Source organism: Ambystoma mexicanum, chromosome 6q (assembly GCF_040938575.1).
Source record: "Ambystoma mexicanum isolate Mex_15411 chromosome 6q, UKY_AmexF1_1, whole genome shotgun sequence".
NCBI classification, from domain to species: domain Eukaryota; kingdom Metazoa; phylum Chordata; class Amphibia; order Caudata; family Ambystomatidae; genus Ambystoma; species Ambystoma mexicanum.
The window spans coordinates 13,761,374-13,833,462 of NC_090937.1; positions in this window are offsets into that span (position 1 = coordinate 13,761,374).

Below are 72,089 nucleotides of genomic sequence, written 5' to 3' on the forward strand. Positions count from 1 at the left end.
ACCGTATGTGACGGTGGCGGCACGCAAGGGGCTTTAAACATACACGCGTGACGAGTGCCTTCTCGCACACCCTTCACATGTGCCCCCTGTATGGTTACACTCGTTTTCTTGTGTACTCTAGCAGCATTAGTTCAGTTATGGTGCGGGACCGCGGGGTGTACGTTTTTTAATGATACATCTAAGGACCACTCCCCCGGAATGCTTTTGTCATTTGCACACCCCTGCAGGGGTGCGGGTCCTTCATGGCTGGTGGTATGTACACCAACAGGACAATTCTTCAGGTTTCTTTAGTATGAGTGGTTTGTATGGAGAGGATACACCAAGTAGTTTTTTACATTTATATTTGGGTACCTTTCTGCTTTCATCGGATGATCAGTCTACAGACCTTCCCACCACCCAGGCCTTGCCGACCGGGTCATTCTGGGAGCAGTTATACACTGCGGACGGTGAAATGTTACAGTGTTATTATTTTATGCTAGCTCATGTCCGTCCTGCTCGTGGGAACGTGCTTACAGCGGATCTGCCAGGGAGCTGCGGCAACAGGGATAATTGAAACTTTCCAAGGGTGGGGGCCGCGCTACAGTGCGCTGAGCTCACACCATCTTTGATAGACAAAATGGTTTCTGGGCCTAGCTAAATTCAATATATGTGGGCATCAATACGTGTGGGCAATGTCTTCACCAGGTGAACCCTCCACCACCTGGGCCCGGGTGGCATGAGGGGACGCCTAACGAGCCATAGACCTCACCTGGGGAGAAGACGTAGGCGAGGGGGGTCTCTTGGACCAGTCCTCCCCTACAATATCCAAGCCGATGCCACAGTAGAAGAAGCCAAGAGGTGGGCTGAGGGCTTGGGAAAACTTGATGACGATGGGTGTTGGGTGGACACGGTGGATAGGAAATGGTTGCTCCCCGATGCGTATGTGCTAATGATGGTTATAATGGCGCACGGTCCTACGCATGTGTGTGCTCAACAGATGACGAAAATGTTAGAAAGAGTGTGGGTAAACGACAACATTTCAAAAATTGCTCAGCACTATGTCCAGAATTGTTTGATTTGCCTACACATAATGTGGGAAAGGGGACAGCAACCCCGAGGGGAAGTTTTGGGCCACCCTCTGTCCCATTTGAAGTAATTCACTTTGATTTCATTGAAATGGAGCGATGCAATAATTTAAAATATGTATTGATAGTCGTTTGTGCCTTTAGTAAGTGGGTTGAGGCTTTCCCTGTTAAAGATGCCACAGCTATTACCACTGCAAAAACTTTGTTAAAGGAGTATTTTCCCCGGTCGGTTTGCCGAGAGTTATCTGGTTGGACAATGGTCCACACTTTGTCGCCGCTGTAATCCAACAGATATGTACAGCGTTACAAATTGACAAACGGTTCCATTCGGCCAGACATCCTCAGAGCGCCGGACTGGTAGAAAGACACAACGGTATCATCAAGAACAAACTCGCTAAGACGTGTGCCGGCACCAAACTAAAATGGCCGGACGCCTTACCGATCGTGTTACTACCCATGCGTACAACCCCTCAAACTAAGACTGGGCTCTCTCCATTTGAGGTGGTAATGGGGAGAACTGCCAATATCTGGAATTTGCCAAAATGTCGAAAGTTGAGAGATATCGAAAATGTATTACTTTCAGATTATTGTAGCCAATTGACTAAAAACCTGTATTTGATTTACCACCAGGTACGAGAGGCCTTACCTGTGCGGTACAAAGGCCTAGGCCACGGCATACGACCTGGGAGCTGGGTGCTCACTAAGTCATCTGAGTGCACCTCCTGCCTCGCGCCTCGCTGGCGTGGGCCGTTCCAGTTCTTGTTGGTCACCCAAACAGCGGTGCAGGTAGCTGGCCGAAAGAATTGGGTCCACGTGTCACACATCAAGAAACTTCCTCACCCTGTGCCACACGTTACAGAAGAAGCAGAACCCCTTGCTGATACTGCAACCAATGATCCCAAAGCAGTAAACAGCACCGAGAGTGTGTCAGAGAATATCTCTAAGCCCGAGAGGCTTGGGGAAGGTGCCATTTTGTTTCCACACTCTCCATCGATTTTGCACTCGGGAACGGCTGTTTCAAACGCAGCCCCTTCGTTTGTCCGGATACGTTGCTTCCAACGGGAAGTGACGACACATTGCTTCCGGATGAATCTGTGCCAGGAACAACCAGATATCACTTGCGTCCAAGGAAATAGACATACGGCTGTTAGGCAGAAACCTGTGCAGTTCCCTTAGGGACCACTGCAAAAGATTTAGGACTACAGGTGGTTGGCAGTAAACCCAATTGGTAGCAGTCTGTACCACCCAGATTTACCTGGTAGCTGTGGCTGAGCAGTCAGACTTCTCTCAATATGAGTTAGGCAGTATACAGAGTATACAGAATAGGTACAGAGATACAGTAGCACAAGCAAACACTGACCAGAGCTTTGGTGTAAAAGTATATAATTATTTATTTAAAGACACACTTGTAAATTACACTAGCACAAAGAGAGGTAAATAAATTCAACACACAGTCACTACTATATATATACAACCCTAATTACTTATTAGACAAGTCTTAATGAGAAACACCACTTATTTTCAGACAGAGGTGAGCGCTTAACATAAGATGGCACTCTAATAAGTTATTAAAAAGGGAGGGTAAAAGGCAGAGTTATGAAAGCACACACATTTCAATACTTTTCAAAGAACCACAGTAAGGCAGGTTGGGCAAAGTCTACTGGAGAGCAAGGAAGTTCAAATACCAGGCCCACTCTTAGAGAGAGCAAGTGAAATGTGTCCAGGATCACACAGTGGGGTTAGGCCCAAAGAGTCTTTGTAAATAGTTCGCAAAAAGGTTGAGATCAAGTCAGGACAAATTAGTTAACAGGTCCCAGGCTAACCCAGGTTAGAAAGTCGAGGATTTACTGTCACCCCGAATGATCTGTCGCAAGGGAATCCAGGCGCGACACAGTACCTGAAAGTGGGAAGAACGCTCCAGCGAGGGCAGTTGTTCCTGGCAGCGGGTGCAAGTCGATGTTTCGTCCAGAGGAAGAGGAGGTCTCGACGTGGAGGGAAGCTGAAGGTCGTTGCGCTGCCAGGGAAGAAACCAGCCGTGGAGTTTCCCGGTTACAAGGTACCACCCTTTTGTTCGTGGTAGTGGTGAACCGTAGTATTCTGGTTGCCGGGGTGCTTGGCATGGGCAAGGCGGCCACGAGATGGTCCAGGAAGGCAAAAAGATGGGCAAACTGGTTATCCCCACCAGTCAAAGGAAAAAGACTCTCCGGACTGGAGATCTCCTCTGTCGTCGGGAAAAGTGGTGAGACGGTTCAGCAGGGCTCCACCGGTGGTGTCGTCGTTGCAGGTCGGCTCAGCCTCTCCCTCCTCGGATTCTTTTAGTCCTGTGGCGACTTCTGAAGTTCCAGTCCCCAAAGCCCTGCTTTTATGCAGAAAACCCCCATTCATTCAGCCTCGCTGTCACTCAAACATGCTAAGTGGTGAGCCGGGCGGTTCACCACTTGGGCCAATCACACAAGAGTGCGACTTGAGTTGCCGAGTCAACTCAGTCCAGGGTGCCTAAGCCCCCTCCCAAACCCCCTGTGGTACCCAGATAGAGTGGCACCACTTTTGGAGGCTTCTGTGGAGAAGCCCACCAAAAAGTGGAACAAAGGGCTCGACTTGGGTTGGAGTCACAGAAGCGAACACAAACGCCATTTTGGAAACAAGTTTCGGCAAAAAATACCAACCGGTGAATTTATATTAATTTAATAAACCGGCGGTATGTTCGAGGCTATTTTAAAAAGTGGCAGCCTCGAACAATGGGAAAATCCCATTGGAATATATTTGCGGTTGAATATAAAAAGTAGTATCCACTGCCACCAGCCAAAACTCGGTCGGGGGGACTGGACAGTGCCCCCTCGAACAACAGACCCCGGGGCAATCGAATTGCCCCGACCAGTACGTCCACAATAGAATGGTTTGTACTGGTTCTGTTCACAATTTGAGACTAGTAAAGCCAATGGTGACTTTACATGCCCTGGGAGACAGTAGTCAGTCCCAGGGTATGGAGTCTATGTTTGGGGGTCGCTACGACACCCCTGGGTTACGGCACGGAGGGTGCTGTGTAACCCATATACCAAAAACACATGTTGCCCTATGGGGTAAAGGACCACATAGCCCATAAAACACATACAAAGTCAAAGGAACACCTCAAATCATGTCTAAGAGTGGGAGGAAAAGAGTCTCACTCTTAGCAGGAGAAAAAAATTAAACCCCAAAAATCCAGCAAAGCTGCTGGGGGACTCACTAGGTTTGGGAAATTAACCTTTTCAGAGAATTCTCCCTAACAATGGCACGGTTCGACTGTGCATTCAAGGAAGGAAAAGAATCATCGAGGGCTTACTTTTGCCCAAATTTGAGAAAGGGGATTATGTTGGCTAGGGTTTTGTAAAGGACACAGAAATCGCGTAACCGCGGGGTCGCCAGCAACGAACATTGGGGTTTCCGTTTGAAGACTGCAATGCCTGCTACTGCCGCCGCTCGTATTGAACTTGTAAATAAGGGGGTGACCAACCAGGACAACGGACAAAATGCCTGGGCCCCGAAAACGTACCGCTGTATTTTTGTAATAATATTTGGTTTTGTAATAGGCACGTTTGTAGGCCTTTGGTATATAGAAGAAGCTTATCCGTTAGAGTTTTCGCTACCGACTGTAAATGTACCCACTGTTCATACACCTTTTGTGCATTTGCATACTTTGTCCCCTAGAGATTCCCAGCACAGACAAAAGTATCATAATAATACTCTGTTGCTTATTATGAACGCTACGGATGCCATTTTTAATAGGTCCAATTGCTGGGTCTGTTCACATTTACCGCAACATGGGGACAAGGGGCTAGGTTGGTATATTCATCCTTTACCTTTGACAACTGCTTGCTATGCTTCTCTTAGAGCACTGTTCTTTGGCCGATAGAATGATAGCGTCTCAGGGAACTTTGATGGCACCAATTTGAATAGTTTTGAGAAACGTGTTTTGACTCACCTGGGATGCTCTCTTTTTTTTAATAGGAGTAGACTGAATGTTGCTTCTATTAGGCCTTCTGATAGACTGTCTCGTCCCTTTCAATCTTTGATTTCCTTTAAAATTGCTCCGATAGGCAATAAGGATGCCATGCCTCCTTCTTACACTTTTAACCATAGCCCCGATTCAGTTTCTTTCTGCATACAGAGGAATGGCACTCGGTCAATGGGAGATTTTAAAGGTTGTGCCAATGTTGCAAATTTGACTGGGGAAGACAGACCTTTGTATGTAGGCAAACCTGTCTATTTTGTTTGCGGTAATATAGCGTTTACATGGTTGCCCAGTGATTGGCAGGGAACCTGTTATTTAGGGATCCTGTTACCTGGGGTGTTCATAGCGAGTACTAAAGAAGTTTCGACGGCTCGTCCACGGCGGGATGAGAATGGTGATACCCCGGCACAAGTATTGGGAGACATAGCAAAATCAGTTGTGCCATTTTGGGGGCAGATAGCGATTTCAGAAGATATTAGAAAACTAGCAAGAGTACTGGAGGGAACCATCAACCGGACCACAGATATACTCTACAATATGACATTAGAGCAGAAAGCAATAAGATTAGTAGCACTCCAGAATCGAATGGCATTAGATGTCATTCTAGCTGAGCGTGGTGGAGTATGCAAATTAGTGGGGTCCGCTTGCTGTGTTTTCGTACCAGATTACTCCCGAACTATCTTCAAGGCAATACAAAATCTGCATGTCCTTGGTTCTGAAGTGCATGTTCCCGAGGGAAACTGGGATCTAAGGGCTTGGTTCTGGGACTTCTTGCGATCTTGGTGTTGGAAGGTACTTTCGGTCTTATTAACTATTTTAGGAGTTCTGTTGTTCCTTTGTTGCTGTATTCAATGTCTGCCTGGTATGTGTTAGATGCTAGGGGGATGTTGTGCACAAGTGATAAATTCAATAGGACATGAGGTGTATGCCTTGGATAAAACTTCCAAAGAATATGTGTTAAAAGATATATTAGTAAAAAACCTAATGGCAATAGATATTTCAGTGATTCAGGGTACATGGATACTGATGCATGGGGTTATTCGTAAGGCGACCCAAAATAGATTTTAGCACTTGGCATAGGCCAAAAGGAGGGTTTGTCGGAATAAAAAGTATATCATGCCTCCTATTGTAATAAATATATTAATATTGGCCTATGCCAAGCTGCTTGAAAGTCGCTTGCGAGATCTGTGTTACAAGGTCCTGACCTTTAATCCATGTATGCCACCATTTTAGGTCAAACCGCCATTTTAGGATTTTTATGGAAAAGTCACCCTGTGAGCTAAAATGGTGGACGATGTCATTGCAAAATACAACATGGCCGTCTTGACCTCTGTACATCGCTAATTTGTAATCTGCCTGCAGGCTACTTGTTGAGGTCATGAACTGAGACGTCGTCCTACGTTGACCTATGTGTAAAAGGATTACTCGCGGAATGAAACCAATCCACGAGTATATATTATGATAATGTATTCTGTATTGAACAAAGACTATCTGTTTTACTACATTGTATTCATGTTTAAGAAGACCTGCAATACGAAACTTAGAATACACAGTTAATGCATACGCTTATTGTTACATGTAATAAAGAACAAACAAGTTAGATGCGGTTATTTGAGACTCGGCAACGAACCCTAGAATTGGTGATGTATAAGGTAGAATATTAACCCGAAGAGGGGTTGGACATAGTGCTCACAAAATGTATAAAAAGCGAATGCATTCTAATGTACAGTCTCTCACTGAACACACCGAACCACGCTGGAGTTCGTTGAGTTGTACTGAGGGCCAATAGCTATCTGACTTTGCACTGTTTTGTAATTCTATTCGATAGAGAATAAAGTACTTTGTATGTTCCTTTGTAACCTGTGTTTGGTGTATTTCCTTTTGGGGTACTCAGCCTCGATATTTTGTTTCTGTTTTTACACTTCGGCAACTAAGATGTCTCCATTTGAGCTGATGACTGGACAAAGGATGTTACCTCAGCATTTGCTCTATAGAACACAGGAGCAGACCCTGATAAACGCCTCCACAACTCATGAGTATGTTGTGAATCTAAGAAAACACCTTCAACATGCTTTTGCGTACGCTCAGCGGAATCTAGAAAGATCTGCAGAGGGGATGAAGACTCAATATGATTTAAAACAAAAAACAAAAAGGAATACCAAGTAGGAGACAGGGTCTACTTGTACAATTTCCAAAGGAACAAGGCCAAAGAGCGCACATTTTTGCCCAGTTGGCGCAGTCCTTTTGAAATTGTAGATAACATTTCACCTGTCGCCTATAGAATCTGCATCGCCATAGTAGAACTGACAGAAGAGAAATGGGTCCATATTAATCAGATAAAGAGTTGTCACCCTAGGCACACTTTGCAGCAAATTGAGGAGCCAAGAGAGAATAAAATAGAGGAGACATCTGAAGCATGAGGATAAGAAAAAGAAGCATCAGAAGGGAACAATGGATTTATAAGTATAAATATGTAACAGGGAGTATTTGTCTTCACTATCAATTGTCATTATTGAATGCATGCATGTCCCACTGCTGTCAACCCTATTGGAAGGCATTTAGTGGGAAAATGAAGTAACCGGTTCTTATTTATTTAATTGATTTGTACTGGTTGCGCTTATTCGAAAGCCAAGGAGGACCCCCCCAGTGACCTGGAAGGGAGAAATCAAAGAAAATTAGGGGGCGTCGCTCCACACCATAAAGGAAGATCCAAGAGAAAGCTGTGGGTGTCGTTCCACACTCCAACGAGAGACAACAAGAGGATCGGGACGTTCCACCCTCTGATGGAAGAAGGACTCCTAACCGATGAAGCCAATCTTGCCCCACTCTCCCTCGACAATGATCTCAGAAGAGTCGGGGGGAATATGTGGGCTACATTGACCAACTGAACAGAATTTCTCCAAAACCAAGCTGTGCTTCAACAGAAACAGCGAAATGGTTGCGCTGGTTCCCGTAAGCACCATGGCCTCAAAACTGTGTTGTGCAGCAACAAAAAGATGCCTGCACCATCTTGCCAAGCACATAGTGGGCAGGATGGAACAAGGGGACACATTAAGGGAGCTTGCCAGTGTGTTCTTACACATAAATAAGAAACGGAGTGAAAAAGCAGTGCTGTTTTGCTGCCAGACCAACCAAAGTCCCCATGTAAAATGAAAATTGTTCACCTTTAAGATAATGCTGCGGACGCTATTTTCATCTGATCTTCCTTAAACTACTGTTATTAACAAGGCCCTGCCGTTCCCAGTACATCCCATTGTGCTTCAGCAAAACCAAGCATGACCCCTGAATGACAGGCTCTTTCAAACCAACTCTGTGAAAAATCAACAAGAAACTTCACTTTCTACCCGCACGGGAAACCACGTTCATTTTCTTGACAAAGTATCAAAGATCAGTATTTCAAAGGAACTTCAGCTATCTGGGTCATGTCAATTTCAATGCTTCTGTGTTTCAAACAAATTCCTGCCTACAAGAGAAACTAACTATGGCTGCAAAACAATGTGGGAATCTAGATAGTAAAAACGTATTTGCAAGAAAAATGCAACTTTCAGTCACCACATGGGAAATGTACTTTTGCAAAATAAAGGAAAATATCTCTTTTAAAAGGGCATGTTGGATAAGGCCCTGCCCATATCTAGTAATGTGAAGGGGACTGTGATGTGAAAATACAATGAAGGAAATAGTTCTATTTAGCAGATTTTCTTACAATTCAAAGCCAAAAGAAATGCAATTAATTCAAACTTCAGTGGCTGCTGCGGGATGTCAGCTAAAAAAAAAATATGTTCCTGCTGAGAGGATGACAGAAACAAAAGGGTCTTTCAGTAGATACTAACACCTCCGTGATAATTACTAGGTTGGACAGAATCTAGTGTAGGTCGAACCCACTGACAATGGAATTTCCAGGACAAGGATATGTGAAAAGAAAGTCACACGTCTTTGTGATTTCTACAGAAGGCTTCAAAGGAGATCTCCATAACGGCCCTGCCCTTCAGGGGGGTAGTTTGGAAGCTATTCCCAAATATCGGTGACAAAGGACTGCCATTTGTTTCCAAAGACTATGTATGACCTTTATCTCTGCAGCAGGACTTTATAAAAATGTAAACATTTTGCAGTTAAAAGTGATTTTATGGGCTTTCAATTAAAACATGGTAGAATTCACTGACCCCTTGGGAATAAAAATGGCAAAGAATCAGGGACTGCAAGGAAAGTATCCATGATGCCAATGCATTTTCATAATTACATACCTTATGATGATCCACACGTATGTATAAAGTTTTGGAATTTTAGGCTGAACATTTCACACTGAAAAGCGCAAAAAACTGGTAGAAGGGTGAAACAATGTCTCACAAACTGGAGGATTGGACTGCTGTGTACTGCATAACATATGTAACCTGTTTATGTAATTTGTTTAGATGTTTCCACTGTATAAAGGTGCCATTTAGGGCAAAACTGGATTTTAGTTAAAGTAATTGTGGGAGGTTTTGGACAATGTAAAACTTACATCATAAATCTGACATCATTCCCTCGAATTTCAACCAGCTTAGAGCGATGTGAGTCCTAGCACCCCTGGCCAATCCAGTAGTTTAGAGGCGTGCTTAGCTAAACCTGCCCAGCCATATACTTTAATGATGTCACTATGCATTATAAATAAGAGCCCCTGACAAGACTCCAGACACACACTCTTCCTGAAGTTCCTGCGCTGCGTTCCTGACCTGCTCCATCCAGATTTCAGACCCCACTACAAGGCCGAAGCATTGCTGATCCTATTCCCTGCAAGGCCTCAATTCTGAAAACCACTAATCTCCCATTAAAAAGGGGAATGCTGTGGTATTCTTTTGGGAAGCATCCTGAAACACCCTGGCTTACTGCCCGCTAACGGCTTGCCCACTGAGTGCATCCAGCGGTACTTGTGCCATCCAGTGACCAGAATTGCCATTCTGCTGTCCTTGCCATCCGGTGATCAGAACGGCCCAACTATTTCTCTTTGCCAGGCATGCAGCCGTGTGGTGACCAGAACCGTTTGACGGTCCAAAAATCCCAAAACTAAAAGTGGACTGTGAGTATCATCCCTACCCCATAGAAACCCATAACCTATCTTGCCTTGCCTTTGTCCTTATTCCACTCTCTAAGCCATCCTATCCTTATGCTGATAACTTGTTAAAAACTGTTAGAATTATCTATGCCCCCTGCCCGTGACTTCCTAAAGTGCTAGTGCCATCTCTTTTCCATTTTGTCTTGTGTAATCCTAAACCCTTAGTCCTATTTCGAGTGATCGGACTGGTTTCCGCAAGGGTTGGGCGCTGGGGTGACAGGGTTGAAATCGCAAATCAACCTTGGATCTTACTGTGTCCATATTTGGTGGTCTAGTCTGAATACTCTAGTTTAGAGTAAAGCTATTCTTGCCAAAACCGATTTCCTTTCCTATTTCATGGCTTTATTTTGCTCAAACGGACCTTTTTATATCTTGCATAACTCATCCAGTTTCATAGCTAGAGACCTATTTTCCACTCTAGAATGTTCCTGTGATATATATCCATACCCCCACCACACTCCAAATCAGAGTATTCTACCCGTATTAAAAACCGTTTGGGTAATTTAAAGCGAGAATTGAAAAGAAATGCAACTTTTACACGTGTCATTTGGCTGCAATCTGTTCTAAACTTTCCACTCATTTTCAAATTGTATGCCTTTTGCTGATCCAGCGCCTTGTGATTGCCAGTGATATAACCTACATGCTATTGTGATAAACCATATGTATAAAATAATTTAACTACACATTAATTCATTATTTGCCATTTCCGATGGCTATTTTAGGCCTTTGCTAAGGGGTTAAAGTTCCTTTTTGACTCTTATTCTGTGAGGGAATGTCAGTTTTTTATCCTGTCTTCTGCCTATTATTCCTGATTACCTGCTGTGTCTTTCTATCCCTTCAGAATTGAGTATTTGTGGGTTTAGGGAACATTGCAGGGGGAAATCCTAACTTGGGTGCTATCTTTCCTAAATCAAAAAGTGCTCCTATTCCCTGGTGTTTTGTATATGTTCCACTAGAAGGTTAAAGCAAGTGCATTTCTTACATTCTCATTGTAATTCTCACCCCATTGGTGATTGCTGCCCCATATTAAAAATGGTATGATTTATTTTGAATTTTAAAATAAATAAATAAATATTGCATTTTCCAACCATCCTGGTTCATGGTCCATTGTGACCCAGGGTATTTGAAAAGGTGGTGTGATACGAGTTGTGTACCATCTCAAATTGAATCTGCATAAAATAAGGAGAAAAGCATCTCAGGTGTGCGCTACATATTAGGCCGAGACCAAAGTGTGTGTCACCTGATTGAAATCCTTAGCAAACTACCACCTGATTGGGTTGGATCCGAGGGTCTCCTCTGTTTTTTGTTCTGCTGATTTGTGGGAATTGTATTTTTAGTTCCCCCATCTCCAAGTCCGATGGCGGAATATTTTTCACCTCCGCTACCTTTGCAGCGGCAGTTGTGTTTGATGGTTTGGGGTTTTTCTGGTTATTCTTATTTTATATGGCTTTGGACCTCATAGATCCTGGTGGCCTGTTCAATAATCCAATTCAGAGTCCTATGCTCATGGAAATCCCTTACTAATTGGGTCATTATGTATTTTGGGAGCGTTTGAAAATATGTGTTGATGAAACCCCGGCTATTGGTGTTTACCCACCTAGAAGTCTATGCAAATGCTAGTTTCAGCTCCTGCACAGACTCTCTAGGCACTTGGTCTTCCCTACACTGCAGGTTGTATGCTGCCTTGTGGGCCTTTCCAGGTGCCTATGTGAAGTGGGAGAATGGAACAACAGGCTCCCGCCATTCCCCTCTCGCGCTTGGCCCAAAGGATCACGGCCTAGGCACCCGCCACGAGAAGAGTTTGCCCATCTACCAGATGACCAAATACCCTGGTACAAGAACATACGGATGTGCCCACCCACCTGCCCGGCAGCCCGCCCTGCCAATGCCGACACCTGCGACATGGATCAACTCGACTAAACCAACACATCGTTAGAGATGCCATGACGACCTAGTCAACAATCAGCGCACCTGTACACACATGCACACTGGACACTCCCACACCAATCCACACGAAGAACCTACTCAGTTCTATAACATAGGTGACGAACACACCCACGGACGTGCATCTTTATTAGTTTTTACATAGGCCTTTTCCAAAACGCAGAAACGCAAGACGCACAATGAACTCATCTAAAGAGCTTGCTTACGCTTCTCCTAAAACCAGGTGCCATAATGAGAAATATAACGAAGACACGATACTGGGCATAAGGCAATATGATACCATAACCTAAAGCGCCTGTGCACCAAACGGTTCCACCTATACACCAGGCCCAAGTAGGCCGCAAGCAAGAGCTTCCGTGGACGTTAAAAGAACAAGAGTCAGGTTGCTGATCCTGCATAATGAGCCCGGCGAAAGCAGACAGCCAAGGTCGCAATGTTGCAAACCCACATTCCGAAAGCAGACGATCAAGGGCATGATGTTGCAACTTCGCACGCCGTAAACCAACGTCAAAATCACACCTGCAAATTAAACCAGGCACACAGTGGAAAAACAATATTAATTGTGCAGAATTCTGTCTCAAACACGGTCCCACCTCACGTGACCAAGCCGAACCTGACAGGATGCCAAGGCAAGGGGGAAGGAGGCGCCTGAAGCCCCTGGTACAAGACACAGGCTGATACAATTCAATGGACATCTGCGACAGTGGGAGAAGTCGGCCTACCCACATGTGAATGAATCCTCACATTGTCTGCACATAACCTTAATGAAACATTGTTGCAAATGACAGGTGCACCGCGAGCTGGGAACGGCGATGGTCCCAGGCTGGGAGGCTCGCGAGCGGACCAATCAGAACATGGGGCTCTTATCACTGACGCTATTAACATTGACCAATCCTCAGGGGCCTTCATGTAACAATTTTCATGTATCAAATTGAAGGGACAACCCAAGTATATCACCTGACTAACCCTTGACCACTAACACTGTTCTCTATACATATGCTATACTAACCCTACCACTCGAGCAACCAATTAAGAGTGGTGATAGGTTTTTTGCTAACTTTCCAAGGTGACGCAAGTAGCGCGTCATACTAAGGTAAAAAGGGCCTGCGAGCCCCACGATTGTGTGTGTGTCAGGACGGACGCGTACGCTCCTTGACCCATCCCTGCTGTTTGTATAATAAACAGCAGAACCACCTTGCTTCTTGCGTGTGTCTCATACTCTGTGGTTTTTGGGATATACGGGAGGAGTTGGGGCCTCCCTGCCCGGAGGTCCGCGGACGGCTCAGCCGACCCCGGCAGAATTTCCCCCCGACAAGTTGGAGGCACTGCTGAGATCTGTTTAAGATCTGCTTTTATTTTTATTTTTCCGAGTACTCTCGTTGCGAGGAGGCCCGGCGGCGCGGCCCCCTCTGCCGCTGCCCCCTTCTGAGGACTACAGGACAATCGCGGAACTGCGAGAAGAACGGACAGCGCAATCCGGATATTGGCCTTCGGGAGCCGGTTGAGAAGTATCCCGCCCGCGGTTGGCGAGTGTCCAGACGTGGTCCAGACGGGGAGGTAGCGAGCCGCTTGGAGGGGTGCACGCAGTCGAGCGGCCGCGCATAAGGAGAACTTGGTGAGTATGCCACGCCCAACAAGCAATGTGAAATTGTGAGGGAGGGGGGAGGAATTAAATAAGGGAGGTGGGAGGTGTTGCACAGGTGCGCGGCGAAGGTTTGACAGTTTAGTGTTGGCAATGAAATGAATGGTAGCCTAACGAGTGCGAAAGGAGTCGGCTACGTTACGCGAGAGAGGGGGGCGGAGCACGAAAACATCCGATTTGGTACTTATCGATCAATGAGTAGATGAGGATCCCTATTGTTCGAGCAAGAAACTCGATAGGTAGTTGACGTTTCCCTGTAGGCGGTAGCTAGTTGGTTGCCTAATACGGAAGATAATTGGCTGGTTAAGCCCTCCTGTCGAGGGGCGTATCACACGCGAGGCGACGCAGTGTGCGCAGTCCGATTATATATATGTATTGTTGATTACCTTGTTCCAGGCGTGACAGGAAGACAGCTGTGGGGTTAACGGGGGTAGGTTGCAAGTGTATTAAGAACTCACCAGTACTTTGAAGAGATCGGTGACGTCACCAGTAGGGCTCTCATAGGATATCTCGAGCACAAGTACCTTTCGTTTTGAGCGCAGTGGGAAAGAGAGTTGTGGTAAGGGAGTGGAAACGGAGATAAACGGTAATGAGTTGATCGAGGGAAGGCGAAACGGGGAACGTGGCTGCGCACGGAGAACGCCGGCCACGGCCAGTGCCGAAGAGAGAGGAGGAGCAACTGAAAATAGGACGACTGTATAAGAACGTCACAAGGGGTACGCAGCCGCAGGGGGCTACGTGCGCCTCGGCCGCAGGGGGCCGTAAGGGTGTTCTGTAAAGGAAGAAAAAGAAGAAGAGAATATACAAATGTAAATACTATATTTTAATAATTTTTCTCAGTGGACTATCGTAAGCCCCCAAATTCACGGGGCCAGGTAAGGGTACAAGGCTGCGTACTGTAAGAGTTAGCAAGATAATAACTACCACATAGGGGGAGGACAACAAGTGGAGCGCTACTATGTCAGACGGGGCAGGATCGGGAGGGTGGGGGAACACCCTCACTACCCCACTACAACACATATGTAAAACACTATCACCCCATAGGGAGAAACTGATCAAGTATAGCACAGAATGGACACAGGGGACGGACAACAAAATGACAATACCATGGCCGCCTAATGGTAGCTTCGATCCATATACCCAACAGGCACTATTAAATCATTTGCATAGCACCTACAAGGGGAAGAAGTTGACACACCACGTGGAGGCGTTTAACTTATGGAGAATGTTCCAAGGGTCCCGACCAGGACCAAATGGAATGTTCACTGTGGTGGAAACACCGGAAGAGAAAGAGATTAAGAAGGAAGGAGAGAATGGGGAAAAGGAGAGTGAAGGCCCAAAGAACACGGGGAACGGACGAGAGGAAGGAGAAAAGAATAAGAACTTAAAAGAAAATGAAATAAAAAAGGAACAGAGCGACGATATACCCCAAGCAAAGGTAGTGAAAACAGAGGGAGGGGGACTGTACCTTTTAAGAGAACTAGGAGAAATAGAAAGAGGACAGTTAAGGGCGGCTGAGGGGTATTCGAACCCAGCATACAGCCCGCCACCATATGCAGCCCATAGGAAGATGACAGCAGGGAAGGGGAGGACTGGAGAAGAGCAAACTGCGGAAATAGGACAGGATGAGTGGGTAGCTGCACAGATACTATTGAAATTACGAGGCTCATTAACAGGAGAAGAGAAGGAGGTAGTAAGGAAAACGGACGAGGATAATACCAGGGAGAGTGAAATGACCGGGGAAGAACCGTCAAGAGAAAGGGAAGGGACTTTGGAGGAACGACTAGCGGAGTTAAGGGATGAGCAGAATGAGCTGATCAAACGGTTCGAGAGGGAGGAAAGAGAGAGAGCAAGGGAAAGGAAAGAAGGTAAGAACGAGGTGGAGAGAATAAAGGAACGAACTGAGGAGCAAAGGAGAGAAGCCGAAAGGGTAAAAGCAGCGGCAGAAAGAGTATCAAGAGCAGTACTAAGAGAGAGGAAAAGGGAAGAAGAAGAGAAGGAAAAGGAAATGGCAATGTGGAAGAAGAGGTTACTATCAGAAACGAGTAGGAAATATGAAGAAGGGAGAACGATAGAGTATATTAGAAAGGGAGAGGGTGAGATGGGAAAGGAAGAAAGAGGATGAAAGGATATTGGAAAAGATGAGTAGTGAAGTAATGGAGGAGTTAAAAAGGAAAAGGGAGGAAATTGGTAGAGAGATGGAGGAGAGAAATGAAGGGGAAAAAGAAGATAGGAGAGGGGAGAGTGAAGGAAGGAGGTATGTATATAGAGACACAGAAGTAGCAATGACATCAGCGCAAAGGGGAGCGGTTAGTAATGAAGAAAAGGGAGAACCGGATCAAATAGAGTTAAAAACAGTAACGATCAAGGGGCAAAAGACAGAGTGGGGACTGCCATTTATACATGACTTTTGTAGTGAGGAAGACGAAGGAATGGAGAAGGATGGAAGGAATAGTGAAAGGGAAAGTTTAGATAAACTATACGCCACCCAGACCAATGCAGACTCACCATGGATATGTAGGAGAAAGGGTGAACTGGAGAGAAGTGGGGGGAAGAGCAAGGAATAAAGGAAAGGCAGATACATGAAGCCACACCGTCACCATCCTACCCCACATGGTCAACCACCTCACGCTCACTACGTACACCCAAGCTAGCGCCATTCACAAACGAAGTGACACCCTATGTAGGTAGACTTAGAGACCTCCCTAGACGTAGGCAGGAAGGACGAATACACACGCTCACATTAAATACAGGAAATGATGGAAGAAGGGGAAAAGATGGAGAAGGAAGAGTTACGAGCGGGGGAACTACGGGCGAAATTGACAATATAAGAGAGACGGAAGAAGAAGAGGGGTGTGGGGACTCAATTTTATGGAACCCAAGGGATATAACGAGACACAACTTAATGCCACTTCTGGAGAGGGGAGGGGTTAGACCACAATACGTCCCTTGGAAGCATATAGACAAAGAAAATATAAAGTGCAGGCTCCCATCATTAAGTGGAGGTGCAGGTAAATGGATATATGAAATGGAAAAACACACCGCAGGACAGAAACTGGCAGTGGGGGATGTAAAGGGCCTTCTAATATCTATATTAGGGGATGCAGCGGATGACATTTGGAAGAGAGCGGGATTTACTGGGGTTACGATAACGAACACATCGCACGATGGGGCACCATTCGCAAACTGCAGACATGCATTATGGCAGGCACTGAGGGTACAGTACCCAGACACATCAGACATAGGAGCAATTACCTCACGCAAGATGCGTGAGAACGAAGATCCTGTTGATTATATCCAGGAAATCCAAGAAAAGTGGCGCATGGAAACTAGAGAGCAATGGGACAAAACACCAGCAATATTCTATCATATACTAGTACAAGGGCTCCCAGAAGGAGTTCAGAAACAACTGAAGAAAGTGGTGGGAATGGAAGCAAAAGCATGGCCAGAAATACAACTGACAATAGTACATCATTGTAGGACATGGCAAGGTAAAATGAAACAAAAGGAAGAGGACAGGAAAACGGAAGAGGCTAAACTAGTACAGAAAAAGCTTACTAAATACACGATGGAAGGGGCACTAATAACTACACCTGCAACAACGACCCAAAGCCCCACACAAGTAGTGGCTGCACAAGATCCCTCCCAAATACCATCATCACAGACTGTAACACAACAGGTGCCGCCACTCCAACCATACACGACCAACATGGGAGGAGGATACTCAATGCCAGGAGCTGGGTATTATAATTACAACAGAGGAAGAGGAGGAATAATGAGAGGGAGAGGATACGGATATAACGCACAACAGCAGGTGGGAGGACTCAGAAATTCCTACCCCACCGGTCAACCAGTATACCAGGACAACACAGGAAGCTTCCCATGGCAGAGTAGGGAACCACCGGTGTGTTGGATTTGTGGATTAGTGGGGCACATGTCACGAACGTGTAGAGTGAGACCAGGAACACCATTATGAAGCGAACAGGGACAACTAGGGCCCACACAGGACATACAACAACAACAGCAGACGTTGCAGCAGAGAAATGAACAGCAACAACTAGTAACACAACAACAGCCACAGACATACTCACTGCCACAACAACAGGTAGCAACAACACAACAACCCCAAACACAACAAACACAACTGGGTAGGGTAACGGTCCTGGGACACAACCCTTACACAGGAAACGGTCAATCGTTGTACGCTCAATAGGACAGCCCACAGACGGCCTTGGTGTGTCCCATCCTGTCAGTAACACCTAAAAGTGCGGAGGAGCCACGCATAGAGGTAACGATAGGTGACAAAAAATTATCATTCCTTGTTGACACCGGGGCGACCCGGTCTTGCATAAGGGAAGGTAAATTTAAGATGTCAGGCGAAGCCATGAACACCCAAGGATTCTCTGGGGCTAGGGGGTTGGTTCCCTTTACTGATAACATTCCCTTATCAATAGGGGATCATGACATGTCAGTTCCACTTTTATACTCTAGGGCCTCACCAGTAAATATACTGGGAAGAGACATCATGAACAGGTTGAATATGACGATCTCCTTTACGGAGGACGGCATAATTTGCTCTACCCCAGGAATTAACATGCTCACAGTGCGACAGATTATGCAAGCATACTGCGGACAGACAGCGATTAGGGCTGAGCCAGTAGATGGTGAACTATTCCAGTATGGGACAGACATGGCATTTGCATGGATGCCTGGGATAGAAGGAAAGATCTGGAGGAGGCCAACAGCTTATTTGTTCAGACCAGAAACACCAGCCAATGAACCAGAAGGAAAGGTGATTTCAGTGAGCATAGAAAGCATCATAGCAACTGCTGATTACATCGCAGTACACGCCCAAGACGATGAAGGAAGAGCATGGAGGGCAGTAATAGCACTAGCAGAAGGATGTAGACTCACCCAGGTGTCAGACGAGGAGCTGTTCTCAGAAGAAAAGGAGGAAGGTGAAATGGTGTTTATGATGAGTGTGGAGATATGGCTAAGAGTGACATACACACAAGTGGCACAGAAAATTGCAATAGCACTAGACGCACCCACATCCACCCCAGTTCCCTTCTTTAAGGAGGATATGACAAAGGTACCAACATCATTGTGGACTACTAGTCCCTATGACGTGGGGTGCATAAAGAGTATAGGGGGAGTAAGGATAAAATTGAAAAAAGGTGCAATACTCCCCAGAGTGAAACAGTACCCACTATCAAAAGAGGCAGATGAGGGCATATATGAAACAATAACGGCCCTTATAAATAATGGCATATTGGTCCCCTCAGAATCACCATGTAATACGGCTGTGTACCCAGTGCGCAAAGCTAGAGGGGGGTCTTGGCGCTTTATACAGGACCTCAGGCCCTTGAACAACATAGTGGAAGCAGAATACCCCATAACCGCAAACCCGGCCACAATATTGTGCGGCATTCCAGCAGAAGCATCACGATTTACAGTGATCGACCTTAAAAATGCCTTTTTCTCAATACCATTGCACCCAGACTCACAAGACCTAACAAGCTTTACTTACAGAAACACAAAGTGGAAACACACCAGACTGCCACAAGGGTACTGCGAATCACCCTCAATCTTTAACAGAGTAATACAGATGGATTTGGGTAACATTGAAGTGGAAAGCACAGTGTTGCAGTATGTCGACGACATAATAATTTGCAGCACAAACGAAAGTAGATGTAGAGAGGACTCATTAAAAATGCTGACAATATTGGCTGAAAAAGGTTACAAGGTAGACATGGAAAAGTTACAGTACTGTCAGGAACAGGTACTTTACATTGGTCAACTCATATCCCAACATGGAAGAAAGATTGCACCACAAAGAGCGCAGGCCATTTCAAAAACACCATTGCCACAAACAGTGAGGGAACTACAGCAGTTCCTGGGTATGTGCAACTACTGTAGAGCATGGGTATTTGATTACAGCTCATACATAGGACCCCTGCTTGAGGCGTTAAAAGAGGCTAACAAAGGGGAGAAAAAGTTGGGGTGGACAATGGAAATGAAAGAGGCTTTTAATGAACTGAAAGATGCGATATCAACTGCTCCGGTTCTGGCCACCCCAGATTATGAGCGACAATTTTTCATATTTTCACATTGCGACTCAGCAGTAATGAAAGCAGTGTTGGCTCAAAAAACAAGCATGGGCTACAAACCAGTAGCGTTTTACAGCGGTCACTTAGACCCTGTGATGTTAGGTCATTTCCCTTGCGAACAAGGTCTCGCCGCAGCTGCTTTTGCGGTAGAGAAGGCGTCAGGAATTACCATGGGGTGCCCAACCACACTATTTGTGGAACATGCACTATTTGCAATATTGAATAAACCTAAGTCCACCCTAACAACGCAGAGGGCATCAGGTTATGAGATCATATTATCTAGAGCTGAACTATCAATTGTTAGATGTAGCACGGTCAACCCTGCAAGGTTTTTAGCAGAAGTAATTGAGGAAGGAGATTATGCACACGATTGTACGCAAACCACTGAAATGTACTCATGTGCTAGAAAGGTTGAAGAGAACGCATTAGAGGGAGGTGAGCTCCTGTTCATTGATGGCTCATCAACAATTGACCAACGGGATGGGATAAGGAGGACTGGGGCAGCGGTGGTAAAAATGATGGAGGTACCAGTATGTGGGGCGATGAAATGTGTACAACTACCGCAGCATTACTCTGCTCAAGCCGCAGAGTTGGTCGCACTGATCTTGGCGTTGAAGGAAAGCTTTGACAAACGAGTGACCATATATTCTGACAGCGCATATGTCACGTCCACTGTCCACTCAGGGCTGTCAAAATGGAGGAGAAGAGGGTTTAGGAGAGCTGACGGCACTCCAGTGCAACATGCTCTCCTATTAGCTGAACTAATTGAAGTAATAAATGACCCCCAAGAACTAGCTTTGGTCAAATGTACCGCACATACTAATGGAGAAGATCATGTTTCAAGAGGGAATGCAGCAGCAGACGCACACGCAAAGTATGCTGCATATTTTGGCGAGATATGGAACCCCCCAGAGTCAGAAAGAGGGAGAGGGAGGGGAACAGCGAGGGAGATGTTGATAAGAGAAGGGTATACCCATCTCCCAGCTACACAGATAATGGAGCTACAAGCAGCTGCACCTATGGCAGAAAAGGAAACATGGGTGAAAAGGGGATGCACAATGTCACCAACTGACGCACTATGGCGCCAAGGTAACACTGGAAAGATTGTAATGCCACTGGCACTATTGTCCACTGCCCTGAGCCAACTACACCACCCAGCCCACACAGGCAAGGAAGTAATTGCAGCACGTATTAGGGAAGACTGGTTCTGTCCCGAGTTAAATTCCCATGTGTCAACCTTTATCAGCAACTGTCTCACATGCCAACAGTTTACGGCCGGTCACACTCTGAAGGTGATAAAAGGTACTATACCCCGGCCAGAGGGACCCTTCCTACATCTCCATATTGACTATGTTGATATGATCAACGTATGTCAAGGAAATAGGTATATGATTGTAGTAGTATGCCCATTCTCGAGGTGGATTGAAGCAGGACCCTGTTCACACCCAGATGCATTCAGAGCAGCTAAATTCCTAGTGAGGGAGGTCTTCCCCAGGTGGGGAGTGTGCGAGGTACTGCGGTCAGATAATGGCCCGCATTTCGCAAACGAAATGTTCCAGCACATCACATCCTTACTGAACATCAAGCATAAATTTTCATGTGCATACCACCCACAGGCCAACGGTATATGCGAACGCCTGAATGGCCTACTAAAGGAGGCAATTGCAAAGATACAGCAAACAACAAAGAAGAGTTGGTTGTATTGCCTTCCGCTAGCCCTATTTGAGCTAAGGAATAGACCAGGTTCCGACCACCACCTCACCCCTCACGAGGTGGTTACCGGACGCCAAATGCGCCTCCCTCTAACGCCAACATCAAGAGCATTCACGGACCACGAAAGTAGTGCAACTGTTTTTGGTGATGAAATGTACCAATATGTGTCTTCTTTGATTACTAGTGTAGTGTTTGTCTCTCAACAGCTCGAGCGCACACGGGGCGGGTCTAACAGCAATCAACAAGAAGACGCGGATAAAGAATTGGAAAAGGAAAGACTGTGCAAAGTTGCTAAAGGTGACCACGTACTACTCCGCAATTTCAATAGAAAGTGGAACAGCCCACGCTTCACTGGCCCCCATCTGGTAGAAGAGGTATCAACGAGAGCAGTAAAGCTACAGGACAAACGTGCCTGGAATCACCTACACGACGTAAAGATCTACAAACTCCAGACCCGCCCCAGCGCCACCGACAGGTTCATTGGGAGAACGACAACAGCATCACCAACAGAGGAAGAGAATTCTACCACAGCCAACGGCCTAAGTGTCTCCATACCCTGTCACTCCCCAGATTCCCCAGAGACAATAACTGAAGAAGAAAGGGGTGATCCCCATACTGCCCACCCCATGGTCACACGCTCAAAGAGTAAAAAGACTTCCGCCAGTTGAGCCCCAAACCCCCTGCCCATTGACCCCTACCCCCATTACAGTAATAACTGAACTGAAGGACATTGTCTCGCACACGTACACATGTAAACACGTGAATGCTCTCTTTTCTTTTCTCTCGCACATGCAGGAACTGCGTATTACTGTACTGCTAAGAAAATAGATAACTAACAAATTCACTGCCCAGGAGTAGATGGTACCCTCAGACGATAACTACCCAGAAGAATTGTCACACCAATTTGTATATGAAATAAAAAGGCCAACGTACCTGAAAAGAAGAAGGGTACGTGTCTACTACACAGCATTCCTCTTGGCCATAGAATATTCAATGCCCCACCTCCACCCATACTTGCCTGCCCTAAGAGATAGATCGCTTAGATTGGCGTGGGAACAGCTCTTCACCTGGGCACTGAATGACTATTTGATAGGGAGAGCTTAAAAAACAACAACTAACACTAATAACAAGCATATTGAGAATTTTCAGGCAGGCAACTTTAACGTCGCAAGAATAAGCTGCCGTACTGCAGCAAGGTAAGAGCAAAATGCCGGTGAACTTAGCATTTGTAATAAAAATGATAGGGATTTTGATGATCACCGGGTTCTTGGCTGCCTCTGTATGGCAGTACAGCTATGCTATCAATATTATTGCTGTACCCAAACCTAATACACCCCCACCCCCAGCTGCAACAGGTGTTACGTCAGGTGATACTAGTAAAATTGCACACAAGCAAAATAGAGTTCAACGCAGCACATACTCAGATAATAAAGGTATTGACAATTATATACAAGATTCGGCACACATCTCAAACAACAAGTGGTACCAACACATCACTAAAATAGGAAAGCAGACAACAGAGGACAGCTGCTATGTTTGCTCATTAACACCATACGCCATGAGCGCTTCTCGAACATTCGTTGCCATAGAAATAGATGAAAAGACAGCACGATGCATAATATACTTGGCACTGTTCCAAACGAAATGAAGATTTCAAGGGACAGTGGTGCAACTGGTGTGGAAAACACGAGACACATATCCATATGAAAACAACTTCCTAAAGACTTATTTGAGTTACCACAAGACTAGTTTGCATGCTCAAGCATTCAGATACATGACAAGTGGCCCTGAAAAAGGAGAAACAAAGAAGGTAACACTACAATACCTACCATGTGATTGGTACGCCACTGAAGTTTCTGGTAAAACAGGATTTTGGGAGAGGCCACTGGTGACAATAACAGGGAAGGTGTACATGGACAACAAATGGGAGATAGGAGTGGTTGGCAGCAACATGGTAACAAAAGAAACTATTTCAACTATCGATGCACACAACCACAGATGTTGGACGACTTGGATCAAGTACGTACCCATGCTCACGTGGATAGAGAAGGATGAAGACCCAATAACAATACTGCCGCTGACTGCGCCTAAGGTATGCTACCAACATAAAGGAGAGGTGGACGTAGGATACAACACCAACTGTGCAAGCGTGATGGAGTTACCTGAGGGGGGAGCAGGAACAGCAGTAATAATGGACCATTACTGGGCCTGTGGAGAAAAGGCATACCACACACTGCCCCCTCTGTGGAATGGTGTATGCACGATGGTGCACGTCAATGTACCATCACTAGTGGTACCCCAGAAACATGTGAATGTGGTGAATTTCCCCAAAACGAATGAAGGGAACAAAAGGAAGAAGAGATCTGTACAACCTCAGAAGGGGCCAGGGAACAGGAACAACGGCAATAATACTGTCCTAAATAGAAGGAAAAGACAAGGAGAACCTCTGACAGGAAATTACCTATGGGGAAGGTCGGAAACAGCACTCACTTCAATTCCGCCAGAACACAGACTATTCAGCAGAGCAGCAATGTTCTTCTCCTCAATAATACATCCGGGACTGCAGGCTTACGCAAACGCAAAATGGCTCCAGATAACTAGATGGGAACTAATGATGACTATCAACTCTACAGTAAATGGATTTAACGCAATAAAAGAAGAACTGCGAGCTGTAAGGATGGTAGCACTTCAGAACAGATATGTATTGGACCTCCTCACAGCCATGGAAGGAGGAGTTTGCGCAAAGATAGGACAATCATGCTGCACGTTCATTCCTGCCAACGATACTGACAATGGTACACTGACAGAAGCAGTTTCACAATTGGCCCAGATGCACTCGAAAATGATGGATGAAAGTAAAGGTGTGAAAAAGGATGAGAGCTGGTTTTCAATATTATGGTCATGGATGCCATCTTGGCTGTCAGATGGACTAAAAATTATAGTTGGTTGTACTATTTTGGCTGGAGCTATACTGATCATAATAAGATTTTGGAAGGCCCGGAAGGCACGCACCACAGACGAGATGATCGAAATGGCTGGTATGCACCCCTTGATGCCAGTAGATGACGGCCAACACACAGGCACAATAATAAAGGAGAGAGAGAAGTTGCGCAACCAGATCATCACCAACCACCTGGACCCACCATCTGTGAAGATCTAAAACCCAAGAAACCCAAGGAGCTACATAGGGAAATGGGTATACTGCACTCCCGGAGGAACCTGTGCATATATGTATTGGTCATTTGAAGACCATGTTAACCACTATGGACATTTGGGAGGAATAACTAAAATATGGAGAGTGAAAGGAGATAAAGAAAAGGATATGTTTGTGGTCGACAAGTCGACCAGAGGGGGGACTGAAGTGGGAGAATGGAACAACAGGCTCCCGCCATTCCCCTCTCGCGCTTGGCCTAAAGGATCACGGCCTAGGCACCCGCCACGAGAAGAGTTTGCCCATCAACCAGACGACCAAATACCCTGGTACAAGAACATACGGATGTGCCCACCCACCTGCCCGGCAGCCCGCCCTGCCCATGCCGACACCTGCGACATGGATCAACCCGACTAAACCAACACATCGTTAGAGATGCCATGACGACCTAGTCAACAATCAGCGCACCTGTACACACATGCACACTGGACACTCCCACACCAATCCACACGAAGAACATACTCAGTTCTATAACATAGGTGACGAACACACCCACGGACGTGCATCTTTATTATTTTTTACATAGGCCTTTTTCAAAACGCAGAAACGCAAGACGCACAATGAACTCATCTAAAGAGCTTGCTTACGCTTCTCCTAAAACCAGGTGCCATAATGAGAAATATAACGAAGACACGATACTGGGGATAAGGCAATATGATACCATAACCTAAAGCGCCTGTGCACCAAACGGTTCCACCTATACACCAGGCCCAAGTAGGCCGCAAGCAAGAGCTTCCATGGACGTTAAAAGAACAAGAGTCAGGTTGCTGATCCTGCATAATGAGCCCGGCGAAAGCAGACAGCCAAGGTCGCAATGTTGCAAACCCACATTCCGAAAGCAGACGATCAAGGGCATGATGTTGCAACTTCGCACGCCGTAAACCAACGTCAAAATCACACCTGCAAATTAAACCAGGCACACAGTGGAAAAACAATATTAATTGTGCAGAATTCTGTCTCAAACACGGTCCCACCTCACGTGACCAAGCCGAACCTGACAGGATGCCAAGGCAAGGGGGAAGGAGGCGCCTGAAGCCCCTGGTACAAGACACAGGCTGATACAATTCAATGGACATCTGCGACAGTGGGAGTAGTCGGCCTACCCACATGTGAATGAATCCTCACATTGTCTGCACATAACCTTAATGAAACATTGTTGCAAATGACAGGTGCACCGCGAGCTGGGAACCGCGATGGTCCCAGGCTGGGAGGCTCGCGAGCGGACCAATCAGAACATGGGGCTCTTATCACTGACGCTATTAACATTGACCAATCCTCAGGGGCCTTCATGTAACAATTTTCATGTATCAAATTGAAGGGACAACCCAAGTATATCACCTGACTAACCCTTGACCACTAACACTGTTCTCTATACGTATGCTATACTAACCCTACCACTCGAGCAACCAATTAAGAGTGGTGATAGGTTTTTTGCTAACTTTCCAAGGTGACGCAAGTAGCACGTCATACTAAGGTAAAAAGGGCCTGCGAGCCCCACGATTGTGTGTGTGTCAGGACGGACGCGTACGCTCCTTGACCCATCCCTGCTGTTTGTATAATAAACAGCAGAACCACCTTGCTTCTTGCGTGTGTCTCATACTCTGTGGTTTTTGGGATATACGGGAGGAGTTGGGGCCTCCCTGCCCGGAGGTCCGCGGACGGCTCAGCCGACCCCGGCAGAATTTCCCCCCGACATATGGATTGAATAGTGTTTCAGAATGGCCGCTTTATAGGTGGACCATTTTTGGTGATCTTAGTATTCCAGCCCTGCAAAGAAGCTGGAGTATTCAGGGGAGAATGTCCTTTTAGCGAATTCCATACAATTCCCATAATTTCTAATACCAAATGATGTCATCATTTGGACATAATACTCTAGATGCTCCCATACCGAGTATGTTGCATTCTTATGGTAGGGAGTCATGAAGCTTTTTATGGCCTTTATCTGCCGAATAGGTTCTTTCACCAGACTTTTCTTCTGTTTGGCAGCCTTCCTTTTCCACTGCACCTGAGTGCACTCATTCTCTGACTCAGAGCTGCTACTGTTGGTGGTCCATTCCCTGTCCTCTAGGCATTCCCTACCTCTATGAGACCGGTAATACCTCCCAGAATTGTGGGGTCTGGACTCGTCTCTCCTGTGGTGCTGTGGGCTCTCAGGATCATTTCCCTTATGCGCCCCCTTTCACACCAGAGTGTACTCACCCTCTTCAACCCTCCTTCCAGGGATGGTGGTGAATTCCCACCACCTCCCTGAATGTGTTGAGGTTTTAAAAATGCTCTTTTTAGGCCTAATCACTGGTTCTGGTCTTTCTGTAAAGTGGACTAGGTGGTCCCTTTGTAACTTCATTTTTTGCCAGTCCAAGCCCCTGATCTTCTCATCATAAGATCCCGCCTGGTCAGAAGTACATACCAGGGTATTTTTAGATTCCCAGAGACCACTGGTCCGGCCACCTTCCCTTCTACTTGGTAACCCTGAACCCTGATCGCTGTCGTATAATGACTGGCCTTCTGAATCAGTTGGATTTGGCCTAGTTGAATCCAGCTGCCTCGTGTTTCCCTGTTCTTGAAAACTGGTAGGTATGAAGTCAGCTGCATGCTGTACATATGAGGTGGTGAGTTGACTCGAGGTCCCTGGTAAGGAGGTCATCACCCCGTAATCGGAGGGCGCTTTTCCATACCCTTACAGGTCAGGGTGCCTCAAACCCTGTTTTCATTTGGCACTTTCACTTTCCAAACTCTCACATTTGTTTTTCTCAGTCCCTATCTCTTGGCGGTATGCTGAGACCTGAGTTTTTAATTCTGACACCAGTTTTTACATTTGTGCCCTTATACCCTATGCCATGAATGCTGCTCGAACTTTCATTGCCAGAGAAATTCCAGTATACAATGCTAGATGTCTTATTCACCTTGCTACATGCATGACTTGAGGACAGTTCCAAGAAAATGGGGCCACTCTGTGATGAAGCTCGAAATTGTCATTTTCATTGCAGGATGATTATATCAAGACTATGCAGATAGAAAAGGAGCCTGCATGGAAGAGCAAGATGCTCACGTATCCTAGGGCAGGACAGGATGAAGTGGTCATAAAAGAAATGAAGAGAATGGACTGTCCTGATAGAATAGAAACCCCTTGGGCACCTGGATGCTGGGAATGGTCTCAGCTGCTAGCCTATGGATGAGAGAAAACCAAGGAGGGATGGGAAGAATGGTTGATGTCCTGGGCAGCTCATCTATTGAAGTCAAAATATGTGCGAGAAGTACAAAAGGTAAATGATGAATGTTTAAAGTCATGGGCTGAACATGCCAAGCTGCTGACATGGGTAGAAGATGAGTCAGGCCCAAGGATTGTGATTCCACTGGTGAATGCGGCACTGTGCTTTTGGCGAGAAGGAAAGAAGCATGTGAGAGTTAACACAGATTGCAAGACTGCAGTTGATGTCTCCAAGATTGGAGCAGGGACGCTGCCCTGATGGATCGATATTGGGCTTGTGGGTCCAGAGATTAGATGAAGCTGCCCAAAGATTTGGGAGGAATGTGTTCCTTAGTGATAATGCATGCTCCAGTGTTAGTGATTCCAAGTTTACACGGCCACTGAATGCAGACTGCAATAGGTCAGTAAATGCAGCCAACACTCGCCAACACTCCACATTCGCTCCGCATTCGCAGAGGCTGCAGGTTTTATGTGGAAGTACAGTCGGCTTCTCCTCCTCAGGTACAGATTAAATGGCCACTGAAAGCAGACTGCAATGGGTCAGTAAAAGCAGCCAACACTCGCCAAAACACTCCACATTTGCTCTGCAATCGCGGAGGCTGCAGGTTTTATGTAGAAATGTGATCGGCTCCTCCTCCTCAGGTACAGATTACACGGCCACTGAAAACATACTGCAATGGGTCAGTAAATGCAGCCAACACTCGCCAACACTCCACATTCGCCGATGCTGTTTTAAGCTCCAACCTTCGCTCTTGGCCACAAGGTTGGGCCAGCCTCCCCTTCACTACAATTTTAGGATTCTACTGACAGCTGGTGCCCTAGCAATTCCCAGACTAAAGAACAAATACCTTTTCCTCACAGGCGTCTTCACCATCTTCTTCGTCATAGTCCCCCCTCCCACTGAATTTACTTGACTTTTTCACTTTACATTTCACTTTAGATTTCTCATATACTTTATATTGTTTGACTTTCTACTTTACTTGCACAATATTTTCAGTTTTCTTTGCCACTTTACTTTTTCACTTTACTTCTCTATATCGATATTTGGGGCCTGAAAGAAGATCCAGGCCCTTCTGCCCCCACATTCTGTAGCCTCCCCTAGGTCTTGTGACCCTGAGTATCATTGTCAAAACATGTGGGTGTGCAGTACCCTTGTGGTCTGACAGTTCTTCCATTTGGATGCACCGTGTAACTCCTCCACCATGACTCTTTGAAGCTAATGCCTCCAGAGAGTTTCACTCCACCAAGACTCCCTGGAGGCTGACACCACGATACATTTCAACAACCAAAGAGTTCCCCCTTAATCCCTCTTGCCCGGCTGCCATGACAAATTAACACGGGGGTCCTGGGAGTCTCTCTGCCAGACATTAGTCCTGGTTACGAGAGACTTACCCAGAGTCTTTAGCTCACTATCTTTCACAGAGAACAAATATCCCAAACATATCAGTCTTTGTCCTGCCCTGGGGCAGTCCAGCACCAAAATGCTAGGCAATTCTCCTCTGAACAAGAGTACCAACAGAAACCCCAGACACGTGTTTCGGTCTGGTTGGACCTCATCAGTAGGGTGGATCTGTGCCTCTCTAAGAATAGTGAGCAAGGGGCCCACGTCTGGATTCCCCTAGTAATTTAGGGTGAGACCCAAAGTTACTTAAATATGCAAATTAACAAGGGGGTCCTGGGAGTCCCTCTGCCAGACATTAGTCCTGGTTACGAGAGACTTACCCAGAGTCTTTAGCTCACTATCTTTCACAGAGAAGAAATATCCCAAACATATCAGTCTTTGTCCTGCCCTGGGGCAGTCCAGCACCGAAATGCTACGCAATTCTCCTCTGAACAAGAGTACCAACAGAAACCCCAGACACGTGTTTCGGTCTGGTTGGACCTCATTAGTAGGGTGGATCTGTGCCTCTCTAAGAATAGTGAGCAACGGGTCCACGTCTGGATTCCCTTAGTAACTTAGGGTGAGACCCAAAGTTAATTAAATATGCAAATTAACAAGGGGGTCCTGGGAGCCCCTCTGCCAGACATTAGTCCTGGTTACGAGAGACTTACCCAGAGTCTTTAGCTCACTATCTTTCACAGAGACGAAATATCCCGAACATATCAGTCTTTGTCCTGCCCTGGGGCAGTCCAGCACCGAAATGCTAGGCAATTCTCCTCTGAACAAGAGTACCAACAGAAACCCCAGACACGTGTTTCGGTCTGGTTGGACCTCATCAGTAGGGTGGATCTGTGCCTCTCTAAGAATAGTGAACAGTGACCCTGAGTATCGTTGTCAAAACGTGTGGGTGTGCAGTACCCTTGTGGTCTGACAGTTCTTCCATTTGGATGCACCGTGTAACTCCTCCACCATGACTCTTTGGAAGCTAATGCCTCCAGAGAGTTTCACTCCACCAAGACTCCCTGGAGGCTGACACCACGATACATTTCAACAACCAAAGAGTTCCCCCTTAATCCCTCTTGCCCGGCTGCCATGACAATGCTATGTCATGGCAGTGGGCAAGAGGATTGGTACTTGGCTAGCGTATAAACTCATCAATTCATTGGCATTTCCAAAACATTTATTGCACAAATGCAAAAATCTGGACAAGTAAAACCACATCTAGTCTAAACTCCACTCTAACCAGCAAACCCCCACCAGTGATGTTGCTTGGTTTGGTTCCTTCCGCAGGCATCACACCCACTTCCCTGCCAACCTTCCATCCTTTGCCACAAACGTTTATTGAAAAGAAGCAAAATTCCCCTGCCAGCTGGCCACCCACCAGTAGCGTCTTCCCAAATCCTCCCCCATGCCAAACACCTATTGTAGTCACATATTTCCCACCTCAATAATCAATTCTCCCAGCCTACTACGTAACACAGCGGTGTATTGCATTTTTTTTCCCACCCACCACCCCATTTTTTTTCAAGCTAGTTTATGATTGGTGTATTACTGCCTCTAGCGGCCTCCTTTATTCCACTAGTCCACTATCTATTGCAGTGGTGGGTTTCTACCCCACCACTCTGTTACCACCATTTCATCCCCAGCCCACTACCCAGTGTAGATGCTTATTTTTCGCCATTGTAACACAAGTACAACTTTGCTTTCTCCACACTACCTTTTTCAAAATGCCCTTATTAAAATATGACCAACTGGACCCCTTCTGTAGCACCTCAAAACTAAAATTCTCTGCTCTCATTCCCTGATCCCACGCCCCCAAAACCTTCCCTCATTTGATACATGTGAAATTCCAGTGACCTACATGTCCATCCAGCATGCCCATCTTGTGCTATTCTGCGTTCTTGTGCAGTGGCACGGCGCCCTTCTACCACAATCAGACGACATCACGTCCTTTGCGTAGGCACACATCAGGGAGAAAGGTATCCGGCCGAGAAGATAATCCAACTATAGGCCCGTATAGTGTTGTGACCACTGACACTCACCCCCACCCCCACAACCCACCCACCACACCAAGGCTATATTATTTGGCTATGAACCACTGAATGACTGGCTGGTCAGCCTGCATTCGATATTTCTTAAAAGAGCAGACAACCACACTAATTTCCTTGTTAAATTACTTTAACTCTTAATCCTGACGCTTCAGAGCCCTGGGGTATGTTTGGGCCTGCACTACTGTGTACTCCAGTACGAGTAGTCCCTATTCCTAGCCAGTAACTATACACACTCATTAAACACCTTTCAGGCAGACAACCACAAAAACAATTAAGCTTAGCAACCTAGAATGCCCATTAACCCACAACATTATTGAAACGTACACACCACAGAGAGCCCTCTGTTTTAGGTCTGCACAGATCCACCTCATGACGAAGCAACCTTATCCCGCGCCCTTTGTTCCTACATTAGTTCCCTACCCTACTCCTTGCAGGTCAAGACGCTCCAAAAAACCATGAAAAGACAGAAGGTGTGCTTTACAAGACTCAGTAACAGAACAGAACAAGGCATAGCAAAGAGAATTGCTCATTCTCCTGCGTTGCTGTACTATAAAAGCAATTTAAGTGATTGACTGGGAGATGCTACATATATTTCATTAAAAATTGATCAAAGTGCCTGCTGCAGCTCCATATTGCAAAACAATGATTAGCTGGAGACTGTGTGAAAAAGAGTAATTGCTCCCACCTGAAGGTGTGATGAATGATGCAAAACAGACTTAGGAAATATTCTTTCATTTTCCTTATTACTATTTTGGTATTAAAATAAACCTCTCCACTACATACACATTGTTAAATAAATCTATATCAAAATTACAATTATGCCAAAATGTTGATCCAAAATAAACATGAAAAAACAATTCCCAACAAAACTAGACTCCAATTATACAAGCAAAACAATTCAAATTACACCATTGCAATTAACATCAATTATACTAAAACGTGTCCATTTATATTGAAACATTGAGACTTTGAAACACAGATTAGCCAATAATGATGAACAGCTTTTGTTATGCTGTCGCCTCTCATTTAATCCACCCACAAAAAATGCTCACCCTCCAAGCTCCTACAATTGAGAAGACATTGAAAATGTCTTATGTTTAGATGGGTAGTTGCTTCACAGTATAGAATCACATTTTTTAAAGATTCTTCAAAGCTAGAGTTCTTACATAATGAAAAAAAATAAATTGGTAACATATACATGCGCTGTCATTAAACAATGTAACACAAAATAAGTGACATATGGTGACTGAAATAGCAAAGAGAGCTTTTTATTCCATAGTCATAAATGATAGTGCTGACACGTTTTTGGACCGTATCAGTCTTTTTCAAGACACAGAAGAAAATGTATTATCTGTGAGCAAAATAAAAAAGCAATGGCATTTGCCCATATACATGTTGAATCAAAAATAACCATTAACATAAACCTTTAGGTGAACAAAAACACAATGTGTGACCACATTACATATCATTGTACATCAAATGACAAAGATGAGGATAGGAAGGGGAGCAGGAAGGAAAAAAGGGGGAAGGGAAATACATGAAAACAAACAATAAGGGGAGAAACCGAAAAAAGATAATTAGAATTTGTGAGAAACAATAAAGATTCCATAGACATATTACCATAAAAAAAAAGTATGCAAACTTTACACTTCATCATTAACGTGCTGCAATCAGGCCTCAATTTACTATTACCGATTGGGTGCCATTAGTACAACTTAATTGAAATTTTGTCTCAAAACATTCTTAATCCTAGCGACCAGAGTGAATCTATTACATCGCTCTCAGAGACAGAAAATCACCCAAATAATCACATATCTCCTACCATGTGTTGGAGCAAACAAAATTCATTGATCTTGAAATTGATATCATGATACTTAACAAAAAGATGGACCGGAGAAGCCAAAATGAGTGTATATAGGGCATCGAAAGCTAGTATATAAAAAGGTATGATGACGCTGTGAAAAACCCCAATAATCACTTAAGTGGGCACTGGTCATGTATTATGTCATTGTTCCAGAAAACCATGTATTGTGATTAATTAGATAGGAATTAGAAATGGGTGGTTTGACAATATAGAGACATCACCTGTAAGAGGCTGCATTTGATAGTTTTATCGGCTTAGGAAAAGATGTGGGTTGACATTAATATGTGAGAATACCGCTGGTATCCCGAGAAAAACCGACTTACACATGCAAAATGCAATTACGTGCCACATAAGAGAAGGTGCGAATATGCAATTCAAAAAGGGCATAGTTGTTCAAAAACCAATGAATTCTGAAGGGAGAATACTCGTTGTAATCTCCTTCAGAGTTATTGATGGACAAGCCCAGATGAGTGGTATCATGGGCATCGTAGCCCCATTCCCAGTAATGGCCAATGTCATATTCAACAATGCCACAAGTGTTTCGATGTGGGGCCATAATATGACATTATCCCAGTTGATGCACAGGTAATTAATTTCATTTATCTGAATGTACATCACCATCCACGATGCCTTGATTATAATAGAATCTGCATACCTTAACAAACCTCTAATATGTCACTCAGGAGTATCAATCATCAAATTTAACACCCTAAATACATACCAGGTGCTATCGTGTTAAAATGCTCACAAAATTGCTCACAACATTCATTTAGTCAAATGCAATCAAATACCATTCAAAAGTATTTTTTTAAGGGTTGAATACTCAACCCACACAAAGGGAGTTTAAATCAGAATGACACCATTTTTGATAAATTCTTACCTGCATCAGCTGAACACGCAGGATTTTGGAATATTTGTGATTCGGGATGTAGAGTATTAGACAGCACTGCCATACCTTCAGCATTTTTATTCAATCAGCTATTCACACAAATAACGGCTGCCAAGATCGGAACACTGTTGCTATAAGAATATTTTCATGCTAACTTTACTGAGGTGTATGGACACGTGATTCGCTCAAGGCGAGGTCAGCTGATTCAACCAGTGATGTATTTTTGGCCCACCTGCTCAGTTTGTGCTGAATCTCTTCTCTCCGTACATGCCAGACGAGGGCAGGGTTGCTTGATATAGGTGTACCCGCAATGCTAACTGGTAAGAAATGTAGTAATATTTATTATTTCTCTTCAGATGAAGCATGGGATTGTCTCTGCGCATCTAAATTATGATAGTAATTGTAACACGTTTTTGTATCTGTTTCTTCAAGAAACCGGTGTTGTGGGGCACTGCATACCCCATGCAATGTTCCGTGAGCTCCCAGCCCCCTGCTACAGACTCACACACAGAGACGTCTGCTTGGTACAGGCTCCCCGGTAGCAATGACCGTCAGGGCTTGCCCTCTTTATTTAAAGGCACGCGACGGAGTGCAACGTCACTCAGCCGCGTGCCATAGCCCTTAAAGGGGCAGCACCACACTCCTCCTTTTCCATGAGGACAAACAATAAACACTTTAACTTTCACAATCAAAACATAATTTAATAAACAACTTAACAAGGTGAAACCACACAACTGTACCCTTCAACCCCTTTAATCACATCCACCCGGGGTCCCCCCCCTGAATGGCAGACCCGACAGGGTCGGACAAAGTAATTGCTCCAAAACATAGTCACTGAGGTGAACAGGTTTCCCTCGCCCTGTCCTCAGGGGGTACTTCCTGCTCGCCTCAGGGAGAGGAGTTCCACCGGTGGCCGGCACACTGACAGGAGATCGAGGGAGGAGTCCGGCACCCCTGCCCTCGTCGGGTAAATCCACAACATCCTGGTCCTGGGTGCCTTGGGCCTGGGCTCTCCCAATCTCTTAAAGAAGCTTACATTCCTCTTGACCGACGCCCAGCCATCTGAGGCGATCACCATGGACCCTTTTACCGCAACCACATCCAGCGGCTCCGTTTCGTATGTCAAAGATAGCTTCCCATGTGGGTGCCTGTTTCAAATTTGCACCTCATCCCCGGGCACGAGGTACTGAGGTCAGAGGCCCCTCCTCACGTTCTGCTGCCCGGTCCTCAGCCGTCGGTCTTGCTCCACCTGCTGGTCATCGATGACACCTGGTTCTTTTTCTCTGACCTCGGGCAGCAGCCCCCTCGGGCACCGCTTGAATAGCGCTTCTGCCGGGGCCACCCCCGTGGAGGTGTGTGGGGTTGTCCGGTAGACCTGCAGGAACTGGTATAGTGCCTGTACCAGGCACCACCCTGGCCCCTGTGCGATGCAGAATACTTTATTCAAAGTGCGCATTAGTCTCTCCACCTCCCCATTTGCCCTAGGCCAGAGTGGGATGACTTTACGGTGTTGCACTCCATAGTCATCCATCAGTGCTGCAAATCGCTTGCCTTGGAATGGTGCCCCATTGTCCGAGCACATGGTTGTGGGGAGTCCATGAGCATCAAATACTTTATCCATAGCCACCACCACGTGTTCGAAGGCCACTGACTCAATGGATTCGACTTCCGGGTATCTGGAGTACTCATCGACCACCACCAGGAAGTGAGTGCCTTGGGTGGTGGAACCAAAGTCTGCATGGACTACCTCTCAGGGGCGCGTGCCACGGGGGGCATGGCTTCAATGGCGGGTTCCCTCTGTGCAGGAGACGCAGTTTGGCACCACACGCACAGTGCTACATACTCGTCAACTCTTCACTCCAGCTCAGGGAACCATACCTTGAGGTGTAGGCAGGCCTTGGTCTTGGTGGCCCCTTGGTGGCCCTGATGGGCCAGACCAATCACCTCTTGGACTTTGGCCTGAGGGACCACGATCCAATCTCCCCTCAGTAGCAGCCTGGTTGCAGAAAACGACAGCTTTTCCCTCACCTTCCACAGCTGCTTGAGTGCCACCTTTGCCTCTTGCGTGCGCCCTGCCAGTGACTCCAGCACACTCCTCAAGGACTCTTCCTGCATGGCTGTTCTGAGGATGCAGAAACATTCGCCTTGTGCCGCCGTGGCCTCCAGTTCCTCCAGTGGCAATGCATTTGGGGTTGCCGCCTCCACCACCAGTTAAACGTGGTCGTCAGCTTCTTCTGCACAGGCGTCAATCTCGCCATCAGTGTCTCCCCTCGGATAGCGAGACAGATAGTCGGCCGCATTGTTGGAGACAGACCAGCGAGACCCCATACTCCAGAAGCACGAGCATCCATCTTTCGATCCTCGCCGGTGGTTTCAATGATGACCCGGCCAGGATGGGGAGTAGGGGCTTATGGTCGGTCACAACTGTCACTGGTCTACCCAGAACGTACAGCCTGAAGTGCCTGCACCCCCACAAAACAGCAAGGGCCTCCCGCTCGATCTGTGAGTAGCGCTGCTCAGTCTCAGACAGTGCCTTGCTGGCATAGGCCACCGGGGGGACGGTGTTGTCAGGCCCGATCTGTGTTAGCACGGCTCCCAGGCCGAATGGGCCGGTGTTAGGCAGAAACCTGTGCAGTTCCCTCTGGGACCACTGCAAAAGATTTAGGACTACAGGTGTTTGGCAGTAAACCCACTTGGTAGCAGTTTGTACCACACAGATTCACTTGGTAGCTGTGGCTGAGCAGTCAGACTTCCCTCAAGAAGAGTTAGGCAGTATACAGAGTATTCACAATAGGTCAGGAGAACACAATAGAACAAGTAAACACTGACCAGGGCTTGGTGTAAAAGAGATATCATTATTTATTTAAAACCACATCTAGAAAAACACACAGGCACTAATAGTAAGCAATTCAAAAACACGGTCACTAAAAGATATACACTCCCTTAAAAGAATTTTAGACAAGTCTTCAGTAAAGCCCCACTTATTTTCAGACAGCGGTGAGCGCTTAACGTAGATGGCACTCTAATAATTTGTTTTAATAAGGGAGAGAAAAGCAGAGAATAAGTTGAAACAGATCCCAACACTTTTTCACGAACACAACAAGAGAGGAAGGCAAAGTAACACCGTGAATTCAGAGTCAGTAGGCCGGATCCGCTTTAAGGGGATCAAAACGAAATGTGTCCAAGGTCACACGGTTGCAGTGCACAAAAGTCTTGTAACGGTTCAAAAAGGAGTTGGACCAAAGAAAGGGACCAGTTAGAGGGTCAAGGCGGCCAGCCCAGTCCAGAAGGTTAAGGGGTTATTATTACCTTGTAGCAATCTTTAGAAAGGGAGGCCTGGCGGACACGGTACTTTAAAGTGGTGAGAACACTCCAGCGGGGGCAGTTGTTCCTGGCAGCGGATGCAAGTCGGTGCTTCGTCCGGGGGAAGAGAGGATCTCGTCGGGGAGAAAGACAGGAGTCCGTTGCACTGCCAGGGAAGAAACCCACCGCAGAGTTTCTCAGGTACAAGGAGCGGTCTGTTAATTCGCGGTTCAGTGGTAAGTGGCTATCCGGCTGCCGGGGTGCTTGGCACGGGCAGTTCGACCACAAACCGGACTGGGGTGCGAAGAAAAGAAGGTAAACTGGTTGTGCCCACCAGTCAGGGGAAGAAGCCTCTCCAGCCGGGAGATCTTCTCTGTCGTCGGGAAGTGGTGAGTCAGTTCCGCAGGGCTCCAACAGTGGTGTCGTCGTGGTAGGTCGGCTCAGCTTCTCCCTCGTCGGATTCTCAGGTCCTGTGGCGACTTCTGAAGTTCCAGTCCCCAAAGCCCTGCTTTTATGCAGCATACCCCCATTCACTCAGCCTAGCTGTCAATCAAACATGCTAAGTGGTGAGCCGGCCGGCTCACCACTTGGGCCAATCACACAAGAGTGCAACTTGAGTTACCAAGGTAACTCAGTCCAGGGTGCCTAAATTCCCCTCCACCCCTCCTAAGTACCCCAGACATAGTGGCACCACTTTGGAGGGCTTCTGTGGAGAAGCCCGCCAAAAAGTGGAACAAAGGGCTCGACTTGGGTTGGAGTCACAGAAGAGAACACAAACGCCATTTTAGAATCGAGTCCTGGGAAAAAATACCAACCGGCAAATTAATATTAATTAAATAAACTGGCGGTATGTTCGAGGCTATGAGAATTAAATAATTAAAGTTGGTAGCCTCGAACAATGGGAAAATCCCATAGGGAAATATTTGCGGTCGAATATAAAAAGTAGTTTCACTGCCACCAGCCAAAACTCGATCAGGGGGGACGGAGAAGTGCCCCCTCGACTAACAGACCCCAGGGCAATTGAATTGCCCCGACCAGTACGTCCACAATATGATGGTTTGTATTGGTTTCTGTTAATAATTTGGGACTAGTAAAGCCAATGGTGACTTTACATGCCCTGGGAGACAGTAGTCAGTCCCAGGGTATGGAGTCTATGGTGGGGTGTCACTATGACACCCCTGTGTCACTGCACGGAGGGTGCTGTGTAACACACATAGTAAAAACACATGAGACCCTATGGAGTAAAGGACCCCATAGCTCATAAAACACATTAACAGTCAAAGGAACACCATAAATCATGTCCAAGAGTGGGATAAAAAAGAGTCTCACTCTTGGCAGGAAAAAAAACAAACTCCAGAAATCCAGCAAAGCTGCTGGGGGACTCACTAGGTTAGGAAATTCAGCCCAAAGAGAGAATTCTTCCTAACAGCTGGTATCCACAATTATCTCGGACTGGAGGGCGGGGTCAAAGAACGCCATTGTATCTTCCGCGGTGAGAGCGCTCTTAATGTCCTCGAACACTGCTTGCTCAAGCAGTCCCCACTGCAACGCTGTTTCTTTCTTAGTGAAGGCCCGTAGGGGCTCGGTCCTGGATGCCAAGTTTTTGATAAAGCGGCCACAGTAGGTCACCATACCCAAGAAAACTCTGACTTCTGACACATTTTCCGGTGGGCGTGCGTCTTTGATGTCCTTCACCTTTCGGGGATCGGGAGATACTCCTCCCTCTTTAAACATGAAGCCAAAGAATTCAATGTTTGTCTTCAGAAATTCACATTTCTCCCGATGGAGCATCAGGCCCAATGACTGCAGCCGTTCGAAGGTCTTGGCCAACTTGTGTAGGTGGTTCACTTCAGATTTAGCAAACACAAGAATATCATCGCTGATGTTCAGCACGCCATTAAGATCCGCCAATGCACCCCTGATTATATTTTGAAAAACCTCAGCCGCCGAGGACACCCCGAAACGGAGTCTCTTATACCGGTACAGGCCTCGGTGAGTCGTGAATGTTGTGATGTACCTGGACTCTGGGTGTAACATGATTTGATGGTATCCGGCCCTGAGGTCTAGCTTTGAGAAGAAGCAGGCCCCCTGCAGCTCGGTGATAATATCGTCTATGGTCGATGTAAGATGTCGCTCTCTCGGGATTGCCTTGTTGGGGAGTCTCATATCTACACAGATCCTCACTGAGTTGGGTTGCTTGGGTTTTCTGGCAACCACCATGGGGGACACCCAGGGTGTCGGACCATCCACTTTCTCAATGATATCAAGGTTAACCAGGTTGTCCAGCTCTTTGTCTACCGATTCCCTTAGGTGGAAGGGCACCCTGCAGTGCTTGAGGGCAATGGGCTGCACCGATTCATCGATATGCAACCTCACTGGGTCGCCAGCCATCTGTCCATATTTGTCAAGTAAGGTCTGGATGTCCTCCACGTATACCGAATAAGCAAAGCTTACTATTCCCAGGGCTTCTGCTGCCGCGCAGCTCAGCAATGTGTTGGTGCTGGCAGTCGTCAACTAAAAGCGTGCTTTTATTCTCGAAGCACCATGCCCCACCTCAGCTACAGATGCACCATCCAGGGGAATTGGTTGGTAGCCCCCGAATGTGAAGGTGCGAGCCCTGGGAGCAGAGCACATTCGGGGGGCATTCCATTGCATCATAGTGTCCTCTGGCCATCACATTGACGGACGCCCCTGTGTCCACCAGCACAGGGATGGGTGACTCGTTAACTGCCACAGTGCACCGTGACTGCCTTTTACTCTTGGACTTGAGGGCCTCTACGCTCAATACGAAGAAAATGTTCTCTTCTTCTTCCTCCTCATCTGGTTGTGCGCCCTCCTCTCCCTGATCGACCTGTGCGACATTGGGTGGGTGAGACTGTCTAAAGAAACCAGACTGCACTGGACCCCTGGGAAGCATCACCGGCAGGGACGCTCTGCATACTCGGGCATAGTGATCAGCCAGGCCGCACTGACCGCATGTTCTTCCTGCCGCTGGGCACTCTGTAGGGTGAGGCAGGTCGTACCCACACTTTAGGCATGACTCCCCCGGCTTTCACCCCCTGTCACGGAAATTGCCAGCCGGCCTCCTGGCACCTCTGCCGCCACGCCCCACTGCGCAGACCTCCTCCGTCTTAACAGGACGTGCACCCGCTTCCATTCCTATAGAGTCAGGGTTTGCTCTGCAGTACTTTAAGATGAGATAGCTGCACCTTTGAGATGGATGGGGGTGCAGGTATATTACTCCAACACCAATCAATAAGGACAACTCAATGGTTTGGCAAAGGGTAGTCTGTTTAAAGACAAGTACAAAAAACGGGGAAAAATGGAAATCAACAGTGATGCGACAGTCCGTCTCGCTTCAACTCCTGAGAACTTCATACAAACAATAACATTTATACCCAAAACTCATCATCATTGACGTGTAACGCTCAAAAGTTAACATGCAATTCTATTGGTTAGGAAAAGGTAACTTTAACATAGGTACTATATCTGTATATGGTAACAGAGTGAGGGGATTGGATAAACACTATCAGATGGGCGTCTACGCCCTTCGTTCTAACATTACTCTTGTAGACGTCACTAAGAGTACAAGTCCCATTGGTTTTACTATCTATAAGACCCTAGATTATTTGGTCCATTGTGATTGGGTTGGCTTCAACCCCATGCATAAATCTCCACTTTACTTACAAGCACGCAGAATGGTCAGCCAGGTGCATGAAGCCCCAAGATTCACCCGGCCTCCCTTCAATCAACCATTACTTTAGTGGCTATGTGTCAATTAGTTGGCTGTGGTTGGCCTCTAAACTGTATCTTCTTGTCAGGAAAAATTATGATATCTCTGTCTGGGCGAGAGCCAGGCGTAGGTGTGAACCCGTGCTCCTTCTTGCTCGGGTGGTCACGTGCTGCTCACACCGTGATTCTGCATAGTTTCCTTCAATTTGTGCATTTAATTCTTATTCGGCTTGCCACCTGCCTGAGCCTCCTTATCTCACCTTCCTGAGATAGGCTGTTCTGTTCTTAAGTTTCGATTCTGCAAGGCTACTGTTCACTCCTTCTATTGGTCCGACCTTAGCTCCCCAAGCACAAGTTGCTCTTGCTGAGTTTCAATTCAGCCATCTCTTCTCATTTTAGCTGGAATATGAATCCTGTCCTGCTTGATCTCTAGTAACCTGAGTTAATTCTACTTTTGTGTAAAGTGGACTCGCACTTGTATAGTGTGCTTCTTTGAGGTATATATGTATAAGTGGCGCTTGTCGCGGTCTATCTTCTACTAAGCATAGCAAGCCACACTGTTTCCTTAGCTTTCTTGCGGTTTCAAGCACATGTACAGACGTTAGCTGGTTGAATATCTTCATCCTGCTTACAGCTTAAGTTTCCTTATATTTCAATATTGGCTCTCCTTCTAAGTTCAAAATATCCTTATTCATGGCGTTTCGTCTCTGTGTGTCATCTTTTTGGTTGTCGTTTCTTCCATTTGTGAGTCTGTCCGGGCCCTTGTGACATCACCATTCATCTTCAATTAAGGCCTTTTGAGTTTCTTCGGGGACAGTGTTTAGACTATCTTCATTTCGTCTTATTTGCTGGTAGGGTTTTCTCAAGGGATACCTTACTGTCCATGGTTGTCTGGTCATTGGTACTTCGAAATGTGTTGTTCTTCTGATGGGTACTGGGCACAGCACTACTGCGGCTCTCTGCTGGTTTATTTGCTCATCATACGTCACATATCTCGGTGTGAACGTTCCTGGTCCTTCAAAATGGGTGGCTGGAGTGCAGGCTTTATTTGGGACCTTCTCTACACTCCCCCCTCTTGTCGGTTCATCGACCACTTCCACTTCCCCCTTTGGATTCATCTTACTTGGTTCTTCTGTATTTATTTCTTCTTCATCTTCTGGGTTTGTACAAGATGGTTTGAAGAAGTGTCTCTTTGGAGTCCATATTTTTATCACTCCTCTCAGGCTTCCTGCTGTTCTTACATGTTCGTCTTTGTTCCATGCCATCAGCTGACATTGTCATTTTGGGCTGCAATAAATCCATTTTCCTTCATAATTTCTGCGTTTCCTGGGGTAAAGAAACTTTGTACCTTCTGGCGCATGCTCGCTGGCCTTCACAAAGCCTCTTATTTCATCATCAGTTGGATCTCTAGGCCTCCATCCTGGCTTGACATCAATCATGATCTTCATCCCTATGGCTTTCTTCGCAGTTTTCTGGCATTGTGAAATTATTATCTTGATGACACAAAATCCTAGTAATATCATCACTAGCAGGGCTCCCAGAAACTTGAATGCGTCTGCCATGCATTGTGGAACCCACAAGAATAGTGATCCAAACCAGCTGTCATCGTAAACCTCGTTGGTTTCATTGATCATCTGGCTCTCTAGCTTTGTCAGCATAGTTCCATTATCTTCGTTGTGTGAAGGTATAAATGTGCAACACGATTCTCAGATTTTTGCACAAACTCTTCCATCCATAGCCGATCATGTCAAGTACATATCTGTTCTGGAGAGTCATCAGACAAATTGCTCTTAACTCTTCCTTAATTGCATTAAATCCTTTTATGGTCGTGTTGGTGGTCTGCAAAAACTCCCATCTGGTTATCCGCAACCATTTAGTGTTTACTCCAACTTGGATTCTTGGCACGAAGATCGTTGTAAACACTGATGAGGTGAGGCTGAACAGCCTGTGTTCATAAGGGATTGCATGAAATGCTTCTTCTGATTTGGCAGAGAAGTAATTCTCTCTCTTCATTCTCTCTCTCCTCTGTCTTCGACCCATTTTAGTAATTTTGTAAGTTTAGGACATAGTGGGTTGCACAGTCTTTGTGAGTTTTCGATGTCTTCCTTGCAGGCTTCGAGGTCCATCCATGCTCGGCAGATCACTACTCCTTCTTCCCATCCGTTTGGTGAAAGCACCATTCCCCAAATCTGAATTTGGCCTCTGTTTTTCCAAACTTGAGCTTCTTCTGGAGTTTTTCCTTGGACATTTAGTCTCGGGTCTACTTCCCATCTTATTCCTGCTCCTTTAACTTCAGGTTTCTCGTACCTGATCACGTGATTCCTAGTATGAGCTCTGTTTCTCGTCTTAATGTCCTGAACATAATCCTCTTCATCGGGATAAGCTGTCTCGGTTGCCCATGTCAATGAGGCATCACTTCCCATGAACTGGCATCTGGTATTGCGCATTGCTATGTGCGAGAGACAGTGTGCTGTCGGGGCTTCGATTTCTACACCTACGAAGATCTTGGACTTCCCCGTGCTGTACGGTAGAAGTGCACAAACAAAGCATTCTCCTTCTGAATTTCGTCTTCCAACTTCTTTCATGTGCTGGTACCTAATGTTGTTTCCCAGATGTGCTGTGCTGTCCAGGTAGTCGTTTAGTTCATTGTCATCTTCATGCATGCTTCTCTTGATTCTTAAGGTTTTTCTGTAGTTCATTATAACTACATCTCTGAATGCCTCTGTATGGCTTTTTCTTGCTGGAGGATCCTCAGGCATCCTGGTCCATGGTGCAGGTCTCTTCATCTGTGCCATTTGAGTGGATGGGAGTCTGGCAGCTCTTTCCTGGTCCTCAGGCATCTTTTCTCTGCTGTGTGCAAATACCCATGCCAACCAGCCTGACACCGGTCCGGTATATGGCTGTATTTTAGACCTGGTGCTTGTCCCTTGTGTTAGAACATGTGTGCTTGTCGATACAGTCTCTGCTGTTTTGTTCTTCATTTCCTCTTGTAGTTTCCTCGCTCTGGCTATGTGCGGAAATAATAAGTCTACTATCATTTGTGTCCGTGCAGTTGGCTTTTGTTTTCTCAAGAGTTTTTGATATGACTGCTTCTGTTTGTCTTTCTCTTAATTCTTCTTGTTTTCTCGCACTATCTTCTGGGAAGGTTTTTATGGCAGGCAGTCTCATCTTCTCTGCTGCTTTTATTTGTGGTTCTGCGGTTATTGATACTAGGCCTGTTTCATGTGCATTCAGTGTGTGTGTGCGTGTAGTTGTCAGTGTTTTTTCTTCATTCATTTCATGCCGACCCTGTCTCCAGCTTTTCTGCTCATTTGTTACTATAAATGCGTGTATATCACTATTAATCACATTCATTTCAAGTTCATTTACTCTACCATCAGATTTTCTTGGGACTGGAATGACTATGGGCCTCATTACGACCCTGGCGGAAAGTGACTGACCGGACCGCAACAGCGTAAATAGCGTTTCCGCCATTGCACGAAGGAGCAAAGTGCGGCTAATCACGACCCATCGGGCACGAGCATTACGCCATGGCGGAATCCGAAAGGCTGCGATGGCGGAAATGACCCCAAAACGGCCCTTACCGCCGCCGTACGCTGCACCAGGTGCAATACCGCCACCCATCTTAGCGATCACCGTAATGAGCGGTCACCGTAACGAGCGTGCACCGCAAATTACGGCCACCGTAAATATACGGAAACGGAAGTAAAAGCATGTGGCCGGAACGGGAAACAGCACGCCGCACAACTATAAAAACCGAATCCCAACACAACCATTAAAAATCCGACCCTGACACACATCCCAACCCGTTAGCAACCCCACTTAAAAAAATAAATATGGGAAAGGTAGCCAAGAAAGCGTGTGACCGCAAGCGGCAGGTACACTTCTCCCGAGAGGAACTGACCGTGCTCACCGAGACCCTCCAGGAAAATGCCGCCGTCGTCTTCTCCAGTCAAATGACCAGGACGGCCCTTGCCAACAAGAAGGCCATATGGGCCCTGGTGGCACAGCGCGTAAGTGCGGTGGGGACAACACCCCGCACGCCACAGCAATGTCGCAAGCGGTGGGACGACCTGCGGATCCGCGTACGCAGCATACTTTCTGCGAACAGGAACATCGCCACAGCTACCGGGGGGGGTTCAGAGTCGCCCATCAAGTTGACCCCCTGGGAGGATATCTGCGCCTCCACCATAGGAATGGAGAGCATAGAGGGAGTCGGAGGGATGGAGAAAGGAGTGCCGACATCCGGAGAATCAGGTAGGTTGGCCAAGAGAAACAATGCGAAATCCACAAACCACGAACATGTGCAGTACCATGTGACCCCATAGTGCAATACATACCTTGCCCTGACAGCGCCCTCTAAAAGTCAGAATGAATAAACAAATCAATCAAGATGCCATAAACAACCCCTACATGTGCAGCATGCACCCCTTAACTGCAGGCACCCAAATGAATGCATCCTCAATCCACACGAAAATGAGACCACCTCCAAGGCCCAGTCCCAAATCAGCCTCATGTACCACCCCAATGCATTTGATACGTTGCCATTCCAAATCCGACAGACCCATAACTAACGCTCGCCCCTCTTTACTCCACCACAGGGTCCGATACCAACGACGAGCTGCAGGACACCCCTACCAGCACGCCTGCAAAGAGGGCCAGGACCAACGTCCCAAGAGCCTCCACCTCAGGTGCAAGGATCAAGACACGGCAGCAGCAGGAATCAAGTGGCAGCACACTGGAGGGGACTGCAACAGGCACCCCAGCAGCCAGCAAGTCCACAACCCCAGCACCACAGGTCCCCCCAAAGAACGTATCTGATGGCACTGCCTCTGGTGGTAGCAGCACCATAGGTGACACAGCTGTCATGCCAGCATGCTCCGACACGGAAAACAGTGCTGGCGACGTAGATACCATCCATGACCTTTCCCAATCCCCCTGCATGTCCCATCCCCTACACCATGACGAAACCACGCAGGGGCACCCTGAAGACGACGACTGGCCAACCCCCACAAGTCCTGTGCCAAGGCAACATGTGTTGAGCAGCCCCCCTGTCACACCACCGCAAATGTCCATGGCCCAGCAGAGGCAACAGTCCCTCGACCTGCTGATCGAGCAACAGCAGGAAGTGTCCACGCTACTCAAGGACCATGCAAATGAATGCGGGGGTTCCAGGGCAGCCATGGAAACATCCACCGAGACACTCAGGGCACAAATAGAGAAAAGTAGTGAGAGCCTCAGGGGAGAAATGGAGAGAAGCACCGAGAGCCTGAGGGGGGAACTGCATGCGACGTCCAAAGACGTTTGTGCTGAACTTGCTGCTGTGCGCCGTGTGCTCTCGGAGCTCTCACAAACCCTCAGAGACATGCATGGACGCGAGCAGGCAGAGACATCATCCGTGGCAAGTTCCGTCCAGGGCAGCCCCCAACGCAGATCTGGCAGGAACCTGCGCTCCACGGGCAGGGGTGCCCCTGATACCCGTAGAGGGGGCTTGCAATAGCGTCCAACCACGGACAGCATGCATATTTGGACACTGGTGTTGGGGGGGGAGGTAGTAGGGTGGAGGGGGTGTGTTGGGCTTCACTGGGTGGCGGGTCCATAGGGTGTATAAATCAAATCACATTAACAATACAGCATCTCATAATCATCCAATGACATGTGTGGACATTGATATTTGCGTACGAGGCCTTCATAGGCGTACAGTCCACAATGTGCCTGTACTACACACACACAGTGCCACAGGTCCCCTTTCCGTGTAATGGGCACCATGCGTGGTTGCTAGAAGCATGCATCTATGATGCTCTGTCGGATTGCACGTGCATCCTGTGCCTCATGGACTCCTTGAGGTGCCTCCACATCCCCACCCTCATCATCATCATCATCTTCAGGTGCATGCAGTACAGCGTCAGGGGGCATGGGCACATTCCTACGTATGCACATGTTGTGCAGCATGACACATGCCATGACCATCTTAGAAACCTTCTCATGGCTGTACATGAGTGCCCCGCCAGACCTGCTGAGGCTGCGGAAACGAGCCTTCAGTAGGCCGAATGCCTGTTCAATGACCACACGGGTACGTGAGTGGGCATGGTTGTAGTCCTCCTCATGCTCGTTCTGTGGGTTCCGGATTGGTGTAAGGAGCCATCTCTTCAGTGGATACCCGGCATCACCTGTATGAGACAAATGAAGGGTGTCAGTGGAATGATAGTGCTAAGTAGCCCCCCCCCCCTCCTGCAAGGTCATTGACGCATCAAATGGGCCACGATGTCATGCATGGAATGAGACTCACCGAGTAGCCAGGATCTGTGCCCTGCGTGTCGCTCCATGTAGCGTGGTATTCTTGTGTTCCTCAGGACCATAGAATCATGGGTAGATCCTGGAAATCTGGCACAACAATGCGTAAATATCTTGTTGGAGTCACACACCATTTGCACATTGATTGAATGAAATTGTTTCCGGTTGCGGTACTGGACCTCCATGGCATGTGGGACAACCAATTCAACATGGGTGCAGTCGATGGCACCAATGCAACCCGGGATGCCGCCAAGTGCATGGAATCCCACTTTTGCGTTGGTAATCTCCTGGTACGTGCGTGGTAGTGTGATGTGGTCGTCGGCGTGCTTCAGGAGGGCATCGTGCACTTGGAAGAGTGTCCGTGAGAACAGTGGCTGTGAAATGCCATGCAACTGTCCCACTGTGTGCTGGTAGGTGCCTGTGGCCAGGAAGTGGAGTGCAGACACCACCTTCAGTAGGGGTGGGATGGCGGTTGGGCTATCTATCATGCTCACGAGGTCAGCATGTGTCATGTCCACAATGGCGATTATGGTGTCCCGGTCCAAACGGTAGAGGGTGTGGATCTGCTCAGCAGTGAGGTTGAACGGATCGGCTCGGAGGCGTGGGATTGCGGGCCGCCTGCGTGGTGGTAGTGGCAGTGCTTGTGGGGCTTGCTGACCCTGCCTTGCCCTCCTCCTCCTCCTTCTCCTCCGTCTCCCCTGTGCGCCCGGTTGTTGTACCTGTTGTTGTTCGTCGTCTTCTTGTAGTTGTAGCACTTGCAGTGCTATCTGGTCCCCCAGGCCCAACATCGCTAGTCCTGCCGGTAGCATTTTGGAGTGGGAGTGGTTGTGGGAGGGGTTTGGGTCTGCTATATATGTGCTGTCGGCCTGTATGGCCTCCACCTGTGCTGATTGAATGATTCTGTGGCAGATGCTATCCCTTCTGGCCGAGCACGTCCCGCACGTAAGGCTGCATTTGGCCGCATGGCATCTTGGGATTGGAATCATGTATCAAATCCCGATGGCAGTGTGATGTACTTTGACTGATTTTCATGCTATGCTCCCATTGTTACACATGCTATGATTGCAGCCGCTTACATACCTGTGAAGAGTCAGTGGTATGTAGGGCTCGATCGATGGCCGACCCTCATGCAGCACAGTAACGTACTTCACCGACGGGCGTGGCGTCCCATTTGTGATTGCAGCCAGTTAGCATTATGACACACAGCCGCACTACATTGATGTAATTGTGAATGCAAGCGTTCACAGAAGCCTTTTCGACGTAATGTTGCAAGTGAGGAATTCGAAGGCCAGCATTTTTGGTTTTGAAGTAGCGGCGAGGATACGCCCACAGGTCTGGCTGGAAATGTAACGTTCTATTGTAGAATGTCCTTGGGACATGGCCCATAACGAGCAGGCAATGAATGATATGAATTGAATGGGATGCGCAATAGCGTAGTGGACGATAAGGCAGGACGTTCCCAAATCCATCTTGCTTCACAACACTACAGATCCGGCCAGGGGCACAGTGGTTTTTGCGGACTGCATTACGCACAGACGCGATGGAAGTTTCACATATAATGTGAGTGAATATTCATGCGTTTTCATTGCGGGATGAGGGAATGATGAATGGATGCATGGACTGATGATTCCGTTTAGGGTCTGCCATGTACATGGGTTTTTGGAATCACTCCCCTCACGTGTTGCGTTGTTCTTTGCAGGTGATGTGGCGATTTTCGATTTGTGGCGGTATGTATTGCGAGATGATCTGCATTGTGTTCCGCCTTCTGAGTTGAGTTGTGTGGTACAGTACTGGCCGCGTTTGCCTACGTAGCACAGTATGGTCACGGATAGGGGCTGCCATTGTGACTGTTTACATGATGTGCTGTTCAGGGGCGGGGGATTGGCTTTTGTCCGACTGGTGCCTGTCAGCCAGGTCGATTGGTGGAATGATGGGATGTTCAGAATGTGGCTGGTCACAGGTGACTGTGTTTGCGTGCGTTTGTTGGAGGGGGACTGGGGTCATGTCCATTGGAATAGCTTCTGTATTGATGCCATCTGTGCCCTGCAGCTCCCATCGGCCCCTCTTGGGATGAGCCTGGCTGCTCAGTCACTCTGCCAACTTGTGTGGTACATGCTTCTGCTGATGGTTGGTTTGTTTACTGGCAAGAGTACAGGGCTGGTGCAATCCCCCTCAGGATGCTGTTTTGGATGTTGCCTTGCGCTGGTGGCAAGCGATGGGGGACTACTGTTGTTTTGTGTCATGTGTTCTTGATTTTCATTTTGATGTATTGTACCTTCACATGCCTGTGCTGCGTCAGTACGGCTATGGTGACATGCCGTACATGGATGCCCACTCACGGGGCGCTTTGAGCCCCTGCATGCTTTTCTACGTTGGCATGCATGGGTGAATTGTAGATTTCACTGGTTGCATAGTGTGGGTACATTGCGCCTGCCAGGAGTTGTGCAATGTGGCCAGGGAGTGGAGTACAGGCACTCAGTGGGCCATTTACGGTTGGTTCACGATGCCGTATTTCTCGCCATGGCGGAATGGTACTTTACGACGTGCTTGATGGCGTTCAGTACATGTCCGCTAGGGTCAGAATTCGCGTACCGTTGCGCCATGGCGGTGATTCCGGTTTTGCAAGGCGCGCGTGCGCGTACTTGGTGCAGTTAGCGTTGCCGTTCACTGCGGTGTCGCTAATGGCATCGTACTTTACGGTGACGGGTCATGATCGCAACGAGCGGTGTTCGATGGCGGTATTGCATTTCCGCCATCATTTTTCCATTTCCGCCAGGGTCGTAATGAGGCCCTATATAATGTTTGGGTGCTTTTGTGGGTTTCATGCGTGTATCATCAGGTGGGTGCACTGAAATTGGAACGCTTTGTGCACCAATAAAAAATGCAGTTCTGATCGTTAATGACAATAAAATAATAATGTATATAATGCATAGGTACATTATTTCCTTATAAGTCAGGCGATAGCATTTTCTTCCAGAGAAACGAGGTTGCCTCTCTGCTTGTGGGAGGACCAGGTTGCAGCTCTGGACCCCCATCTTGATCATTTGCCAAATGTCAATTTATTATTCCCTCACCCAATATTGTCTTTCAAGTTCTGTGTTTAGGAGTGTTAGGTACTCCTCAAATGTCCCCCCTCCTGTGAGTGACAATTGTCTTTTATTTCAGGATACAGTTCCTTTGCTAGACTATGGGAAAAATCAATTAAAATAATACTTTGGTGAGTCACTTTTACTGTGCATGTTCAAAGTGGGAAAGCTCCCAGTCCACCCCTCGAATCTGCTTCAGTCCTGAGGACATATTGGGCACTGATCAGTATGAAGAAATAGGGAAAAAATGACAACAAATATAACAAATGAAGTTCTTGAATCTGCTTCCTCGATCTTTCCCTCGGCGGAAGGCTTTTGTTTGAGTCTCCTCAGATAATCTCTCTGATGGTTGGAAAGTTCCACTTGGAGTATGATTCCATGCAGGAGCATTCCCATCTGTGTGACATTAGCTGGATCTCTGATGAAGGTGAGGATGTCAACCTCGATAGGTCTCCCCACCAACTCTGGAAAGTCAGGGACTAGGTGAAAAAGGACATTGTGCACCAATCTGCTGTCTTCTGGTGACAGGGACATCTGTCCCGTCTTGTTGGGTTCAGGATTATATGTTCTTTCCTTGATGTAAACAATTTCGCGTCGAGTGCAAATAAAATTACTATTTCATTTAAAAGATGGCTTAAATGTTCAGTGTTTGCTGGGTCTCGAAGAAACGTGATTGTGTCTGTCGTACTTCCAATAAGAGTTGGACAGTCTTCGATTATGCGAAAGAACAGTGTGTTGACAAGCTCATTTCCGCCTGCGTTGGGGCCATTTGATTCTTTCCCACTGTACTCAGGGAGTAGGATGAGTTGTTCGGCAATGACAGTGAGGAGTTGTCTTATTGTCTTTTCGTTCTCATGATCTTGTAAAAAGTCTGTGACACTGGTGAGCCTCCCTACCAGTGACGGGTATGATCTTAGCACAAGATCAAAGTAGGTGACTAGGTCCTTTGTGATATCTCTGCTGTGGAAAACCATAAGTGATTCCAAATAGGGTCTCGGTACTGAATGAATCAGGCTACTGTATTTGTTTCTAATGTAAATATCCTTGGTCCAAATTTGTCATAGTCTTTTTCTCATCAAGGCTTAAGTGTGCCTCAGTTCAAAGTTCAAATCAACAGAATATTTTGTGGCTTAAATGCACAATTTTTTTCTTCACCCTGCAACTAGGATGCACAGAGTGTCCGTTTCTATGTCCTTTTCTCCTTTTTTGCTTAGAGGAAGTGTCCAAGTTAAGCCACAACTTGCAAAAAGTTCCTTGTCTTTGTTTTGCTGGTCATGCGTGCTTCTTCCTCGTCATGGATCTCGTCTGCACGTGCTGTGGTTCGTCCCCGTAGTTCGTCGATTCCTCTCATTGGGGTGCAGCCAGGGGGCCTTCTCCGATATAGGGTTTGATATCACAGAGAAAAATCCATGCTTTCCTGCCCTGTAGCTTCACAGCGGACGGAGTGCAGTCCTCTACGATAAAAGGACCGTTGAATCTTGGGTCGTCCCACTTTTTCCTCGTATGGTTTCTCACGAAGACGGCGTCTCCAGGGAAAACGAGTGGAACATGTAGACCTAGAACTGGGTCTGTTGCAGTGTCCCCTTCTGTGTCATGTGTTGCACTGCACTCTTTTCGTCGTCGCTGCAGCTGGTCTGAAATTACAGTAAGGCAAGATGTCATGCAGTTCAGATAGTTTTGCATTTCAGACCCTAAAACCTCTCCTGTTGACTGGGCTTCACCTCTAGCTCTATCTCGGGGTGTTAGGGGAGTTCTCATTCTTCTTCCTCTGGCTATCTCGTGCGGCGTAAGATGATAGTCGGAGCCTGGTTGGTTCCGAAGTGCATACAGTGCCAGTGGAAGGCACTGCAACCATCCCCTCTTTAGAGTAAGCTTCAACTTGGCTATTCTCTCCTTCAACAAGCCATTGAGCTTCTCACAGATCCGTTTACCTTGTGGATGATAAGCCGACGAGAACTTGTGCTATACCAAACAGTACGTTAATCTGTTCAAATACTGTATTAACAAAGTGGGCCCCATTATCTGATTTCATGACTTCACATACCCCTCACCTTGGGAACACTTCCCTCACTAAAAATGTTGACGCACAGGTAGCGTTTGGGTGTGTACATGGACCTGCCTCTATCCATCTAGAGAATGGACACACCACAACAATTAAGTATCTGTACCCGGTGCATACTTGAATCATGTCGATGTAGTCAACCTGCAAGTGCTGAAAAGGCCCATTTGGCCTGGGGATGACTCCTCTCATAACTTTTAATGTGTGCCCAGCGGTGAATTGCTGGCAGATTATGCAATTCACCATAAAGAATGCAATATGCACAGCTAAATTTGGTATGAACTAGTCTTCCGCGAGCATTGCTGCTAGATTCTCCTTTGTCATATGCGCCGGTTAATGTAACTGCTCCAGCACTATTTTTAGTATGTCTACAGGCATTACTGGTTTAACAGTGCTGTCTTGTCGCCACAAGCTGTCAGAGGAGTTTAAAGAACACCCTCAACGTTTCCACAGGATTTTCTCTTCCTGTGGTGCCTCCCCTTGGAGTTCCATTAGCTGCGTTTGCCCAAGATTGTTATAGTCTTTGGATGTTGTTCGTGCAACCATCATTCTTTCATTGGTACAAGCGACTTCCACAATCGTCTCACTTTTGGATGCCATGCGCTTGGCTTCCGTGTCTGCTGCTTGGTTTTCGCGTGAGACAAAATCTGTCCCTTTCGTGTGGGCGGCGCATTTCACAACCGCTATGCCCACTGGGAGCTGTAGTGTCTTAATCAGCCTGTCCAATAAGGCTGCATGCTGCACTGGTGTGCCGTCTGCTTGGAGGTAGCCCCTCCTTTTCCAGCACGCTAGTCCTGCGTGCACTGTTGACGTCACATAAGCGGAGTCGCTGTACACTGTTACTTCCTGGTCTGCGTGATTCCCAATGGCAAGTATCAACACCAATAATTCTGCAGCCTGTGCTGAGTAATGAGATGGTATTCGCGCACTAACAAGTACTCGAAATTCTCCATTTGCTATGTGGTTCACCACAGCGATACCTGTGTATCTTTTCCCATCACTTTGGTCGATTCTAGAAGACCGTAATTAAAGACGATCTCTCCTCCTGCCAGGGCATTTTCTTTCACCCTGGAGATTTCATCATAGAATTCTTCATAATTTGTACAATCATGTATCGGCTCCCCTTCAGTGACTGCTCTGTTATAAACGTAGCTGGGTTTACTATCTTACATCGGACTATTTTAATCGATGGGTTTGATATGGTCACTTCGTAAGCTAAAGCTCTCCGAGATGTCAATGTGCCCTTTGGTTTCTCTAGAATGGCAAATAATGAGTGCTCGACGTAAAATGTAATTGAGCATCCCATTACAATGGTTGTCGCTTTCTCTATGGCGAACGCTGCAGCAGCTAAACCTTGTTCGCAAGGGAAGTGGCCTCTCATTACTGGGTCCAGATTCCCACTGTAATATGCCAGGGGCTTGTACCCCAACAAGGTTCTTTGAGCTAGCACTGCCGTCATGACACTGCCATCTGTGTGTGAAAACAAGTAAAATTCCTCTTCATAATTGGGGATCCCTAGAACTGGAGCTGTGCAAATAGCTCTTTTGAGTTCGGCAAACCCTTTCTCCATGGCCTCAGAGCATTTGATCTTTTCTTTCGTCACTTGGGCCTTCTGTGGGGCCTGAAGTAAAGGCTTAGTGTAGGAGCTGTAGTCGAAGACCCATGCCCTGACAAAGTTGCATAGGCTTGAAAAGCTCTGCATCTGCTTTATCGTGTGTGGCTTAGCCGTGTTCAATATGGCTTCAGCCTTTTCTGGGGTCACTTTCTTTCCTTCATATGAGATCAACTGGCCTATGTACAGCACTTCCTGTTGACAATATTGTAATTTTTCCTTGTCAACCTTATATCCTTTCTCAGCCAGGATAGTCAATAGTTGAATATAATTGTGCCTGCATTGATCTTCTGTTGTGCTGAAGATTAGGATGTCATCCACCTACTGCAGGACAACACTTTTTAATACAATATTGCTTAAGTCCATCTGCAGGACTCTGTTGAAAATAGGAGGAGACTCACAGTATCCCTGTGGCAGGCTCGTGCTTTTCAGACGCATTTGTCTGAACGTGAATGACGTCAGATCTTGTGAGTCACGGTGCAATGGGATTGAGAAAAATGCATTTTTCAAGTTAATCACTGTGAAATATTTTGCCTCAACGGGTATATTACATAGGATTGTAGACGGGTTAGGGACTAGAGGGAACTCGGCCTCAACAATATCGTTTATTTGCCTTAGGTCTTGCACTAGCCTCCAAGACCCCCCTTTACTTTTTTTCACAGGGTACATTGACGTATTACATGATGACTCTGACGTCACTAAAATGCCCTGGTCCATCATGGCAGAAATTGTCTTGAAAATCCCCTCGTCTGCCTCTCTGGACATGGGATATTGTCTGGCTCTCTGTAAAATTGCTCCTGGTTTCAGTTTAATCTTCACTTCTCCAACCCCCTTTAAGAGGCCTACATCATAGGGTCCTGTAGTCCACACTGAGACAGGCACCTTGTCATCAAAATATTCAGGACGATTTAGTGCCAACATCATTCTCTGAGGCACTTCTCTTTAAATAATTTTTACCCAAAAGGTGAGACTCACTTCCACCATTGTCTCTTCCCTCTCTGCTTGTTCTTAAAACAGATCGTCATCGGTGATGTCAGTCACTCGACATCCCTCTTCAATGGCAATAATCGCGCACCATTGTCTGCCCTCGTCATCGTAACCGTCAACCAAGGCTACTTTCCCTCGCACTGCAGCTGTGTGTATCATCAAGGGAAATATTTGTCCCTCCTACTCAGGCATAGGTATTCTTGGTCTGAATAAAAACTCATCAGGGGTTCTCATGATCCTGTCTGCAAGGCCTGGCAATCCCGCCATAAGCACTAGCATGCCATATGCGAAGATTTCTGGCTCTAATGGTATGGCCCTCATGGCTATGTGTTCTCAGTATGCTCTAACCATTTTGCATACATTTGAATAGTGCATTCCTGGAGTGGAGCATACTATGTCCTCCTCCGTGAGCGAAATTGTCATGTTCAACTTTGTCATTAAGTCTCGACCCAAAATGTTTACTGGGGTCTGACAAGAATATAGTAAAGGTACATTCATTTCGCACTCTCCTATAGAGACTGGGAGTGCATCTGTAAAGGGAACTCGACTATTAGGTCCTGTAAAACTCTGAGTATCTATGGCCTCACCGGACAAGGAAAACTTGCCTTCACGTATGCACAAGCGTGTTGCACCCATATCAACTAGGAAGGAATATTCTTTACCCCCTATAACGACATCCACCCTAGGTTGCCTATGAGGGTCTGGTGTCACTGATAGGATAGAAGACATCAGGGTTCCGAGTGAGCTGTCCTAACTTATATATAAATTCGGCCCACCGTGTGCTGGTGGATTTCCCCCATTCCCATTGTTACCTCCCATTCCAAGGTTCATGGTCTGTGATAGTTGCGGCAGTGCCTGTTGGGATTGTTCTTGTGGAAAATTCCACATGCATTGTGGTTGCACCCCTTTCTGCGCTCCTTGTGCTTGTTGTTGCACCGTGTGATTTTGTGCACCACCCTGCTGCAAGCCTGCAGGTCGATTTGTTATGCCTGCTCCTGTCCCTTTGCCTTTCTGCATCATGCCTTGACTTCTGCATGTGCGCGCCAAATGCCCTGTCATTCCACACAGCCAACAAACTGGTGGTGGTCGGATCATTTGCCCATTTGGCATATCTTGGTTACCATTTTGCATATTTTGAAAGCCTCCTTGAGTATTTTGGTAACCTCCCTGATTGCTCTGCCGTGCTCTTCCCCTAAATCCTCTTCCCCTGGGATAGAATCCTTTATTGCCCTGATTATTTTGCTGCGGATTAGCCACCTGCTGCATGCCTGATTCAGCTGTGCTAGTTATCATGGCTCCCTCAAGAGCATACACTGACAATTTCTTTTGTACCAACTTCGATTCCTCACCCTTACGAGTCGCTTCTTTTTTGCGATTCTTTTCTTGCCACAGTCTATAGTAATGTGCAATGGTCAACTGTATTTCTGCCCAAGGTTTGGCTTCGATTCCCACCAATTTCTTGAGTTGTTTCTGCACCGGCTCTGCAGCCCTTGGCACAGTATATGGTAAAACACAGGTATAGATTTCGACCAAGATTCATGCGTTTCGAGCACCCATGCGTCTTGGAAATTCTGTATATAAATCAACAGATCTTCCGACTCCTTCATTTTTCGAGTCATTATAACTCCCATATCAGAAGTATCTCGGTATAGCACTCGTATCTCTTTCCATACTGCGGCTCTACAATTGTTAAATGGAGCTCCGTCATGCGAGGTATTAATTGTGGTTACACCAGGGTAGCCTGCTAGTGCGCACACATCAACTGCTCTCTCACCAAGTATGGCGATCTGGATACCTTTGATGTCCCCTATGGCTAACGTGTTGCCTCCTGTCATTTTTTCTAACTCATGTATCCATTTTCTGGCTCCCGATGTCAGCATTGGAAGCTTGTTTTTCAAATTTTCTCGATCCATGTGTGGCCATGGATATATTGTGAGCTTACTCCCCCCTTCTCTAGTAGCGGAAATTAGAATGCGTAGCCCTCTTTCTCTTCTCTCATTGTTTTTCTGTCTATTGCAGGGGTAATATTCCTGCATCGCCGTCTACCTGGCAAAGTCCTTAGACTATCTGCATAAGGTGGCGAAGACACCCCCTCTGACTGTGAGATACTTCTTCATATTGGTCAGGCCGCGTGGCAGACTTTGACGTTCTTGGTGCAGACTCACTACCGTCTGATCATCTTATTTCCTTTTCCCTTGGGAGTCGCCTTTCACTTCTCCTCCCTTCCTCGCGCTCTTCCCTTTCGGAGTCGGACATTGTCTGTCCCCAATTCACGCAACATCTTGTATCCTCCTTGTTCCTGCTTATTTATAATCTATCCAGGGATAGCTCTATATTCCCATTACTTCGTGTGAGCTCCTCAGTGACATACAGCTGAGTGCTTTCCAGGCCTCGTCTTCCCCCTCCCCTTGGGGTATTTGTTCTAGCCCCATTTCATCATATATTCTATCGATAGTTTCTCGCATGCTTCTGGTGTCAAAGTAATCATCAATGTTTGCCCTAGACGTGCCTGGTACTGAATCGTACGCAGGAAAGAATTCTTTGATGTCTTCCCAATCTACTACTGGAGCAGGTTTTGTAACCTCTCTCCCCAGATATTCAAGATCGCGTGCTCTCTGTCTTCGCTTACGTTCTACGTCGTCATCAAATTCTTTCGCTTCCTCGCCTCTTCTCTGACCTTATCTTCTTCCTTTCTCCTTTCATTTCTACGTTCATCTGCCTTTCGAATTTCCTCATCTCTTCGTCTCCTTATCCTTTTTTCACATACCCTTTGCTCTTCTTCTAACCTTTGCTGTTTCTGTCTGTCTTGATCATAGGCCGCTCTTGGGTTGCGATCGAGCTGTTTTTCTTGCTCTTCGCGATATAGCTGTTCTCGCCTTTGTCTGTCTTTCCTTCTTATCCTTTCGTCTCTTAACTTCTTTTCTTTCCCCTTCCTCTGTGTCTCATCTAACCTCTCCCTTTGTCTCACTTCATCAATGCCTTTCCCATCGAGTTTCAATAAAATGTGTCCTCCCATCCATTCGTCTTTTGCGAATGCTATCTCATCAGTTCTGTCTTTGCTCCCTTTCCATCGCTTCCCTTCTCTCTCTTTGTCGAGAGGTGCACTTGTCTGTGCCGGATCTTTTCTTTCATCATCGCGTCTCCCCTTGTCCTTTGGGACTGCGAAGGCAATATTTTTGTCCTTATCTCTCCCTTGATTCTTGTCACTACTATGGGCCTCATTACGACTTTGGAGGTAGCCATGATGCTATTAGCGACATGGCTGCCTCCAAAATCGTGTCCGGGTTCCCTGAATGGGCAAATACCGGGCCATTCCAACTTTGGAGGGCCCCGTATTTCCTCCTTCAGTGAACCCGGACCGGGTCCTTCCCATTCCCATTCGAGCCCCCATAGGGCTCAATGGGAATGGGGAGGGAGCTAACAATGGGCCCGTTAATAACAAACCCGTTGTTAGCTCCCTGGTCCCCTCGCGGGACCCAGTATGGACGTCTGGTAAAACCAGAAGTCCAGAGTGGATCCCGCGAGGGAACCTCGTAATAAGGCAGAATGGGATTAACGGCGCCGGCACCATTACCGGCGCCGTTAATCCCATTCCGCCCATCTTGTAATGAGGCCCAATGTGTCGGTGACTCATAGGCGGGGTTGCTGTACCGCGTGGCTGCTTTAAGTTCCTTTAATGGGTATAATCCCTCGTCCTTACTTTCTTCGATTTTCGTTTTGGGCGGGGAGGTGGCGCGGTAGGCGTCTCACCCCCCTCTGTGCATAAATTAAGTATCCAATCTGTTGGTGGCTCTTCCTCCTTTACCTGTTCGTACATTCTCCACAACTCAGGAACAGAAAGACGTTTTTCTAACTTCTTTCCTGTAAAAGTGGTGTGCAAATATGTCGTCATATGCTGTAAAACGGTTTTGGAAAAAGACCCATTTTGTGGCAATGGCATAAACATCTTGTGGGCAGTACCCTTAACCCACTCGGTACTATATTTCTTTAACTTGGGTGCGTGTTTTGGCAATTGCTTGCATAAGTGTGGCAATTGAGTAATGTCTCCTATGCTTAAATCTGTTGCCTTTCCTCTTATATAATATGTGTCAATGCTTTCATGCAACTTCAACACTTCCAACAATATGAGCGAGCACCAAATATCGCAACCTCCAATCCAAATTTTTCACGAAATGTTATACTTCCAATTTGTTCAAAAAAATCAATTCATGCCCGATTCTGTCTCAGCTATCAAATCGCATGAAATTTTAACTCAATTTCGTCAAGAAAATGTTCAATACATATGATGTCACGACAGAAAACATGTAAGACAGATACTTAACAGACTAGACGAACACCAGCTGGACACAAATATCTCTGCCTCTAATTATAACCCCTTCGTGGAGTGTAAACGTACCCCTTTCACGACATCTTTAAATGTTGTGGTAGCCTATTAATTCCCCATTATGTGGGACTTTGGGTACACGTTTCTTCTAGCCGCTATATTAAAGCGCAGGAATAAGGCGAATCCTCTCACTTCTCAGGTGTCTGCCCTGGTAAGCTCTCTCTTCTCGGGTGTCTACCCCGGTAATCTCTCATTTACCCTTTATTACTGTCGAGACATTATCCCCTTATATATATATACAGTCTTCTCTACTTCTAACTGTATTTTGTTTTCCCTCCTCCATCCGTTACCTTTTCCCTTTACTTGTTCTAAGGCATACACTGTTTGCCAAAGCATTACATTTTTTCTTCACTCACCGTTCGCATGGTTCATCTCTGGACCTTCGGGATCACCACCTTTGTTACCGCCTTCTTCAGCTTTTCGCTCACTCAGCTGCCCATACGAATGGGAAGGGAAGTGTGGGGAAACGGGTCCCTTCATGCCCTTTCTGCAGATTTCTTTCTTATGCTACCATTGTCTACGGGGAGCTTCACGGTCTACTCAGCCAAATGGCAAAGGATGCGTGATATTGCTGAAGACCTAGAGTTACTTTATGTCGACGGTCAATAGGTGTCTTACTTTAGTCAAATAATCGATAGTCGATAACCATCAAATCTCTGCTACCAAGTGTACTGGGTAGACCCATAGAGTCGGGGTTTGCTCCGCAGTACTTTAAGATGAGATAGCTGCACATTTGAGATGGATGGTGTGCAGGTATATTACTCCAACATCAATCAATAAGGACAACTCAATGGTTTGGCAAAGGGGAGTCTGTTTAATGACAAGTACAAAAAACGGGGAAACATGGAAATCAACAGTGATGCGATAGTCCGTCTCGCTTAAACTCCCGCGAACTTCATACAAACAGTAACATTTATACCCAAAACTCGTCATCATTAACATGTAACGCTCAAAAGTTAACATGCAATTCTATTGGTTAGGAAAAGGTAACTTTACGATAGGTACTATATCTGTATATGGTAACGGAGTGAGGGGATTTGATAAACACTATCAGGTGGGCGTCTACGCCCTTCCTTCTAACATTACTCTTGTAGATGTCACTAAAAGTATGATGTCCCATTTGTTCTACTATCTATAGGACCCTAGATTATTTGGTCCATTGTGATTGGGTTGGCTTCAACCTCATGCATAAATCTCCACTTTACTTAGCAGCACGCAGAATGGTCAGCCAGGTGCATGATGCCCCAAGATTCACCCGGCCTCCCTCCAATCAATCATTACTTTAGTGACTATGTGTCAATTAGTTGGCTGTGGTTGGCCTCGAAACTGTATCTTCTTGTCAGGAAAAATGATGATATCTCTGTCAGGGCGACAGCCAGGCGTAGGTGTGAACCCGTGCTCCTTCTTGCTCGGGTGGTCATGTGCTGGTCACACCATGAATCTGCCTTGTTTCCTTCAATTTGTGCATTTAATTCTTATTCGGCTTGCCACCTGCCTGAGCCTCCTTATCTCGGCCTTCCTGAGATAGGCTGTACCTTTCTTAAGTTTCGATTCCGCGATGCTACTGTTTGCTCCTTCTATTGGTCTGACCTTGGCTCCTCAGGTACGAGTTGCTCTTGCTGAGTTTCGATTCAGCCATCTCTTCTCGTTTTAGCTGGAATATGGATGGAATCCTGTCCTGTTTGACCTCTAGTAACCTGAGTTAATTCTGCTTTTGTGTAAAGTGGACTTGCACTTGTATAGTGTGCTTTGTTGAGGTAGTTCTGTATAGGTGGCGCTTGCCGCAGTCTGTCTTCTACTAAGCATAGCAAGCCGCACTGTTTCATTAGCTTTCTTGAGGTTTCAAGCATATGTACAGGCGGTAGCTGGTTGAATATCTTCATCCTGCTTATAGCTTAAGTTTCCTTTTATTTCAACATCGTCTCTCCTTCTAGGTTCACGATATCCTTATTCATGGCGTTTCGTCTTGGTGTGTCATCTTTTTGGTTGTCTTTTTTTCCATCTGTGAGTCTGTCTGGGCCCTCGTGATGTCACCATTCATCTTCAATTAAGGCCTTTGAGTTTCTTCCGGGCAGTGTTTAGGCTATCTTCATTTCGTCTTATTTGCTGGTAGGGTTTTCTCAATGGATACCTTACTGTCCATGGTTGTCTGGTTATTGGTACTTCGAAAGGTGTTGTTCTTCTGATGGGTAATGGGCAGAGCCCTACTGCGGCTCTCTGCTGGTTTATTTGCTCATCATACGTCACATATCTCGGTGTGAACGTTCCTGGTTCTTCAAAATGGGCAGTTGGAGTGAAGGCTTTATTTGGGACCTCCTCTACAGCACGTACCACTGAGACTTCCTGGCAGCAACCCAGCTTTAGGATGCAGGGCTAGGTGATCCCTGGTTCTCTCAGCACCTGCCTCCGCAGCTTTCCTGATGAACACCCTTGTATAAGCTGGTTCCTGACCATATCGTCAGAGTTGTCCCATGCACAGGCAACAACAGCCTCCTGAGATGGCCATAGAACGTGTCCAGCGTCTCATCCTCCTTCTTGCGGGTGGAGAGTATCACAAAACGCTCATAGTCAGCATTGGCGAGGGAAAGAAAACCATAGGATGTATCTGCAGGCTGGGGGGAGTCAAACATCTCGTGCACTGCAGGCCCTGCGGCGTACAGTAATGTGGCCAACTTGCTGTTAGTGTTGGTTTCCATTGTTGCCCTAAAATACATGTCCAATCGATTGAGCCATCGCCTCCACCTAGGCCCGAGGCTGGATGGAGGGCTGGACACAATGAATTCAGGGATGGGTTGGAGTGCCGCTGGGGGCCTCAACTGGCCCAAGGCTGGAAGTGGAGGTGGGGGCTGGCCTTGAGGCTGTTGTTGAACTGCTAGTTGCCCTCGTCCTGATTAGCGGGATCACTAATGGGTCAAGCACACAAGCACCCCTCACAGATCACACATGGGCCGCAACTCACCCAGCCACCTTCTTGATCTTCAGATGTCCACACCAGTTCAAGTTCAGGGCGTAGAATATGTAGCAGAAAGTCCAGTCACAGGGTAGTTGGCCACAAAAGGTGTAAATTAGCCCGAAATCCAGTGAGGAGTGTCCACAAATGGAGCCAGGGAGGTCTAGGGTACATACATCACTTTCACTCGATGAAAATCACCTTGAAAATGGAAAAATGCCCAAGATTCCAGGTTTGTGTGGTCAGAAATAGCTGCCCGCTATTCAAATATCCCAAAATTAGGCGTGAATGGCATCCGTGGGTCCCTCTGGAGCGCCGCGATCATCCCGTACCTCAGAGACAAAATGGCCACCGCCACGTGGTGTACACCCTCTCCTCAGCATGGAACGAGTGGATTCCATCCCTCGTTCTGAGTAAAAAAATCAATATGCTTTCACCGCCGGGCCTGGGTGTATTAACAGCCTCGTCGCCACTGTTGTGGGACACTGCATACCCCATGCGATGTTCCGTGAGCCCCCAGCTCCCTGTTACAGACTCACACACAGAGACGTCTGCTCGGTTCGGGCTCCCCGGTCGCAATGTCTGTCAGGGCACGCACCCTTTATTTAAAAGCACGCAGCGGAGTGCAACGTCACTCTGCCATGTGCCGAAGCCCTTAAAGTGGCAGCACCATAACCAGCATCATGCTTTTCTCATGAAGACAATCGCGCTATACACACTTTGAATTAATGCATGATGGTAAACAGAACTTTTTCATTACTCCAACTCTGATATTATTTCTATGAACTCTTCGTCCCGCACAGCAGTGTTCTAGGATCCATTGGTTTTTGAGCAACTATGCCCTTTTTGAATTACATATTTGCAGCTTCTCTTATGCGGCACCTAATTGCATTTAACATGTGCAAGTCGGTTTTTCTCGGGATACCAGAGGTATTCTCACAAACTAATGTCAACCCACACCTTTTGCTAAGCCAATAAAACTATCAGGTGCAGCCTATTACAAGTGGTATCTCTATATCGTCAAACCACCCATTTCTAATTCCTATCTAATCAATCCCAGTGTATGGATTTTCTGAACAAATGGCCCAAGAAAGGGAACAATGACATAATACAGGACTAGTGCTCACTTAATCATTTATTGGGGTTTTTCACAGCGTCATCATACTTGTTATCTACCAGACACCAAAATGGACATCATACTAAGCCAGGACACACGCGAGTCATGGGGTAAAGATGAATCATTTGCATGGCACATTTGCCACCTTTTTATGTACTAGCTTTAAATGCCCTGTATACACTAATTTTGGCTTCTACGGTCCTCCTTTTTGTTAAGTATCATGATTTCAATTTCAAGATCAATGAATCAATGGTTTTGTTTGCTCCAACACATGGTAGGGGCTATGTGATTATTTGGGTGATTTAGATTCACTCTGGTCTCTAGGATTAAGAATGTTTTGAGACAAACTTTCAATGAAGTTTTACTAATGGCACCTAATCGGTAATAGTAAATGTAGGCCTGATTGTAGCAAGTTAATGATGAAGTGTCAAGTTTGCATACTTTTTTTGATGGTAATATGTCTATGGAATCTTTATTGTTTTTCACAAATTCTAATTAGCTTTTTTTTGGTTTCTCCCCTTACTGTTTGTTTTCATTTATTTCCCTTCCCCATTTTTTTCTTCCTGCTCCCTTTTCTATCCTCCCCTTTTTCATTTGATGAATACTATGATGTGTAACGTGGTTACACATTGTGTTTTTGTTCACCCAACGGTTTATGTTAATGGTTATTTTTGATTCAACATGTATATGGGCAAATGCCATTGTTTTTATTTTGCTCACAGATAATACATTTTCTTCTGTGCCTTGAAAAAGACTGATACGATTGAAACACTTGTAGACACTATCATATATGAATATGGAATAAAAAGCTCTCTTTGGCATTTCAGTCACCATATGTCACTTATTTTGTGTTACATTGTTATATGCCAGCTCATGTATATGGAACCAATTTGATTTTTCTCATTTTGTTAGAACTAGGCAGGGAGAGCCTAGGGTTCCATTATCTGCAGTCAACAACAAACCTGACATTCTTACTATATCTAACAACCACAACGCCCATACACCTGGTCACTCCAATCACTATTTACTGCATTAGAGTTCTTACATAGTCTGAAAGTTCTGTTCTGTGCCATCAGCTTCAAACTGTGCCTCATAGTTTCTACAGTTGGAACCAGATTAAGTCAGAATTTCATGCATGTACACAGATCACGCTTTATAACACTGAAATATGGATAAATATTTAACCAAGCACCGTCTTTCCCTCGTAAAACACCTATACTCTTTGTGCAATTAACAGGCATTCAATGGATCAATAGCCAAACACCAGTCTAGTCTAAACAGTGTGATGTTCACCAATTAAGGAGTTTTAATTAAATTGATTTCCTTCAGACCCAATTTCTCAAGTATAAGTTCCATGTTCAGCCCAAATGTATTTAGTGATGGAATGCTCTAGTCATTTAGCATACAATGTAAAGGCTCAAACAGAGAGTTAGGGGGAGGAACCAACATTTTGTAATAAAAAGGCAATTTAGATCACGCAACTCTGGCAGCCAAGGAAACTAGTCCAAACTCATGCCGAATCACACCATTTGGAACACACAAGGGGAGACCCAGCCCCCTCTTCCAGATCATTCCCTCCAGGGTATTCAGGTAAGTTTCATGATCATAAATTGAAAATTCCAATATATATGTTAGGCGTAGGACAACCTTGGTCAAGTAGTATTCTCTGAACAGAAGTAAAGCTGAACTATAAAGAATTATGGCTAAATTCTTAAGGCCTCCTCATTTGCCCCTCTGGGCTCCTTGCATGTTAAATTAAATACCAGATAGCACGTAGAGGAGGTTGATAGTAGACAAGCATTAACCCCTCCCCATCACCTTCGGTTTCTGCCTTTTGACGAAGATCACTATTCTTGACTTACTAGCGTTGATGGTCACATTATTCTCTTCTGCCTAGTTGTAAAAAGCTGTCAACTTACGGTGAAGCCCTACAGGAGTCAAGTCAAAGAGCAGATCGTGGGCAAATGCCAACCAATTTATTTTTTGGTATCTGAGTCTCATGGGATTAATTGTATCAAGCCCCACAGTTTATCAATATCTGATAGATAATATTGAATAGCAGGGGAACATTGGGGCTTTTGACTGCTCTACTTGGGGTTATCATCATCCTCCAAAAACTGTGGCCACACCTGCGAGTTAGGGTACAGAAACATTACATCACAGAGCCTTAGTAACATTTGTAGTTACTGTTAAAATATTTAATCCAACCTATGCGGGTGTTGGTTGGCTGCATGTCCACCTTATGGTGCAAGCAATTAAAAGAACTAACACTTATCTTGGGAAACATATTGAGATGATCAGCCACATATCACATTGAATGGAGATACCATTGGTTCAATTGAAAAGGCCTTCAAAGACAACATTGTATGCAACTTATTCAAGAAACATAAAATAGGCAAATGCTGTATTGAACTAATCGCTGAGTCGGTTAAAATCTGTTCTCTGGATACTGTTCACTTAGTGTGGTCCAGGGTGAATCCCTGTCGGGGGAGCAGGGAATATATGTGTGATGAATTGACATCTGGCAAGGATGTGAAAGCCCTGGCTTATTATAATGATTATTCATTATTAAAATGATGGAGGTAATTCCACCTCTGAAAGGGTAATCTGCTGATCAGATTCCCCTTTCATAAACTCCATGCCAAAAGAATAGTGTTTACTTGTGTCCTGCTGCATCCATATCCTGATCTACATAACCTGCTTTACCAGTGGCACAGAGCAGGTTCAGAGGTCACATGCGCCCATTTGACAACTGCAGTGACAGCAATGCTTCTACAGTGCAGTAGCTGCATTTAAGATATGCACCCCTGTACCAACACTTTGAGTATCATACACAGCACATGCTGGTGGCACGGTAAAATCTAAAATGAACCATGCCTGAGTTAAGGCATGCTGCATAGCACTACTTGTAATAATTGCAGCGACATCCAAATTGATATCACACGTGTGTCCACTCCTGGGACCCAGCTCAGCTGTGGAAGGTGATGTGTATTGTGACCAGACAGGCTGATCCTGCCAAAGTGAGAGGACAGGAACCTGAATGGCCATGCCTCCTCCTTGATCTCTTTGTGAGGGTAGGTAACACCCTCCTCCAGAGACCGTCATACAACAGGCAGCTGTCCTGGCCCAGGCATCAAAGGGACGTACCCATTGAAGGGAAGTAGTCTCAAACCAGGATGCTGCATATGTAAAGGCCTTGGATCCTAGTGAGAAGGGAAGAGGGCAGGGTTAGTGTAGACAGGAGCACTCTGTATAGTGGGGGAAGATTTACACCATCTTGTTTCTTCCAGCCTATCTCTCCTTCCTGTCCATTCCGCCTCCTCTATAGCAAAGCACTTTGGGTGTGTTGTCAGAAGGGTAAAAGTCCACTCATTTCAAGAGTAAGGATTGTACCACTAAGATAGGCTAGCTTTAGTCAAATCACCAACGGCTTTTCACATTTAAAAGAAGTGGAAAGCAAGAAGCAGCTATTTTTACAAGTGGTGAAATTGAGCCAACTTGCAATTCGCAGCACTTTTTCTGAGTGTGTGAACCGCGATTACAGGAAAACTATAAGGTGTCTCTGGGCATATTACAGTAAGTTTTGATGTCTCTAGCATAAACACAGACGTCACAATATTAATATTTACAGGGCTTGGCCTCAGAACATCCCACAGCGTCCAGCTTAGTTGAGAGGGCGTTTTAGGTTTGTTGGAAAGCATAGGTTCTTAGCTTTAAAATGACAGTTAAATCTCGCTTCTAGGACATACGGTTCAAAAGATACAGACGTTTTTGTGGAGGTAGATTTTCAGAAATGAAGTCAAGATTTCAGAATGACAGATGACACTTTTGCAGCTTTGAAATCACAGAATGGACACACGATTTCTATGCAGTTCTGGACAGGTTGAAATTGTTTGAATAAGATTACTTTAAACTAAGAGATGGGTTCTGGAAAGTTCTAGATACTCACTCCTAGTTTTGGAAGGGAATGGACCTCGTCACAGATCTGGTCAGGTTTGGGCTGCGGTTCTCTCACCACGGGACGGTCTCTGGCACTGGTTCTGCTCACAGCGGGGCCACTGGTCTGCTATCGTCACTGCACAGCGGTCTGGTCTGGGTCTGGCTACAGCTCTGCTTTCTGGGTCTCGATACAGCTCTGCTTTCTGGGTCTGGATATGGTTCTAGCCAGAATCAAACAGCTTGCCCGGCTGTTGAATAGTTTGGTTAGGTTGCTGGATTCTGAGGCCTGCTGAGAAGGATTCAGCTTTTGGTTCAGGCCTCTCTGCTTCAAGTTCTGGAGTCTATCTGGAGTCTAAGTTCTGTATATGGTCAGGCAGCGTGCTGTGCAAAAATCGATTAAAGAGTGGAAAATGAATGTCTCTATCTGCGTCTTAGTGGTTCTTTTTATGTCTTTTGAAAGTGGGTGGGAAGGCTGACTTTTTATGCCCAACAGTCTGAGGATCCTGATAGGTTAAAGGATTTACTGTGACCTGACTGGAGAAGGGAATTGTGAGTCAGAATGAGTCATCAGGTATCATCTTTAGGGCTCAAGGAAAGGACACTCCCCTTTGTGTCCGTACAACATATCTTCTTTTTCATAAAACACATAATTACAATATACGCCACTTGTTAATATTACCTAAATTGCATGACAGATTGCTTAAGGTACAGTTCGGTTCAAGTCACATGTTTCTACGAGCTTGGGTTCAGAAATGACAACATTTTGGCTTTTAGTAGGTTTTGCCATATTGGTTTTTCATCAAATCTGACACGGAGGTACACACCCTCTCTGGGCATATTACAGTAAGTTTTGATGTCTCTAGCATAAACACAGACATCACAATATTAATAATTACAGGGCTTGGCCTCAGAACATCCCACAACGTCCAACTTAGTCTCAAATCGTGGGTGCATTTTTCATATTAAGAATCCCCAAATTGTACATCTCTGTCAACTTGATACAATATTTTATAAGCAATTTAATAAAACATAGATTTCCCTCCACTGCAGTACACCCATTGGTTTGTCCCCGCCCCTAGAAACTTGGCTTGAATCAGAGATCAGATGTCTTGCCTTCCCCCAGAGCAGTGTTGAGAGTTCACACCCTAAATCAGCATATCCTATTCAGCTGAAGGAATCCTTTGTCTGATTTTTCCTGCTAGCAGGGCATCAGTCCAGGGTGCCACTCTCCATTTGATTAACAGAACCTTGTGATTTCCTGCCTTCTTGCTGAGATGACCAGGTGTGAAGACTTCTAATGGCAAGCAAGCCTTTGAAGTCCCAGCTAACTCAGGTTCACTATTTAGCTCCTGAAATACAAGTCTCCTGTCAGAATTTAGATCGCTAGCGCCGGTCAGTGGCGGGCACCGGTATTGCACCCATTTTTGACAGCTGACTTAAATTAATACATTTCAAAAAGGGGATTTTACTTGATAGCATATGATCCTTGCTAACATTGTATTGATGTGGATTCTGCAGTAGAGTAATGTAGAACACCCAACCAGAAGTTGGATTTTTTTGGTGGTTTCATGCCCGTGATTTTAGCAATTTTGACAATCAAGAAAATGAATTGTTGAACAGCTCTGTGTTCCTTTGTCTGCTTTTGTTCTGTGGGCAGCCAAATGATGGGGCTGGCAATGGTCACCTGTATTAACACTGACAGAGGCAAAAGAAGATGGCAGCCTGTCTGTCAGGTTCTCACTGCGCACTTTCTGGCCAGCAGCATTCTTTCCGGCGGCCATTATGATGTTTCCCATGTCAGTAATGCACAATGATGTTGTATGGCTTGGATGCGTGGGTTGAAACATCCCACAATTTGAATACCAGAAAGGTCGAGTTACGTGGAGGGTTAAATTGAGAGCTGGTAGTTATGGGTTTGCAAGGAAATAAGTAGAATATATGTCCAAGGCTATGACTTGAAATGGTAGTAGCAAATAGGATTACATGCACGATTGCAGGAAATGGAATTGAACGCATGGAGCATCTGGGAGGATAAGGATTTTTACTGCTGCTTCAAAGGAATTCTTATTTATTTCTCTCCCTCGCCCTGCCTTAAAGTGTTTATGGAAAGCCTTGCACAATCATTATTTTGGGTTAAATGTGTTTCTGTCACATGGTCTGAATAATAAACTGAGTTAGACATAAATGATAACTGAATTATGTGTAGTATGTCATAACTGATGAGGGAAGAAGATCATGTGTCAAGAGGGTTGTACTTTGTGAATGTAGCAATGGGGTTTAGAGATAGGGGGATTACATTACTTTGTGTTAGAGTTAACCAATGGAAGTTTGGGGGAATACTTTGTAACAAAATATTTTTGATTATGTAAATTGTTTAACTGAGTATATAAACTGTAACTTTGTTGGTATTCGGAATGAATCGGGTTAGTTTTCAGCGCCAAGGAACTGACTAGCCCCTTGTAGTCATTAGCATGCAATAAATGTGCTTTTCTGACAAAATACACTTGTTTCTTCGTGGAAGCCGTTCTTTTGCATTGGAATACCAAACCTGAGACCCTCCCTATAGCATGAGATGTGATATCCAAGTCCTTCCCATTCAAATCCTGAGACCGTTCCGATAGCATGAGATGTGATATCTCAATGCTTCTAATACCAAACCTGAGACCCTTCCTATAACATAAGATGGGATATCCAACTCCTTCCCATTCCAATCCTGAGACCCTTCCGATAGCAGAGATGTGATATCTCAATGCTTATACCAAACCTGAGACCCTTCCTGTGGCATGAGATGTCATATACAACTCCTTCCCATTCCAATCCTGAGACCCTTCCTATAGCATGAGATGTGATATCTCAATGCTTATACCAAACCTGAGACCCTTCCTATAGCATGAGATGTGATATCCAACTCCTTCCCATTCCAATCCTGAGACCCTTCCTATAGCATGAGATTTGATATCTCAATGCTTCTAATACCAAACCTGAGATCCTTCCGATAGCATGAGATGTGATATCTCAATGCTTCTAATACCAAACCTGAGATCATTCCTATAACATGAGATGTGATATCCAAATCCTTCCCCTTCCAAACCTGAGACCCTCCCTTTAGCATGAGATGTGATATCCAACTCCTTCCCATTCCAATCCTGAGACCCTTCTGATAGCATGAGATGTGATATCTCATTGCTTCTAATACCAAACCTGAGATCCGTCCGATAGCATGAGATGTGATATCTGAATGCTTCTAATACCAAACCTGAGATCATTCCTATAACACGAGATGTAATATCCAAATCCTTCCCCTTCCAAACCTGAGACCCTCCCTTTAGCATGAGATGTGATATCCAACTCCTTCCCATTCCAATCCTGAGACCCTTCCTATAGCATGAGATGTGATATCCAACTCCTTCCCATTCCAATCCTGAGACCCTTCCTATAGCATGAGATTTGATATCTCAATGCTTCTAATACCAAACCTGAGATCCTTCCGATAGCATGAGATGTGATATCTCAATGCTTCTAATACCAAACCTGAGATCATTCCTATAACATGAGATGTGATATCCAAATCCTTCCCCTTCCAAACCTGAGACCCTCCCTTTAGCATGAGATGTGATATCCAACTCCTTCCCATTCCAATCCTGAGACCCTTCTGATAGCATGAGATGTGATATCTCATTGCTTCTAATACCAAACCTGAGATCCGTCCGATAGCATGAGATGTGATATCTGAATGCTTCTAATACCAAACCTGAGATCATTCCTATAACACGAGATGTAATATCCAAATCCTTCCCCTTCCAAACCTGAGACCCTCCCTTTAGCATGAGATGTGATATCCAACTCCTTCCCATTCCAATCCTGAGACCCTTCCTATAGCATGCAATGTGATATCTCAATGATTCAAATACCAAACCAGAGACCCGTCCTAAAACATGAGATGGGATATCCAACTCCTTCCCATTCCAATCTTGAGCCACTTCGATAGCAGAGAAGTGATATCTCAATGCTTATACCAAACCTGAGACCCTTCCTATAACATGAGATGTGATATCCAACTCCTTCCCGTTCCAAACCTGAGACACTTCCTATAGCATATGTGATATCCAACTCCTTCCCATTCCAAACATGAGACCCTTCCTATAGCAAGAATGTAATATCCAACTCCTACCCATTCCAATCCTGAGACCCTTCCTACAGCATGAGATGTGATATCTCAATGCTTCTAATACCAAACCTGAGATCCTTCCTATGACATGAGATGTGATATCCAATTCCTTCCCATTCCAAACCTGAGACCCTTCCTACAGCATGCGATGTGATATCTCAATGCTTCTAATCCAAACCTGAGACCCGTGCTATAACATGAGATGGGATATCCAACTCCTTCCCGTTCCAAACCTGATACCCTTCCTATAGCATGAGATGTGATATCCAACTCCTTCCCATCCCAATCCTGAGACACCTCC